The 71,370-nt window shown below is 38.8% G+C and overlaps 6 protein-coding genes and 1 long non-coding RNA gene across 9 annotated transcripts in view; 2 read left to right on the top strand and 5 right to left on the bottom strand.

Annotated features, from left to right (window-relative positions):
* Positions 1–8,517, bottom strand: part of LOC131303938 (uncharacterized) — a 9,911-nt gene extending 1,394 nt beyond the window's left edge. The window contains exons 1-2 of one of the 3 annotated variants that reach the window (XM_058331002.1): positions 6,899–8,517; positions 1–104 (exon numbers count right to left, since the gene is read on the bottom strand). The exon at positions 1–104 is cut by the window's left edge and continues 243 nt beyond it. In XM_058331002.1, coding sequence (XP_058186985.1) covers positions 7,299–8,450 — 1,152 coding nt within the window. In that variant the 5' untranslated portion in view covers positions 8,451–8,517 and the 3' untranslated portion in view covers positions 1–104; positions 6,899–7,298. Of the gene's footprint in view, positions 105–199; positions 1,634–6,898 lie in introns of those variants that run through there. The other 2 variants (XM_058331004.1, XM_058331003.1) reach the window with 2 other exon arrangements.
* A 4,826-nt stretch (positions 8,518–13,343) lies between these two features.
* Positions 13,344–15,321, top strand: LOC131303936 (berberine bridge enzyme-like 4). The gene has a single exon (XM_058330999.1). The coding sequence runs from the start codon at positions 13,630–13,632 to the stop codon at positions 15,160–15,162; it is 1,533 nt and encodes a 510-aa protein (XP_058186982.1). The 5' UTR covers positions 13,344–13,629; the 3' UTR covers positions 15,163–15,321.
* Positions 15,322–20,564: 5,243 nt separating this feature from the next.
* On the bottom strand, positions 20,565–21,734 carry LOC131303116 (transcription termination factor MTERF5, chloroplastic-like). The gene has a single exon (XM_058329910.1). It carries the CDS (start codon positions 21,732–21,734, stop codon positions 20,565–20,567), a length of 1,170 nt encoding a protein of 389 aa, XP_058185893.1.
* Positions 21,735–31,271: 9,537 nt separating this feature from the next.
* LOC131303115 (uncharacterized) lies at positions 31,272–33,046 on the top strand. The gene is made up of 5 exons (XM_058329908.1): positions 31,272–31,965; positions 32,102–32,407; positions 32,631–32,693; positions 32,844–32,896; positions 32,978–33,046. Exons 1-5 carry the CDS (start codon positions 31,272–31,274, stop codon positions 33,044–33,046), a joined length of 1,185 nt encoding a protein of 394 aa, XP_058185891.1.
* A 9,998-nt stretch (positions 33,047–43,044) lies between these two features.
* LOC131303935 (uncharacterized) lies at positions 43,045–50,361 on the bottom strand. The gene is made up of 2 exons (XR_009192262.1): positions 49,695–50,361; positions 43,045–43,566 (listed from the first exon to the last, which is right to left on the bottom strand). It is a non-coding gene; the product is annotated as an uncharacterized LOC131303935 (long non-coding RNA).
* A 4,523-nt stretch (positions 50,362–54,884) lies between these two features.
* Positions 54,885–58,901, bottom strand: LOC131304367 (NAD(P)H-quinone oxidoreductase subunit U, chloroplastic). The gene is made up of 5 exons (XM_058331592.1): positions 58,461–58,901; positions 56,793–56,854; positions 56,217–56,306; positions 55,971–56,108; positions 54,885–55,123 (listed from the first exon to the last, which is right to left on the bottom strand). The coding sequence occupies exons 1-5, from the start codon at positions 58,774–58,776 to the stop codon at positions 55,028–55,030; spliced, it is 702 nt and encodes a 233-aa protein (XP_058187575.1). The 5' UTR covers positions 58,777–58,901; the 3' UTR covers positions 54,885–55,027.
* A 1,233-nt stretch (positions 58,902–60,134) lies between these two features.
* Positions 60,135–69,571, bottom strand: LOC131303819 (probable inactive receptor kinase At5g10020). Its single transcript, XM_058330846.1, has 4 exons — positions 68,887–69,571; positions 67,689–68,138; positions 62,552–64,228; positions 60,135–60,947 (listed from the first exon to the last, which is right to left on the bottom strand). Exons 1-4 carry the CDS (start codon positions 69,335–69,337, stop codon positions 60,367–60,369), a joined length of 3,159 nt encoding a protein of 1,052 aa, XP_058186829.1. The 5' UTR covers positions 69,338–69,571; the 3' UTR covers positions 60,135–60,366.
* Between the last annotated feature and the right edge of the window lie 1,799 nt (positions 69,572–71,370).

Genomic DNA, 71,370 nt, shown 5'->3' with positions numbered 1-71,370 from the left:
AACAAAATAGGCACCACTAGCTGTCGATAATCTTCTTCTTGAAATTGAGACCACATCATCAGCAAATTACGTATCCAATCAGTCACCCTTCACCTGTCTCATTCCTGCAAGGTTCAACACAATGCATCCTAATTGCTTAAGGTTATCAAACCATGCTATCATGTTAGAAGAGAAAAAAAATTGTAACGACAGTGCATACCATAAAGCTCTAGCTAGCGAACTTTTATCACCAAAATACCAGCAATTTTTTCGAAAGAGCATTTTGGACTCGAAGGAAATGTGAGGCGAAAACTGGAGTTCTAATTCAAGTTGTGGTGGTTCCAGAGGTGCTCAAGGCTTTCCCATAGGGTGGTTTCTCACCACAAAATACTCCAAAAGTTCCACATCAATGGCGTAATTGGCAATGACCGCTAAACGCAACAATCAACTAAGGGTTTAGATTTCCTATTCCATTAAGGATCGCCCTTGTAAGCCACCAAAAGATCCTCTGCATCATCTCTAAACCTTGATATAAATTTCTCTAGAAACTTCTCTTCCGTCAAAACCAATACATTTAGACTTGGCTCCTTCTTTAACAGCCTCTTGCACTTCAAAACCTGTAAAACTCTATACCGAGGGAGGACTCTCTCACCCATGCTGTATGTCAAACATGTAGGCCAACTAACTAAAGCAGACCTCTCCAACTTGACATCATATAAGAAGAACTCCATCCCCAACTTCAACTTCCCTTCGGAAACCGCAAGTAACACCGGAGCCCTCCTAAACATATCCATACATTCCTCATCCGAAAACCCAAAACTCCTAAACAACTCAAACTTCCTACTAAAAGTCTCAGCACTCATGCCACCAACTGTGGAGACAGCATGAACGAACATCCCCGAATCAACAGAAAAACCCATATCTAAAACTCGCGAAAGAAGGTCCCTAAGAGCCGTCTCTGAAATGAAGAAAAGCCGAGGTTGCTTCTTCAAAAGCATCGAGAGCTGGGACCCAACAAGTCCACAGCTCTCCAAGAAGGCAATGTTGCATTTCAATCTTGATGCAGAGGAGCCCCAATGAGACCTCCGCAAAACCTGAATCAAATCCTGATTGTTTCTTTCTTTTACAAGGGTTTTCTTGATTATATCAACGCAGGGTATCAAAGTTCTCTCCAAACTGTAAAACAAAGCACGAGGATGGGTTGAAATGAAGTTACCGAGATCAGGACCAGTGAAACCCAGGTCCTCAAAAAACTGCACCTTCGGCTTCAAAGTCTTGTCCACGTCGGAGAAGAGGGTCTCGGGATTGCGCCGGATGAAGGATCGAATGTGGGCGTCAGAGAAGTCGAGTTGTTTGAGAAATTGAACCACGGAGTGTGGCTTTTCCAGGGATTTTCCCGATGGGAAACGGTTGGAGATGGAAACGGCTTGTGGTTGAGAGAATGCTAAGGTTTCGATAAGGAAATTGGAGATGGAGGAGTTTGAGGTCGGAGTTGAGGTGCGAGTGGACGATACAGAAGAGGAGAAGAAACAGGGGAAGTATGAGTTGTTGGGTTTAGGGCAGAGACGTTTTGCACGCAAGTGTGAGATCAGATTTAGCATCTTGGAGAGAGAGAGAGATAGAGAGAGACCAGAGAGGAGAAAGAACAGTTAGGGTTTAGAGCATCTCCAATCAATACTCCATTTCTTCATTTTGGAGGAAAAACATTCTCTAACCTATCCTCTAAAACTCTCCTTCATTTGGGAGGATGAACTTTGATCCTCTAAATATAAAGGATGAAGAAAAAAATAGAAGATCTCTTCTAAATATATGTTAGAGTTGAGAAATAAACTGTTGGATTGAAATTGAGATAAATATTATAATCTTCTAAATCTACTTTTTAAATAAAATAGATTAATTTGATCTTTTTAAATAGAGATTTTGAAGGTGTTAGATCGGAGATGCTCTTGAGGCTTTCCGAAGTTGCAATGGCCTCTCCTTTGGCTGTCTCGCTCAGTTGTCAAGATTTGTCGATCTGACATAAAAAATTGAGTTTTGAAATTTCCTCTCATGTGCGGATCAAAAAATAATAATAATAATTAATAAATGTGACAATTTTAATTCATATTTTTAAATTCGCTCAAATTTGTCCACTTATGAAAATGGTGGTACAAATTGTGTGGTGCATAGCCCAGCCTTTGAGGCTCTCTACATTCTGATGTAAATTAATTTTTCTCTCTTCTTTTCTCAAGGGGATATTAAGTAGGGGTTGTTTGAAAAAATAAGTTAAATGGTTTATTTTTTTTGTTTTTATTCATTTTTTATTTTTTACATTTGTTAGTTTTTCGTCAATTTTTGAGGATTATTGCTTCTTCATGACGAGAGAAATTTAAAAAGTAAAAAAATTATGATCGAAATTTAATTTTTTTAATAAAGACAAAAATAAACCAATAAAGCCAATTTTTCCATTCTTATTCTAAAAAATTAGATTTCGATCGTAATTTTTTTACTTTTTAGATTCCTCTCCTCATGACGAAGCAATAATCTTTAGAAATTCAATGAAAAAAGTACAAATGTGAAAAAAAAATTAAATACGGACAAAAGCAGTTGGTGCCTCCTTTATACTCTCATGCGCATGGGCAGGGTTCGATTCCGTAAACACTTTCGATTCCGTACACCTATCCCCCTCCCCCGATCCTCAAAGATAGAGTAGATTAGGATTGCCGAATGGCCGAAAAAATAAACTAGGCCAAAGAATTGTTGGCAGCAGTTGTGTGGCTTCTATTCTGGTATAACTGTTGTTTAACTTTTTCGGCAGCAGTTTGGAAGGGTGCTGTTAAATACAACTGCGAATTTACTACATGTAGCCAATTCATAAAAGGGAATTCCAAATTCCCTTTTATGAATTGGCTACATGTAGTAAATTCGCAGTTGTATTTAACCGGGCCCGTTTGGAAATCGAATTCTACGATTTTCGCTTGGGCATAAACGTACTTTACAATAATTTACATAATATTAAGGTAAAAGTAAAAAAAAAATATTACTTTTTCGATCGGTTCGCGACATGTCAAGCCTTGGTAAGGTTCTTCGCTTTGCATCGAATTAAACCACATGCTCCACCGCTTGTGCGGGCCCCCGTCAATTCCTTTGAGTTTCATTCTTGCGAACGTACTCCCAAGGTGGGATACTTAACTCGTTAGCTACAGCACTGCATAGGTGGATACGCACAGCACCTAGTATCTATCGTTTATGGCTAGGACTATTGGGGTCTCTAATCCCGCTCACTCCCTTAGCTTTCGTCTCTCAGTGTCAGTGTCGGCCCAGCAGAGTGCTTTCGCCGTTGGTGTTCTTTCCGATCTCTACGCATTTCACCGCTCCACCGGAAAGTCCCTCTGCCCCTACCATACTCCAGCTTGATAGTTTCCACCGCCTGTCCAGGGTTGAGCCCTGGGATTTGACGGCGGACTTAAAAAGCCACCTACAGACGCTTTACGCCCAATCATTCCGGATAACGCTTGCATCCTCTGTCTTACCACAACTGCTGGCACAGAGTTAGCCGATGCTTATTCCCCAGATAACGTCTCTCATCGAGACGAACTAATAGGGATAAAAAGTTTGTCGCAAAACAAACAACTACAAAAAAAAATTGAATAGAAACAAAAAAAAAAAATCACTTGACTTTTTAATCCAAACCTAAATAGTGGCTTCAGAGAACGCAACGAAGACCGAAACTGTACAATCAAAGCAATCATCGCCTTCCAGACAATTCTCTGATACGGCCTCTGACTCCTCGTCGAAGTTACGTTACTATTTGGAAATGGGGAAAAAAAGAAAGTAAAAACCTGATTTTTTAAAGCTTTTTTAGCCTCTAATTGCTTCATTTATATTCAAAAAAAATTTTGAGTTTCAATCATAAAATTTTACTTTTCTAAATCCCCTTATTTAGGAGGAAAGGAGGAAAACGAGTTAGGTCGGGCGGATTTGGGTTTGGCTTGACCCATATTCGATCCGACCCATTTCAACCCGTTTACTTTTTTACCCATATTTGACCCACGATCCGTTTCAACCCACCTAAACCTGCCCAGACTCACCCGTTTACCACCTGTAGTAAATATTATATGCCTATTCTAAACACTAGAGCAAATTTGAGCATCTTATCTGAACTAAATGTTTTCCTTGTATCGTTACTTCATATCTTGTTCTCTTCTCTTGTTTCTTTTAGGATTCATATATGTTTGAGAGGTTCTATCTTACTTGAGAGTGCTTGCTTTCTAGATGAGAGCAGCGAGGTTCCTAGGCGGTTCTTACTTGGTAGCGCAGGAGCACAGGTTCTGGTGGGGATTCCTTAGCCCGACTAGAGGATATTGCAACTAATTAACCACCTACCTGTGCAATCAATTCCTAACACGCAGCATTGTGGACTCTCCAAGGAAAACAATTACGCAGAAGAAGAGTGAAATACAACATAGTTTCTGGAACATCAATGGCGTGTCCCCATATTGCCGGTGTCGCTACTGCTTCATTCTGCTCACCTTGATTGGTCCCCTTCAGCAATCCGATCAGCGCTCATGGCTACTGCTACAACAACTGACAATGAGGATGCCCCATTAGCTAGATATGAGGACATGGGAGAAGCAACTCCACTGAGCGTTGGGGCTGGCCATACTAATTGGCCAATGGCTTCTAATCCATGATGCAGATACATCTGATTAGACCAAGTTTTTGTGCAGTCTCAATTACACAGAAAAGCAAATGCAAGCTTTTGTAGATGCACCAAACGCTTGCACAGGCCTGGTGCTCCTAGAGATCTCAACTACCTCATTTCCTGTGGTGTTCAAAGGTAATAATACCACTCAAGAGATGAAAGAACAGTGACTAAAGTTGGTGAGCTTCAGCAAGAGATTTACACGGTTACATTTGTCAATTTTGAAGCTGAAAAGCTTACTGTGGGCATTGAACCACGGAGTTTTGATCTTCAAAAAGCTCGATGAGAAGCAAAGTTACATTGTTGGTTTTAAGACCAACTATTCTGTTGGTGTTTTGAAACAAATGGTATTTGGTTCCATTTTGTAGGAGAGTGACAGGCATAACGTTAGAAGCCCATATGCAGTAATGCGGCAGAAAAAAAACCCTAGGGTTTTAGTTAGACATGTAGCTGCTGTTATGAACCAAGTTGGTATGTATCATGTTTTGCAAACATAGCAGCAGTTTAAAGTACTAAATATAAGATTTAGAGTCAAAACAAATTCAGCTACCTCGAATGATATATCAGATTCTCCACATGAAGATGCATTTAAACTTCAAATCGTATTAAGAAGACAAAATTCGATATCTTTAGCCTCTTTGGAAGGCATTGGCTGTTAGCAAATCAGAGTTCTACGCTTCTATGTTCCCTTCGGATCTTAGATGTATGAAAAGGGGAGAAAAGTTATGAAGGATTTGTGAAACCAAATTGTTTTCTTCCTAAGCACCAAAAAAATATATGCCCCTCCTATTTTATGTATTTCTCCATATGTTTTTCTTTTTGCTCCAAACTTTTACTTCATCCTTGTAAAGGATGCAAGATAGGGCGCTATTAGAACAAATTCTTCCCAAAATTTTTTAATTTCCTTCTTTCATGCACCTATCCTTTGTTGCATGAGGCAGCGGGGGAGCATAGGGTCATAAAAGCTCCTTGTTTGGGAGCGCATTCAAAGTGTTTGGAAATACTAAGTAAGAAAATTAATTAATTAATCTAGTCTTACATAAAGCCTAAGCTCGGTAAAACCCACCCATTTAACTAATATCACAGAAGCTCCTTGTTTAGGTGATCCATGCAACTAAGAATTGGAGTCAAATGCAAATGTTATTTTTTTCCACGTTTTATGTTTGTTCGAAGCACTTGAGCAAATTTGTGTAAATGCTTTTCCAGTATCATGTCAATAAGAAGTAAATGTTTTCCTAGTATAATTACTTCATATCTTGTCTTGCTTTGGAGCTCATACTATTTTTTTTCAGGAATCATACACGTGAGAGGTTCTGTCCTACTTGAAAACCCACTCCTTTGTCGATGAGAACGAGGTTCCCAGGCGGTTCTAACATGGAAGCACAGGAGCAAGGTTCTCGAGTGGATTCCTCTGCCTAACTGAAGGATATTCAAATAAGCACCTACCTGTGCAATTAATTCCAAATACTTACGCAGCATCGTGGACTCTCTAAGGAAAAGAAGTATGTGTGTGCAAGCTCACTACCCAAGTGTGCCAAAATGAACTTCTGCCCAATCCACTATTTAATGAATCACACAGAGATTCCTCCTCTTTGGCAGTTTGCCAGTTTGGTACCAAGAATAAGTACTAATCATTCTCAATTACTTCAAGGGCAAACAGTTGACTATGGATACTATAAGGAGATCCTCGAAATAAACATGTGGCAAGAGATGAAAATGTGTTAAGATTAAGGTACTAAACATACCGCTAGTCAAGAATTCATAATAGTGACAAAGAAACTGCAAGTAAAAGGTACTGATAAGACAAACATCGTATATAAAGAGCTCCAACAGACAGCTGAGTTTTAGAATGGTTAATGAGCCTTCAAAAAATAAACCTTAACTCGCAATCCCCCATAAAAGTTTAGCAAAAGCTTTAAGCATCAAAATTGAAATATAATACACAGAATCAAAAGGTGAAATCAAAAATCAAAATTCTCCTTGTTACAGTTCATTCCGTACTATCACACGGAGAAGGGGACCTATAGCCACCACAAGTAAAATGTTGATCAATTTTCAAGGACACCAAAAGAATCAGGTATCAATACAAGTTAACACTGAAAACAAAAAAAAAAAATAACACGAATCACACAAGTTTCTTGCCCAGTGATCAAAGTCAACATAATCCATGTGCATTTCAGAAAAAAGACATGTGAGGACAGGTAACAAGTTCTTGTGATCACTTCAAATTTTTACCTGAATTAAACAAACATTTATTGTTGTAGACTTTCTGCATCTGTAATAGATATCTTCTTCAGAAACTATATGAAGCAGTCATCCTTCATAGGTCTCTCCTTCCCAAATGGTTCAACATAGTCCATCCTAGAAGCTTAGAGACTTAGAGTTCTTAAACCACGTTATCAGGTTACAGCAAACCCCGCTACAACACGTAATACCATAGTGCAAGAAGTTTTCACTTCTAAACAAACTTTTACCACCCAAATTCAAGAAAGCCTTTCCGAGCATGGGATAAAACAAGTCTAATTCCTCTTTTGGTTCCATAGCTTCCATGGCTCTTCCATAGGGAGGTTTCTTGCCACAAACAGCCAAAAACAGCAATGAACGAAGGGCTCCCAATTTTTATTCCATTGAAGAGTCAAGAATCCAAAAGGTCGCCATTGTAAATCTCCAAAATTTCCTCCGCATCATCCGGAAACCTTGATATTAATTTTCCCAGAAACTTCTCTTCCGACGAAGTCAATACATAATTTAAACTAGGTTCTTTCTGTAACAGCCCCTTGGACATGATAACCCGTAAAACTCTATAACGAGGGATTACTCTGTTCTCGATGCTGTACGTCAAACAATTAGGCCAACTAACTAACGCACACCTGTCCAACTCCAAATCATTCAAGAAGAAATCAATCTTAAACTTCAACTTATCTACGGAAGGCCTAAGAAAAGTCGGAGCCCTCCTAAACATATCCATACATTCATCCATTGAGAACCCAAAACTCCTCAACAATTCAATCTTCCTACTAAAAGACTCACGAGTCATGCCACCCACCGTGAGCACAGCAGGAACAAACATCCTCGAATCAACAGAAAAACCCATATCTAAAACTCGCGAAACTTGGTCTCTAAGAGCCGTCACTGAAATGAAGAAAAGCCAAGGTGCCCTCTTCAACAGCATCGAGAGGTGGGGCCCAACAATGCCGCAGCTCTCCAAGAAGGCAATGTTGCATTTCAATCTCGATACAGAGGGGTCCGAATAGGTACACTGGAAAACCCGGATCAAATCCTGATTGTTTTTATCATTTCCGAGTGTTTTCTTGACTATATCAACGCAGGGTATCAAATTTCTCTCCAAACTGTAAAACAAAACACGAGGATGGGTTGAAATGAAGTTACCCAGATCAGGACCAGTGAAACCCAGGTCCTGAAAAAACTGCAGTTTGGGCTTCAAAATCTTGTCTACGTTGGAGAAGAGGATCTCGGGCCTGAGCTGAATGGAGGATCGAATGTGGGAGTCGGAGAAGCCGAGTTGTTTGAAAACGTGAACCACGGACTGTGGGTTATCCATGGATTTTCTCCATGGGAAGCGGTTGGAGATGGAAATGGCTTGTGGTTCAGAGATTGCCAAGGTTTCGATGAGGAAATTGGAGAGGGAAAGGTTCTTGTTTGTGGGGTGTGTGTGAGGGAGAGAGGATACAGAAGAGAAGGAACAGAGGAAGGGTGTGTTTTTGTCGTTGGTTTTAGAGAGAGAAGGGAAAGGTGAGAGAAAAAAGTATGCGATCTGGGTTTGCATCTTTCTGGGCTCTCGGTTGTTTACACATAGAGGAAAGAAGGGATAAGGGTTTTTGAAGTTCTTTCTTTTTTGTGTGTGTGGTAGAAAGGGGATTCATTAAAAGCTGCCAGTTTGGAACTTCTAGAAAAGAAAAGAAAGAAAACGAAAGGAAAGAAAAGTGGGGAGGAAAATTCTTTCTTATTTTGTTATTTTTCTTTTTGTTTTCTCTCAAATCAATCAAGGGAAAATTTATTTTTCTTTTCTTCTTTTTTTTTTTTCATAGGTTCCAAACAAACCTTAGGCATAGTTCTCGGGTATTTAACCCCTACAAAATCATCCCTAATCTTGTTCAACAATTCAACAAGAAAGAATAAGGTTGAACTATTAACAGAAATAGAATTCAAATTAAAAGCATCCTTCCCCATAAAGTCCGCACATCTATTCGCTTTCTGGTGGACAAATCGGATATCCCACATGCGACATTGGTTAATGAGTGTCCTGCAATCCAATGTTCTGAATACCGTACCGGTCAGGGTAACGGTTTTTCTACTGATACGGTACGTATCGGTACCGGTCAAATACCGGGTACCGTTTCGGATTGATCGCTATTAGTGTTATTTTCCTACTTAAAAAAAATTTATAGTATAATATACACTTTTTTAAAATTAAAAAAATTTAAAAAACCCGGCATTTGTCCGGTACCGTCCGGTATTGTTCGGTACTTGAAAAAAAATATAAATTTAAAAGTAGTCCGGTACTGTCCAGTACCGGCTGGTACCGACCGGTACCGGCCGGTATTTGAGCCGAAACGAAATTAGAGGTGTAGAGTACCAGATTTGGTTAAATATGGTATGTACCAGCCGGTACGAAACGGTATTAATAACATTGCTGCAATCACATATAAGACCGCTAAAAGGATTGATCACAAGTTTCGGTAGCATTCAAAAGCTTCACAGCAGTGTTAGAATCTATTTCCACAATCTTTGGTCGGTTCCCCTCCCCCAAGTCCTTAGCATGTACACCAAGAATAGGTGAAATACCCAGTCAAAAAGTACCTTTTTCTACTCTTTTTTTTTTTGATCAGAATACCTTTTTCTACTTTACCTACATGTATTTTCCTTTCATTCTGCAGCGGACTCTTTTCTACTTTCTCTATTTCTATTAAACAAAATGGAAATGATACTCACATAATCATTGTGTGTTGTGTAATTAATTTTGACCGTTCAGATGTGTTTGAACGTTCTAGATTTTAAAAAAAACTCTTCCAATGAAAAGTTTAACTCTTCCAAGGAAAAGTTTGAACGAATCTTGACCATTTATTACTACAATAGACGGATGGAGATTGGTTGTGTTTGATGTTTTGCACAACCGTTGTACATGTAGCATATTTGTAAACAAAATAAAAGGGAAAATTTCAAAAAAAACCCCGAACTTTCTGACAACTCGCAAAAAAACACCTTAACTTTCACTATTAACAAAAAAACACCTAAACTTAGCATTCCGTTAACAATTAGACCCCTGCCGTCCAATTCCGTTAGTTTGTAACGGATGGAGCTAACGGAAGGCGTTAACTTCTTTTTTTTTTACTTTTTACATTCAAAAATTACTTTTAACTCTTTCTTTTTTTATTGGTAAATAAATATGCAATAAAGTTCTTTTTTTCTTATTAATTATCGAAAATTACTTTAACCCTATTTTTTATTTTCAAATTTTACCTTTCCTCCCTCTCTCTTTTCCCCTTTTTTTCTTATTAGAATCGACTCCACACCACCAATTAACCCCACAACCAACCGCCTAAGCCTTAGCCACAATTTCAGAAATTCAAAAGTTCTTTTAACCTCATCTTTGTAACCTTTTCTTTTTTTTATTACTTTCCCTATTTTTTAACCTCCTCTTTGTAACCTTTTCTTTTTTTTATTACTTTCCCTATTTGTAACTTTTGAATTTCTGAAATTGTGGCTAAGGCTTAGGTGGTTGGTTGTGGAGTTAATTGGTGGTGTGGAGTCGATTCTAATAAGAAAAAAAGGGGGAGAGAGAGAGGGGGGAAAGGTAAAATTTGAAAATAAAAAATAGGGTTAAAGTAATTTTCGATAATTAATAAGAAAAAAAGAACTTTATTGCATATTTATTTACCGATAAAAAAAAGAAAGAGTTAAAAGTAATTTTTAAATGTAAAAAGTAAAAAAAAAAAAGTTAACGCCTTCCGTTAGCTCCATCCGTTACAAACTAACGGAATTGGACGGCAGGGGTCTAATTGTTAACGGAATGCTAAGTTTAGGTGTTTTTTTGTTAATAGTGAAAGTTTAGGTGTTTTTTTGCGAATTGTCAGAAAGTTCAGGGATTTTTTTGAAATTTTCCCAAAATAAAATACTTATTTGGAAGTTTGGAAGAGTTGTGCTACATGCACAGCAGCTTGTGCACAGCTGCTGTGCACATAGCTTTTCTGAGTTTGGAACCCATCCCAAACCCCATCCCGGCATCCCCCCTCTCTCCTCAATCACTGCCACCACCACCACCGTCAATCCTCAACAACTAGATCCTCGACCCACCACCAAACCAAATATATACCTTCTTCTCTCTAACTCGATCAACGAGAATCGCAACTACAATGGCGATTGAACTCCACAAACCCCCAATCTAGGCTAGACCCAAATCCCACCAACCTAACCCCATTGACGACGGCTCCTTCGCCAAGGACGATCTCCCCCTCCTCAAACCCGATCGAGGAGCTAAAGAAGAAGTGCGCCGTGTACATTCACGACGAGGTGTACGGCACCATGGGCCACGGCGAGGTGCGATGGATAGAGAAGTTGTTGCTCGGAATCGCGTTTTGCGGTAGGGAGTAGTGGTGGGGTTTGGAGGAAGTGAAACGGAAGAGAGAGGATGAGAGATAAACAATACTTGTTTATTGTATACCTTTGCAACAGTTGATCGGTAAAAGTGGAGAGGAATTTTCACAAATGTATTTTACCTCTCATTTTACCTCATCTGGTGTAGGCCTGTTTTTGTTTTTCCTCTCCAAATTAGAGAAAAAACTTTTCTACCTCCTCTGATGTACATGCTTACAAGCTAATGAATGCTAAGGACCGTGACTCTAACTTTGTTGGTGTTCCAGTTTTTTCTTATTGTGAAGCCATCACTATTTGGCTCCGTTTGATCGTTGTATTTTTAATGATTAATAAAAAATTTATTTTGCCGAGAAAAAAAACAAACACACTACGTTACTGACATGCATCTCTTTTATAAAACGATCCCTTAATGCCCAAAATTCAGCACCCAGGCCAGACTCGTACCCAATCTTCCTCTGAAAACCTCTAACCCACTGTCCGTTACCGCTGCGAATGAGGCCGGCAGCCGTGGCAATGCCCAATCGATTGCTAGCCCCATCCACATTTAATTTAAATTTTGAAAGAACTTAGAGAATGAGGGATCCACCCAATCAAACGAACCATGGGCACCCTCCTGGGCTGGATTTTTTGGCACAGAAATCCCCATTCCACGGCACGATATACACAATCTCTGCCAAGTAGCAAAGGCGAGAGGGAATTATTGATAGTGTTGGAGTAACACCGATTTCTATTGACACAAATGCACCAACAACCCGACGGAAAGACATGTTCCAAGGACAGCCCGAAGAGTGAGATCCTCTAGAATTACAGTTCACTTTGACCCAAGTCACAAAATCAGTAGCAGTTCGAGCTAAACCAAGGGATAGCCAAGGAGAGTTACTCAAAAATCCTAACTAGCATTTAACCGAAGGCCTTTTACCTGGAGGAGAAGATCCTGAGGAGTAAGAGGCCCGGGGATTAAGGACTTCAAAAGGCCACGACCCAACCAATTATCATTCCAAAAGGAAGCATTGCACCCGTTCCGAATAATTTTTCTAGTACCACTGACCAGAAGAGAATGCCCCTTAAGCATACTTCTCCAAAGAGGGGAAGGATTATGATGATAGCCGGAGGGATTGGAATGCCTTCCACGCGAAACTCTCGCCCACAAGGAATCCCTCTCCTGCTCAAAAAGCCAGTTTAATTTGGCCATGGAGACCAAATTAGATCTTGGTCGTTGGGTTTACAAACCCCAAACCACAATATTGTATCGATCGCCCTCTGAAATCCATCCCCAAGAAATGATGGAAAAATCTTTCATGGAAGATTAAAAAAAAAAAATTGTGTACATACTAGTGGATAAGGAAAATGAAGAGTGTATTTTGCATTATTTTTTGGGCTGGGGGAAGATAGATAGCATAGTGTTATTTGATAACTCAGTTGTCTAGGCCAACTTGTTCTCACATCGATTAATACTGGGAGAGCAATCACACTATTTACTTGCGGTGGTCCCAATTATTGTTGGAGCAATGCTATGTATGAATTGACCGCAAAAGAATTGATAGCACTTACGAAGGTTTTTAAACGTGAAATCTTATGAAGAAGCAAACCCCCTAAGTCGAGGGCTTTAACCACTAGTCCAACTTCTTGGGGCTAATTCCATATTATAGAATATGGCTTAGCGTTAGAAGTTTACTGATAAGAAAGAAATAGGTGATCAAGATCATTCATGGGTAAATCAAGATACTCACTTATCTTGTAGTTAGAAAATTATTCAACTTGCATCTTTAAAGTTCATGCATGTACCTTGGACCCTCATGTGTTTTCTCCAAACCAAACATAGAAACATGCATGAGCGCGCATTGTGCACAATGGAATTAAAAGCCCGGCCCTTGGATTGTTTCCATTCGTATGCATATTATGCGCACATGCAACGTCCTATGTACCATACATGTATATTTCGACCAAGACATGCATGAGTGAATCATGATCAAGATGTATCATACAGGTGTATCTAACAAAGAAGGTACCTTAGAAGGATTAGACAAGGTACGTGTAAGTTAACCCGGACACTTGAGTTATCAAAATATATAACTATAAAAGAGGGTCAATGAAGTCAATCTGGTCTTAAATATAGAAGGGGTGTAAGGGAAAATGGTCAAGTTGTACAGTTGAATTGATCAGGCAAGAATTTGAAGTTTTTCCTAACAATTTGGAAGAACGGTTGGATTGTACAGCTGAATCTTGGAATTGTTTCCCAAAATAACTGCACAATCAAAATTAGCATCCTTCATTCCCCCCTACAAATAGGCCATGAAAATTCACAAAACCTCACAACCTTGTGAATTCTGATAAGAAACAAGAACCAAAGCATGAAGCCTTCAAGCATTGCAATCCTTTCAACCCTTTTGTTGTTGATTACATTGGCAAATTCAGAACCCTCCAAAGACGCCTTCATCCAATGCCTCAAAAACCAGGCCAATATGTCTCCGAAACCAATCTCGGAAGCAATATTCACCGCCGAAAGCCCACTATTCATGCCTACTTTATTTGCCTATTTCCGAAATTCAAGATTTAACAGAACCACAAACCGAATCCCAAATGCCATTATTACTGCCACACATGAAACCCATGTCCAAGCAACCGTGATATGTGCCAAATATCACAGCCTACTCCTTAGAATCCGAAGCGGGGGCCACGATTATGAAGGCCTTTCTTATGTGTCAAACGAACCATTTGTTATCCTTGACATGTTTAGCCTCCGATCCATTGATATCAACATACAAGCCGAAACTGCATGGGTACAAGCGGGTGCAACACTTGGCGAACTCTATTACAGCATTTCCCAAAAAAGTAAGTTGCACGCCTTTCCAGGCGGCGTGTGCTCTTCTGTAGCCACAGGTGGGCATTTCATTGGCGCTGGGTACGGAAACTTGTTGAGAAAGTACGGATTAACCGTTGATAACATAATCGATGCCAAAATAGTCAATGTTAATGGAAAAATCCTCGATAGAAAATCCATGGGAGAAGATGTTTTCTGGGCCATTAGAGGCGGTGGAGCGAGTTTTGGTGTCATTCTCTCTTGGAACCTCAAATTGGTTTCAATTCCTGAAGTCGTCACATTCTTTAAGGTCGATAGAGCCCTTGAGGAAGGAGCAGTAGATCTAGTTCATATATGGCAAGAGGTTGCGAATAAACTACCCGAAGACATTTTCATAAGACTTAAGTTACAGCATTTTCATAAATTTATGGTTAGATTCGTTGCTTTGTACCTAGGGAAAACCGACACACTTCTCCCAATGATGAATCAGCGATTTCCTGAATTGGGTTTGAAGCAAAAGGACTGCATTGAAACGAGTTGGGTTGAAACTACCCTTCTCTGGCAAGACATGGACCCAAAACAGACTGACTTCTTACTTGACAGAAAGACCACTTCAACTTTTGGTCCTTCTCCCTTTAAGGTGAAATCGGACTACGTGAAAACATCAATTGCGAAACCAGCATTGGAAGAATTATGGAAGAAGGCAGACAACACACCGGGATTGGTAATGGAATGGAATCCATATGGAGGGAAAATGAGTCAGATTCCGGAGTCGGAGACACCATTCCCTCATAGGGCCGGGTACAAGTTCAAAATCCAGTACTGGTATTTTTCTAACGACACGTTAGAGCCACTGCAAAAGGTCTATGACTTTATGGCACCATATGCATCGCAGTCACCACGAGAGGCGTTTCTGAACTACAGAGACCTTGATGTTGGAAAGAATGGAAACGGTGAGGATCCAAATGTTTTTGGGGCTAAGTATTTCAAGGGGAATTTCGAGAGGTTGAGAAAGGTGAAGACGAAGTTTGATCCGGGTAATTTCTTTAGGAATGAACAAAGCATTCCACCTCTTTCTGCTTAGAGGAATCATTGAACTTGTAATAAGTTTGTCTTAAACCTTTTGTTTATCATGTTGTGGTGTTGGTTAATGGAATCTTATCAGCCAAGTGACTAAATGTTCTATGTCGGTACGTACTTGTTTCTGTTGGGTACATTATTACTCCTATAAGAGGCAACAATTTGGGTTATAAGAGCAGAAGGCATGGGTGAACCCCGGCTTTAACACTGCAAAAAAATCACAAAACTAAAACCAAAAGAACAAAAACTGAATCGAAGTTCACAACCAAAAAATCGGATATCCCACGCACAACATTGGTTCATGAAGTCCTGCAATCACATATAAGAGCCACTAAAAGGATGATCACAAGTTTCGGTAGCATTCAAAAGCTTCACAGCAGCGCTAGAATCCATTTCCACAATTCTTGGTTGGTTCCCCTCCCTATTCCCCCAGGTCCTTACAGGCTAATGAATGCCGAGGAGTGTGACTCTAACTTCGTTGGAGTTCCAGTTTTCCCTCATTGTGAAGCCATCATTCTTTGGCTCTGTTTGATCGTTGTAGTTTCAATGATTAATAAAATCTTTATTTTGCCGAGAGAAAAAAAACACTACGTTACTGACATGCATCTCTTTTATAAAATCATCCCTTAATGCCCAAAGTTCAGCACCAAGGCCAGACTCGAACCCAATCTTCCTCTGAAAACCTCTAACCCACTGTCCTTTACCGCTGCGAATGAGGCCGGCAGCCATGGCAATGCCCAATCGATCGCTAGCCCCATCCGCATTTAATTTAAGTTTTAAAAGAACTTAGAGAATGATGGATCCAACCAATCAAACGACCCGTGAGCACCCTCCTGGGCTGGATTTTTTGGCACAGAAATCGCCATTCCACGGCAGATATATACAATCTCTGTCGAGTAGCAAAGTGAAGTATTGATAGTGTTGGAGTAACGCCGATTTCTATTAACCCAAATGCACCAACAACCCGACGGAAAGACATATTCCAATGACATCCCGAAGAGTGATATCCTTTAGAATTACAGTTCACTTTGACCCAAGTCACAAAATCAGTAGCAGTTCGAGCTAAACCAAGGGATAACCAAGGAGAGTTTATCAAAAATCCTTAGCATTTAACCGAAGGTCTTTTACCTGGAGGAGAAGATCCTGAGGAGTGAGAGGCCCATGGATGAAGGACTTCAACGGGCCACGCCCCAACCAATTATCATTCCAAAGGGAAGTATTGCATCCATTCCGAATAATTTTTCTAGTACCACTGACCATAACCGGAGGAATGCCTTCCACGCAAAACTCTTGCCCACAAGGAATCACTCTCCTGCTCAAAACGCCAGTTTAATTTGGCCATGGAGACCAGACCACGTTAGAGCAAAGACACTCCGATCGACTAAAAAAAATTTAGTTTGGATTGCCTTGTTGTGCCTCTGCTTGACGATTTCTCTAACCATTGGTTTTGTAGAAAAATGAATACCCATCTTACTACATTACCATTGGATTCCTTATGTATCCTTGTTACTGCTTTTACTATTTTCTGATGTTTCCTAACTTTTTCATGACTACAACAAATCTCTTAAATTTATAAGCACAGTTCATTCATCATCTTTATGCAATTAGCAAGTGAATATTATTCTATGATAGAGTAAAGTACTCTTGTATGTAAATTTTAACTTCGTATACTCATCTTGCCCTGGTCTAATGTGTTTACTTTGTGCAAGAGGTGCTCATCATTTTCAAACAAGAAAACGGAAAGGGGTTTACATGCTTTTGAAAATTGATCTTGAGAAAGCTTATGATAGACTTCAATGGGGCTTCATCTGAAGGGTTCTTATATTCGTCCACTTCCCTAAATTTTGTGCCAAGATCATTATGCCTTGCATCACATCTTCGTCCATGTCTGTCTTGTTTGATGGTCAAGGGGGCCGAATCTTGCTGAAGGCAAAAAATTAATAATTTCTCCTCTTAGAGGACTTCCTTCTTTCTTTCTTTCTTTCTTCTTTATGATGGGTTTATTTTCTTGTGTTGGTTGAGTTGTTGGACATAGTTATACCATGGACTATCACACAATTGATGTAATGACCCGTGATTTGTACTTTGTAATTCATATTTGATGATCTTTTTTATTGGTAGACAAAAAAAACGGAGTTTGATTTCATGGGATTTGTCAACGAGACATCAAACATATTTAGCACGCCATCTTCTATTATGGCCTTCACCAAATTAACAAAATCCACATTGAGTGGCTCGAATCAATAAAAGTTATTGAATGAGTTCAAGTATTATGCATATATAACACAAGGGGTTGGCCTAGTTGTCAAGGCATGGAAATTTAGAGATTTGTTCACTCCTAAGGTTTCAGGTTCGAAACCTTATGATGGATTTATGATCGTTCAGAATTAATCGAGGGGCGCGTAAACTGGCCTGGACACCTGATTATAAAAAAAAATGTATCATTCATATGTATGCTTGACACTGGATTGTGCTGCTTTCGTTGATCTCTGACTACTTGTACAAAAATACCGTAAGGAGGTTAAGTGCTAACAATCGTGTGAGGGGTGAAATAGCACATAGGCCAAACTGCAACGGATCAAAGTGATTTTTTTCCTATTTCTTCTTTCTCTGTATTGTATTGAAACCGAAAACAACAGCAATAGTACAATCTACTTAACTTACAAGGTTAGAGTCGTCAATTTTGAAGCCGAAAAGCTTACTAGGAGCATTGAACCGCGGAGAGTGATCTCAAAAAGCTTGATGAGAAGCAAAGTTGCATTGTCAATTTTAAGAGCAAACTATTCTGTTGACAACAGTGTTGGTGTTTTTGAAACAAATGGTATTCGGGTCCATTTTGTTGGAGAGTGACAGGCATAATGTTCGGAGCCCATTTGCAGTAATGTGGCAAACAAGCTAGGGTTTGAGTAAACATGTAGCAATTGTTGTGGAACTAGCTGATATGTATCATGTTCCTCAGGAAGGGCAGAAGTTTAAAGTACTGAATGAAAGATTTAGGCCGCGTTCCTCTGAGGAAAATAAGTACTTAAGCCCCGTTCCGCTAAGTTCTTATTTTTTAAGTATTTATTTTTTATTTTACGAGACAGGTCATTCTTTTATAAGCCAGTATTAATATTAGTTAGCGGATTATTTTTTGGTATAAAACCTCTACTCTGTTTAAGGAACAAAAAGAAAAAGAAATAGGAATTTCCTCATACTTTGTAGGAAGGCATTGGCTGTTAGCAAAATCATAGTTCCATACTTCTATGTTGAGTTTACCTCTTCAATGTATGAAAAAGGAAGAAAAGATATAAAGGGTTTGTGAAGCAATTTTTCCTCTTCCTTAGCACCAAATAAAAGATGCTACTACTTTAGAAAATCTATTTTCAAACTCCCTTTTTGTTCAAATGTGCTCTATTTTTTGTCTTCATTCATGTAAAATTACAAAATTATCATTCATACATTTTTCCCTTCCCAAATGAAAAGGGCAATCATGTAATTTCACATCACTACAATACAAAAAAAAAGGGAGTGCATTTGGATAAAATGAGAGTGTAAAAATCAATTCCCATATTTTATCTATTTTCCATCAGCTCTTCTTTTTTCTCCGAGCTTCGGTACTTTTACTCCATCCTCGTAGAGGATAGAAGATGGAGTGCTAATAGAACTACGTCCGAATTTTTTTTAATTTCCTTTACCCATGCACCTACACTTAGTTGAACGAGGGGGGCCGGGGGACCAGAGGATCATAGAAGCTCCTTGTTTGGGAGCGCCTTGGAGCATTTGGAAATAATTTGGAAAAAAAAAAACAGTTGAACTATGTTAGTCTAACATAGAGCCCAAGCTCGGCAAAACCCACCCAATTAACTAATTACCAATCACAGAAGATCATTGTTTAGGCAATCTTTGAAACTAAGAATTGGAGTCAATTGCAAATGCTTGTTTCCAAATATAGGTAAATCTAATGCTTATTCTAAACATTTGAGCAAACTTTGAGTAAATATTTTCCAAGTATCTTGTCTGAACTAAATGTTTTCCTAGTATCGTTACTTCATATCTTGTTTCATAGCTCTGCTCTTATTTCTTTTAGGATTCATATGCTTGAGAGGTTCTATCCTACTTGAGAGTGCCTTCTTTCTCGATGAGAGCGACGTTCCTAGGCGGTTCTGACTTGGTTCTGGTGGGGATTCCCCTGCCCAACTAAGGATATTGCAACTAAGCACCTACCTGTGCAATTATTTCCTAGCAGGCTAGCACGGAGCATTGTGGACTCTCCAAGGAAAACAAGTACGTGTGCACAAGCGCTTTCTCTACGCAAGTGTGCCAAAATGACATGATAAGCCCTCTTTCCTCCAACGCTACATATTATTCTGCCAATCCACCATTTAATGCATCATACATAGATTCCTCCTCCAGTTTGGGAGGAGGAATCTCAGTCGTTAATATTCTCAATTACTTCGAACATATGGATATAACTACAGATCCTCAAAATAAAATTGTAGTGAGAAATCAAAATGTGCTAAGGTAAGGTAATAAACAAACCGCAAGCCAAGAATTCTAAAAACGGACAAAGAAACTGCAAGTAAAAATTACTGGTAATACAAACGTCATATATAAAGAGCTCCAACAGACAGCTGAGTGTGAGAATGGTTTTTTATAGTGCGCGCCTTCAAAAAATAAACCTTAACTTGCAATCCCCCACAATATTTGAGCACAAGCTTTAAGATTGAAGTATAATACACAGAATCAAAAGGCGAAATTGTAAATCAAGGTTCTCTTTGTTACCATCCATTCCGTACAATCACACGGAAAAGGGCACTATAGCCAAGCACAAGTAAAAATGAAGATTTTCATGGACACTGAAAGAATCAGGTATCAATACAAGTACCACAAGTACCAAACTCTGTACTCCAAAACCAAAGATAAAAATTACACAAATCACAAAAGTTTTTAATCCAATGATCAAATCCAACAAAATCCATGTTTATTAAAGAAAACCAACATGCCAGGACAGGTAACAAGTTATTGTATACGATTGATTTTACCTTAATAAAACCAGCATTTATTGTTGTTGATTTTCTTCATCCGTAATAGAGATCTTCTACAGCAATTAAGTATCTGAACCAGTCATCCTTCGTAGGTCTCCTTCCCGAATGGTTCAACATGGTCCATCCAAGAAGCTTATAGTTTTTAAACAATGCTATCATGTTACAGAAAACCCCTCTCCGGCAAATAATACCATAGCACGAGAAGTTGTCACTCGTAAACAAACTAGTGGTCATATGTTTGGTTCCAGGGCTGCCTCCCATAGGGAGGTTTCTGGCCACAAAGATTACCCGAAGTAAAACATTGCAGCATAACTGATCAGGGTTAGACCGCCAAAAAAGCAAGGAACGAAGGGTTCCCAATTCTTATTCCTTTGAAGAGTCAAGAATCCAAAAGGTTGCCCTTGTAAATCTCCAAAAGATCCACTGCATCATCTGGAAACCTTGATATAAATTTTCCTAGAAACTTCTCTTCTGACAAAATCAATACATGTTTAAAACTAGGTTCCTTCTGTAACAGTCCCTTGGACATGATAACCTGTAAAACTCTATAACGAGGGATTATTCTCTTCTCGATGCTGTACGTCAAACAAGTAGGCCAACTAACTAACGCACACCTGTTCAACTTGAAATCATTCAAGAAGAAATCAATCTTAAACTTCAACTTATCTTCTGAAATCGTAAGTAACCTCGGAGCTCTCCTAAACATATCCATACATTCCTCCTCCGAAAACCCAAAACTCCTAAGCATTTCAATCTTCCTGCTAAAAGTCTCACCACTTATGCTACTAACTGTGTCCACAGCATGAACCAGCATCCTCGAATCAGCAGAAAACCCCATATCTAAAACACGCAAAACAAGGTCCTTAAGAGCCGTCTCTGAAATGAAGAAAAGCCGAGGGTGCCTCTTCAAAAGATCTGAGAGCTGAGGCCCAACAATGCCGCAGCTCTCCAAGAAGGCAATGTTACATTTCAATCTCGACACTGGTTTTGAAAAGACCCAACCCCGATAGGTCTTCTGCAGAACCCGAATCAAATCCTGATTGTTTTTGTCGTTTACGAGGGTGTTCTTGATAATGTCAACGCAGGGTATCAATGTTCTCTCCAAACTATCAAGCAAAACATGAGAATGAATTGAAATGAAGTTACCCAGATCAGGACCAGTGAGACCCAGGTCCAGAAAAAACTGCAGCTTGGGCTTCAAAGTCTTGTCCACGTCGGAGAAGAGGATTTCGGGCCTGGACTGAACGGAGGATCGAATGTGGGCGTCGGAGAAGCCTAGTTGCTTGAGAAATTGAACCACGGAGTGTGGCTTTTCTAGAGATTTTCTCGATGAGAAGCGGTTGGAGATGGAAACGGCTTGTGGTTCGGAGATTGCCAAGGTTTTGATGAGGAAATTGGAGAGGGAGGGGTTTGAGGTTGGAGTTGGGATGCTGGGAGAGTGAGCGGAAACAGAAGAGAAGGAACAGAGGAAGGGTTTGTTTTTGTTGTTGGGTTTCTTAGAGAGAGAAGGGAAAGGTGAGAGAGAAAAGTATGGGATGGGGGTTTGCATTTTTCTTGGCTATGTTTACTCCTATGTTTGCCCACAGATGGGAGGAACAGAGATCGGTTGTGGTTAGTCTGTTCACAGATATTTTAATAACACATCGTGTACAGATTTTTGTGTGGACCCACTACAGGTCTCATACTAATGATCCAGTAAAAATTGAGATACAGCAATGGGTGTACAGCACCCCCGTACAGATGGGTTTTGCGCAAAATTGGATGATTCGTAAACGCATTTTCCGATATCGGATTAAGATGAATTTTTACATGGACCGTAAACAATATGTTTTGAACAAAATGAACGGCTCCAGTCATCTTTGCGGGACCCGAAACGGGCGCAAAACCCATCTGTACGGGGCTGCTGTACACCCATTGATGTACCATTAGCAGCTCTCCTAATGATCCGAGCCGTTCATTAAATGTAAAATAATTTTTCAAGGCCCTTCGAGATAAATCAACTCAATTCGATACATATAAGTGCTTGATTCAACTTTTTCATAATAGGTATATGATTGAATTGAGCACCTATAGATATCAGATTTATCTAATTTTTTGTGGCAGCCTTTGGAAAAATGTTTTATATTTAATGAATGATTCGGACTGCTTATGTGGGATCCGTAGTTGGCCCCACACAAAAATCTGTGCATGATCTGTTTTAAATTGTTTGTGTGGGTAGCAGCACTCTTTGAAGTACAAAAAGTCTAGAGTCACGGTACTAAAGGCCACTGCACACCGTAATGGGATCCACTTTAGGCCACGCTTGGATTATCTACGTTATTCAATAGTAACTTTTTAAAAAACAGTTTTGCTAACATCCGCCCAATATACACATAATTCTAAATAAATTCGAATATCAATGCATATTTCATCAATATTAATACACTTTCATAAAAATTATCAATACATTTTTCTCGAATATCAATATATTTTTTATTAATTATCCTACACCTTTTTACAGATGTTGAAATAATCCTTTTTAAAAAACTAATGGACTTGTGAGGTGGTTGTATCATTAATGTTTAAAGTAACCACAAACATCTTTTTCGACTTGTTTTCGGTGCGTTTTCCCATGAACGATGCTACTGGTTCAACAGCCGCTGTACAGCAGCCCCGTACAGACCCCTTTTGCGTTCGTCTCGGGTTCTTCAAAGATGATCGGAGCCGCTCATTTTGTTCAAAATACTTCGTTTAGGGAGCCTAAATTTTGAAGCAAAGTTGGATGATTTGTAAACACCCTTCCCGATATCGGATTGAGGTGATTTTTTACAGGGACCCTAAACGAAGTATTTTGCACAAAATGAGAGGCTCCGATCATCTTTACGGGACCCGAGACGGGCGCAAAAGGGATCTATGCGGGGCTGCTGTACTAGTAGCATTTCTGTTTTCCCATCCATAAAGAAGGTGTTACTTGCCGATAAAAAAGAAGAAGGAGGTATTGCTTATTGGGAAGAACAAGTCTACTGGCACAGCAAATCTGTACACAGATTGTACACAGATTTCTATGTGGGGCTCACTACGGGTCTCACACAAGTTATCCGAGCCGTTTATTATGTTTAAAACATTTTTCCAAGGGCCTCAGCGAAAAATTAGCTCAATCTGATACCTATAAGTTTTTGATTTAATCATCTAACTTTTCATTCAAGTTTTAAGAGAATGAAAAGTTAGACGATTAGATCAAGTACTTATAGATATCGGATTGAGCTGATTTTTCGCTGGGAGCCTTGAAAAAATGTTTTAAAAATAATAAACGGCTCGAATCACTTGTGTGGAACCCTTAGTGGGCTACACATCGAAATCTGTGTACAGATTTGCTGTGCCAGTAGACTTTCTGTATTGGGAACACCTATACAAAATGCGAGAAAGGCAACCGAAGGTTGTGCGAAGATCAAAACCAGGGAAGGAGAGAGGGAGAAGGACTGCAATCAACCCAAGCCAAGCTAAAGTACCTCGCTCGGAGCAGCTAGGTACTGCAGCACCACGCCATTCCGCCGACCTTGAAGCGAGTCTGCTGGCCTATTAAAGCTAAAAACTCCAATTGCTTAGGTAATTGGAGATGCTCTTATTCATCTTCAATATCGCTAGTGAAAAACGTTGGAGCGATTTGGAATACCAAATTAAACATGAAAATTTGATGTTCACGTGGAATTACACATTTAATTTCTACACTCTTTGCGTATGTACCCCTTAGATCTTGTGTGGGAAATATCAAAATTACTCACAGTTGAACACAAATACAACTAATTTGATTGTAATACGATTTTTCAAAAAATTATCAATTATCTTTTCATTCTTGATCAAAAGGCTGTTGAATAGTCTATTTGTAGCCTGTCTCACAGATCTTGTTTGCCAGTGTACACTTCCATTTGAATACTCCAGTTATTGTAATTTTATTTGGATAAACGAGAAATAAAAAAGTTGTATAATTCCAGCAAATGCAACAAAAAAACTCATTAGTGCAAGATTCTTTCTTGAGGGGATTAAGCACTACGAACGCGGTTTGACCCAGGGCTTCCTTTTCATTACTTCTTTCACAACGAGGGGGCCCAATCCAAATGCTCAAGAGATCCTGAAACCTGATATCGTTGCCCTCGGTTCCAACATTCTTGCAGCCTGGCCTCATAATGTGTCTCCCACTGGATCTCCAAACGACAAAAGGAGAATGAAATTCAACATAGTTTCTAGAACATCAATGGCGTGTCCCCATATTGCCAGTGTTGATGCACTGCTTTGTTCTGCTCACCATGGTTGGTCCCTTTCAGCAATCCGATCAACGCTCATGGCTACTGCTACAACAATTGACAATGAGGATGCCCCATTAGCTAGATACGAGGACATGGGACAAGCAGCTCCACCGAGCATTGGGGCTGGCCAAATTAATTCGCCAATGGCTTCTAATCCTGGGTTAGTTTATGATGCAGATACATCTGATTAGACCAAGTTTTTGTGCAGTCTCAATCACACAGAAAAGCAAATGCAAGCTTTTGTAGATGCACCAAACGCTTGCACAGGCCATGCTGGTGCACCTAGAGATCTCAACTACCCATCATTTTCTGTAGTGTTGAAAGGTATTAGTACCACTCAAGAGATGAAGAGAACAATGAATAATGTTGGTGAACTTCTGCCAGAGATTTACAAGGTTACAGTTGTCAATTTTGAAGCTGAAAAGCGTTGAACACCAGAATTTGATCTTCAAAAAGCTCAATGAAAAGCAAAGTTACATTGTTTGTTTTAAGAGCAACTATTCTGTTGATAAGAGTGTGGGTGTTTTGAAACAAATGGTATTTGCTTCCATTTTGGGGGAGAGTAACAGGCATAATGTTAGGAGAGCCCATTTGCAGTAATGCGGCAGAAAAAGCTAGTTTGAGTAGACATGTAACTGCTGTTACGGACCAAGTTGATATGTATCATGTTTTGCAAACCTAAAATAAAAGATTTAGAGTCAAGAAAAATTCAGCTACCCCAATTGAAGCTCGGCAAAACCCACCCATTTAACTAATTACCTTTCACAGAAGCTCCTTGTTCATAATAGTAAAATGTGCTAAGATTAAGGTACTAAACAAACAGCAAGTCAAGAATTCAGAATAGCGACAAAGAAACTGCAAGGTAATGGTAAGATAAGCATCATATATAAAGAGCTCCAATAGACGGCTAAGTGTTAGAATGGTTTTATAATGAGCCTTCAAAAAATAAACCTTAATTCGCAATCTCCCATAAAAGTTGAGCAAAATCTTCAAGCATCATAATCGAAATATAATACACAGAATCACAAGGTGAAATTGAAAACCAAGATTATCCTTGTTACAATTCAGTCCACGCTATCACATGGAGAAGGGGAACTATAGCCACCACAAGTAAAATGATAATCAATTTTCAAGGACAGTAAAAGAATCAGGTATCAATACAAGCACCAAACTCTAAACACTAAAAACAAAATTAAAAATAACACGAATCACACAAGTTTCTATCCCAATGATCAAAGTCAACAAAATCTATGTGCATTTCAGAAAAGAAAAAAAAAAAAGACATGCGAGGACAGGTAACAAGTTCTTGTATTCACTTAAAAATTTTACCTGAATTAAACCAACATTTATCGTTGTAGACTTTCGGCATCTGCAATAGATATCTTCTTCAGCAACTATATGGATCAGTCATCCTTCATAGGTCTCTCCTTCCCAAATGGTTCAACATGGTCCATTCTAAAAGCTTAGAGTTCTTGAACCACGCTATCGGGTTACAGCAAAACCCGCTACAACACGTAATACCATAGTGCAAGAAGTTTCCACTACTAAACAAACTTTTACCGCCCAAATCTGAGTGACCATATGTATTAAAGAAAGCCTTTCCAAGCATGATATAAAACAAGTCTAATTCCTGTTTTGGTTCCATAGCTTCCATGGCTCTCCCATAGGGAAAAGTAGGATTGACTAGTAATAGTACTAACCAATTATGGTTGTACGTAATAAGTTTGGCATGTTGTAGACTTTAATAGGTGTGAACCAATTATATGTATATACTGTTGTATATAGTAATCAATGATGTAAGCTCTAGTGTCTGTACTCCCTCCTTACGCCTATAAAAGGAGGACTTTCCCGTTGTAAGAAACTAAGTCAGTGCAAGTAAGTCTATGTGTTTCTTATAATACGTCTCTCCCTTGTCTTCTTTATTATTCTCTCTCTTACGATCCTAACATACTTTGTGTTTGTACCCATTTCATGTCTGTTTAATTTGGTATTAGAGCCAATGTTGTTCATTCTAGCTTAAACCCCTTCTGGGAACTTCTTTTCCAAAATTATTTCAAATCTTTTCTAAAAGAAAAATTGAAACGTATACTCTGTGGTTGCCTTTTAAGGATCCTCCACATCAGAAACTTCATTAACTATTTTGATTACAAAATTTTGTATCAGTGGGTTAAAAGTACCTTGAGACTTTGGCTTTTGAGCAGTGTGTCTCGGTTTATCTACCCTAGTATACAGAATTTTATTAATCAAAATTGATTAAAAGATTTTACATTTAAAAGGAAAAGATTTGTTGTATGAGGAAACGAAGAACCCAGACTTTTATCCATAAAAAATGAATCATTTATTTTCCATCTATTCCTCTGCTACCTCCTCTTTAGTTCCTTCACGATCATCCATCAATAGAAATTCCTCAACTTCTTCCTTTAATCTTCAATACTTGTATGAGTTTGAATATCTACTTGATAATAGTGAGGTTCCCCTTACTGATCTTCCTTTCTTAAACCCATATAATGTCTTTGTCAGACCACAAACTTCTGTAAAAAAGACTATCACCCAACTCTTTTCCACAAAGCGTCCAACCTCCGTAAAAGAGTATGTCCAATCCTCCAAGTTTGATCAATGTTTTATAGCAGCTACAGAAGCTACACAACTTTTACCCCTGGAAATCCTGGTTGATTTGCCTCGCCTTTGGCAACAACAAGAATTTACTCATCTTCACTTTGGAGCAATCAGACTAGCTGTCACTTTTCATGGTAGAAAAGATTTACCTGTTACTTCCAGACTTACTCTGGTAGACACCAGATTTATATAGTACCAGCACGCATGTATTGTTACTGTCCAAACCACGTTAAATGCTGGAACTGTGATCTTTACCTTTTACCCCAATTTCAACATGCTACTAGCAGATCCTCATTTACTATCAGCCTTGAAAGTGCAAGTTCAAATTGGTGGTGTCTCCCAAATTTCAACCACATATGCAGCAACTCTTCACTATCAAATGGCCTATCGCCGTCAAAACCATGCCTTTGACATGTCATTACCTTCCTCCACAGATGAAACCCTTTTCCTAACTATCAACGCACCTCATCAAGCTTCCTGTGTCCATGTTCCACGTCAAATTTCCCGTTCTGATCTTCTCAAGCTTCTTCCAGAGTCTTGGGTCACAGCTTATGAGAAAAACCAACAAAAGCCTATATCAGTTCAATCCTCAACTCCAACTTTCATCCCAAAACCTGATGGCACAGTGGAGTTTTCATTCCCAAAAGAAATCTATGCCTCATCCTCCACCCCATCCTGTCATTTTTCCTTCAAGAATTGATATGTTTGTAGATGGTTCTAGACCTGGCCCTCTAATTAAATATTTCCAACCCAGTGGCCTTCCAGTCTTCTATTTTAAAAATCCAGAAATAGCTCATTGTTAATTTGATGCCTGTGACTGTGCTGAGTGTCTAGAAGACAGTCTTCTAGAAGATGACGAAGACTTGAAAATTCATGTCACATATGTCCTCCATCACCTTCACCTTCCACTCCTTGTAAATCTCCACCTCCTCCTCAACCTTCATCTGATGATGGTTCTTCGAGTCAACCAATTGGGTGTTTTATGTTCACCTCAACCCCTCTTTGGACTGAAGCAGATTTTCCTCCTTTGGAGTTCCATAATTCTAAAGAAAGGACGACCCACCGACATAAAATTCCAGACCCTACTATCATTCTTCCTGATGGCAGCACTAAAGGAGTGTCAGCAGCAGAAGCATCAATAAATTGGTAGTCAGCAAATTCTTTGGCTCAAAATCAAATTCTTCAGAGAATTGCTAACTCTCAGCAAAATTTGGAGAATGTTGTACATAAGAAGTTATCATCTTTGAAACTTCTTATCAGAGATTTGCAGCAAAAAATTCAAAATGTTCACCAGGAACTTCTCCAGATAGCATACGTCAACCAAGCATTTTCAGCAGCTTTTTACCAAAATGATGTTGAAATGAAATATCTAAAGAATCAGCTTCATTCACTTCAAGCTCAGCAGTATTCTCAGCAAAAAAGTCCATTTGACATGTTCACATCTTCCTCACAACAAAATTTGTTTGCGTATCCTTAAATGTCTCAACCCTTACCTATAAATCTTACCTCAAAATTTAGTGAGTCAAGCTCCATCTTTGGGAGCTCATCAGTTTTTCTTCCTCCACCAAAAAAACCATCTCCACCAAAACTTCCTTTCCCAAAGCTCCAGATAAAACCTATTCAACCTCCAACAATTCTGTCTCCACCATCTGCATCTACCTCTATTCCTACTACCTCCACTCCTTCTAAACCATTTGATCCAAATTCAAAGTCACCCCAGTTAATGGTTCAATCAACTTCTAGCCCTTCCAAAAATCCAATCTCCACTCTCCACTCTCCACTCTCCACTCTCCACTCTCCTACATACCTTAGCCACTATACCAGAAACCTCATCTTTTGAACCAACCATTGAGTTTAATTCGGATACTGAATCCATTGACCCTATGCCAATTCCTCATGTTTTCATGATAAACCCAGAAAATTTTCCAGAAGAACATGTTGAAGATCCTATTATTGAAGAAGGTCCTGAGTTTGATACAATTTCAGAAATCCCAATCTTTAATTCCTTCTCACTTTCCAACATCCATACCCAAGATTTCTCCTTTGATAACATTCCCCCATCAAAATGGCTAGATAAGCTTTATGAGATTCATGCTTGGTGTATAGCTGTTATGCTTTCCCCAAACACTACACTGAGTATTGTCATTACTAAGCGTACAACAAAATTCCTTAGCCGTCTTCGTCAATGGTACTTGGCTCTTGGTGAGCACCGACAACTACAACTTAAACAATTGCCAACCCTTAATCAATTCATCTCAGTCCTGCATACAGAGTTTCTTGGAGACCATAACAACACAAAAGAGTTTGTTCGAGAAGAATATCTCAGCATGAAGTGATGTTCATTCAAAAGAAAAGATTTGGAGATTCATTATGACCGTATGTCTCAGAGATTTTATCTTCTCAACGGCATGGATGATGTCAACCTCAAGCAAGCTTTTCTCAATTCCCTACCTGAACCATTGGAAAATGAGATAACAAGGTTGCTTCAAACGAAAGGATTGACGCTAAATGCAATATCTCTTGGTGGTATTTACCAGCACTCTTTGATTGCATTAGAAAAATTGGGCAATCACCACAAATTCCTCAGAACTCTTGAAGAACAAGAAAAACTTCTTGGCAAAGCGTGTGACCGACCAGACCAATCTATAAAGTGCAAAGACAAGAAGTGCACCTGTCGTCCTTCCTATCAGAAGTCCAAACACTTTCAGAAAATGGAAGTTCCAATCTCTTGGCAAGTTTTCAAAGTTTTCAAAATCTAGCAAGTTTTCACGCTAAAAAAATGAAAATTTTTCAAGAAGAAAAAGTTCAGAGGACAGCAAAAGTCTGATCGCTGCTACATATGCAGAAAGATGGGGCACTATGCCAAACAGTGTCCAAATAAAGCAGCAAGGGACAAAATGGTGAGCTCTTTGGCTCTTATTGATGATGATCTTGAAGATGCCGATGTTAAATCATTATTTTCCATTCATGATGAAGCAACAGCTGAAGCAGTTCTTGCATTCACTTTTGATGATTCAGATGATTCATTAAAATTAGATGATTCTTCTGATGATTCTGACTCATTCCCCTATGAAATCCAAACATTTGAGTTCTCAAACATCATGATAGCTCAACCCTTAGCCAAAGTCAAAATCTTGCTTGGAAAATATGAGAAACCCATACCGGTTATCGCTTTCTTTGATACTGGTGCAGCAGCCTTCATTCTTAACCCAGCAATCCTCCCCAGGTCCTACTGGCAATCATGTTTTAGACCCTTTACAGCAGCCAATGGAGAAGCTTTTGTCATCACTCTGATCAGTGAGCCTATTACCATCCAACTTTTCCCAGGATACACCATAAAACACCAAGTCTATGGTTTTGATCTCCCAGGAAAAGATTTATTGTTAGGCTTTGATATTCACCAAAATCTCAGCAAAGTCTTATGGCTCAAAAAAGGCTTGAAATACAAAAACTACCTATTACCTTGGACCACCCAACCAAATCTCTTTTCCATAGAAAATTTCTCCTCCATCAAAGAAGCCATAATCCAAACTTCTTGTGCTGAATTCCATTCTAAGTTCCTCACCAAATGCTCGAACCCACTCTGGAAAAACCCAAAGTTCTTCATTTCTCTTCCCTTTAAGAAAAATGACAACATCAGAGCATCTCCAATAGCCTCAATCCAATCCTAAGCAAATAGACTATCCAAAAGGCCCAAATAGTAGTTTAGCTAGCCCTTTCTAGTGTGAAGCTGCCAACAGTCTAACCAATTGGGCCCTTCAAAAAATTGCAAAAAAAAAAAAAAACAGAAACCTGCAAAAAATGGAAACCTGCAAAAAAATGGCATTTGAACTGGAAAAAAACGGAAACCTGCAAGAGCTCCTTTTTTTGGGGTAAAACCGCAACAGCTCCTTTTTATTCCCTTGAACTGGTAAAACAGGTAAGCTTCCCTTCATCTTTCTCCTATTTCCCCTATTTCATACCAATCTCAGTTTTATTTCCCCTATTTCTCCTATTTCCCTTCATTCTTTATTGTTCTAAACTTTCATTCTTTCTCCTATTTCCCCTCAATTTCACACCAATTTCAATTTTAATTTTCTTGAAACATCATTCCATCTATCTTATTTATGTCTCGCAATCCTCTACTAAATTTTCTTCTTCACAATGACTCTGACGATGATAATTTGGAGCTATTTACCGTAGTCGTTATGGAAGAAGAAAGACTAAATAGTGAAAGAGGAGTAGTCCGACATCGTGGTTCTGTTCAAGGTCACAATTATATTCATCGCGGAACTATCCTTGGCCATGAAACGATTTTTTGCGACTATTTTGCCGAACCACCCGTTTATCCTCCCGAGTATTTTCGAAGGAGGTTTCGTATGAGCCGTTCTCTTTTTCTCCGTATTCAAGCTGAGGTAGAAGCACATGATCCATACTTTGTCCAAGGAAGAAATGCTGCTGGAATGCTCGGTTTGTCTTCGCTTCAAAAGATGATGGCAGCAATTCGGATCCTTGCTTATGGGGTATCGGCTGATTTTTTGGATGAGATTGTGAGGATAGGAGAAAGCACCGCTATAGAGAGTCTAGAGAGATTTGTCAAAGCGATGATTGAGATTTTTTTCGGTGAATACTTAAGGTCACCCATTAGCAATGACATTGCTAGATTGCTAGCAGTTGGTGAATGGCGTGGATTTCCTGGGATGTTGGGTAGCATTGATTGTATGCATTGGAAATGGAAGAATTGCCCAACGGCATGGAAAGGAATGTATAGTGGCCATATTCCCGAACCGACTGTTATTTTGGAAGCCATAGCGTCATATGATCGATGGATGTGGCATGCATATTTTGGATTACCGGGATCAAATAATGACATCGATGTGCTAGAAAGGTCAACAGTATTTAGTGAATTGGCCCCAAGGACGTGCTCCTCCAGCCAATTACTCAATCAATGGTCATAACTATGCAATGGGATATTATCTAGCGGATGGTATATATCCTCGATGGTCAACATTTGTGAAAACAATTTCGTGTCTGTAAGGAAACAAGAAAAAGTTTTTCGCAGCAACCCAAGAGTCAACAAGGAAGGATGTAAAGTGTGCATTTGGAGTGCTTCAAGCTCGTTTTGCAGTTATACGTCAACCTGCACGTTTTTGGAGACTTAGCATGCTCAAAGTTATTATGAAGGCATGCATAATACTGCATACCATGATCATTGAGGACGAACGAGAAGATGATACGCAAGACTATGAATATGAAAGGAATGATGGACCTCCCCTCGAACCAGTATCGCATGAGCATACTATGGAACTTATGGAGTTCATTCGACGCCAACATGTTATTCGAAGTAGAGAAACTCACTCCCAACTTCAATTAGACCTCGTTGAGCACTTATGGGAGCGACATAGCCAGTCATAGGAATTTGTAGTAGTAAATTTCATTTATGCAATTATGTAATCTCATTTATTCAAGTATATAATCCCATTTATACAATCATGTAATTCTCATTTATGTAATTCGAAGACTTATGTATTTTTTTTTCTAAACATCTGTTACGTTTTTGCAACCAGTGAACTTGCTTAAGAACTTAATCCAAGAAATATGGCATCCCCTTTTGCAAGATCGGGTGAACGGTATCACAAACATGTATAATGTTCTATTCATTCATCAGGGGTGCAATTACTTAAATGATTTTGCAGCCAGTGAACTTGCTTAACCGATAAAAAAAAAGACACAAAAGCATAAACAGGTACAAAGTAACCAGTACTATGCATTGTTTGTAGGTTGGCATAAATTGTTAGGACAATTTCCTAACGACAAGCTTTTAGGACAATTGGTGATATAATGTTGTATAAAAACTTAGGTCTCTTAGAGGTCTTGAATTCAAGACTCTTCTTCTGCATTTGTTCCCTATCAGCCAATTGTTGCAGCCTTATCTGGACGGCACCCAATTGCCGGGCAAGTTCAGAACAAGCAGAAACAGTAGAGTATCACAACCAGCAACAAAGTAAACACCATAGGAAAACGTTTGGATACTAGATCAAATGAGCCAGCTAACACTTAGTACTCCATGTTCCATGCACTGGACACGATACCAGATCAGTCCACCAAAACGTATGGATACTAGATCAGTCCACCATGATCCATGACTGAATTCAGACCTAAACTTTGCAGCAAGAAATAGGTATTGACAATAGAATTTAGCATATGAGTGAGCCATACACAAATATTCATCAGATGTAAATTTCGCTATCAAAAGGCTTACAAAGTTCGACGCTTCTATTACTAACAAACTTAGCCAGCGAAAACCAACAATCGTCGAGGCAACAAAAACTAGCAATCATCTACATTCTTAATGACAAAACTATAACAAAAACCAGGAATCATCGAGGCAAACTAGTTCAACCCCGCCAAAACATGTAGATATCCAAAAAAGTTCAACTACTAACAATTCTAAATCCTTTTTTCGCGTTGTTGAAGGATCTCCCTTTGTCGGCTTTGATAGTACTCTTGTTGCACATGAGGCAAGGCACTTGTATCTACCAACATTATTCTCTCCTCCTCTTTCATCTTTTCCACACGAAGCATTTTTTTCTTAATAGAGATTTTCTCTTCCCCTTGACGAAGTTTCTCTTTCTCAAGTTGGTGTCTCTCTTGCTCTTGAACATGTAGTTGTGGGATAATGTCCATTTTTTAGTCACTCTCTTTTTTTTGTTCTTCCTTGATATCAATTAGTATTCCTGCAAGAGGAGAAGTGAAAATTTCAGCTTTCTTTCTTTTTTTCAATCGCTCCTTCTCACCTTTATTACCCGGAGGTCTCTCCAAGTCCACAAAGGTGGCATCACCTTCTCCAAGATCTACCAACTCTGGAGTAGAAGGAGAAGGTACTGTCCAAGTTTAGTTCTTCTTTGGTTTTTTCCTCTCAAAGTCCTCCAACCACTTTGGTTGGTACCTCAACTGTTTCCAACAGTGTTCAAACTGAAATGAGCTATTTTTTGAGGTATCGAGTGACTTGTAGTAAGTTTTTGCTTTAGAGACCTAAAAACATATTAAAAAAATTACATCAGATGTAAAAACTATGAAGCAATGAGCTGCTGTAATGGTTAATATTGAAGCTCAACACCTTGTCTTCCTCGGTCACACCACTTTGATGCCTCAATTCAATTCGAGCATAGCATCCACAGAACTTGTTAACAGAAAGTTGAATCGCTGACCACATGTTCATTAGAGAGTTCTCATTACGCTCAGAAATGAAAGACTTGTGCTCGTGGAAATAATCCAACACTCTTCTCCAATATGTTTTGTTGTGCCTAACACGAAATTGAGAATATAATAAATCAACAAGCAATAAACAAGAACACAAGGATATACGTGGTTCCGTTCAAGAACAAAGCAAAAAAGTACTCCACAGGGAAAAGAGCAAGAGGATTCACTATAAACGGGGAGAGAAACAAAGAGCCGGCTATACCCGTAACTCTAATTGAAGCACCAAATAGATATCTAGGGACAAATCTCTGGTGGAACCCAAAAGGGAGACACAAACCCTTGGTGGAACCCTAAGAGCATAAACAAAACCCTAATATCTAAGCCTTTGAACAAAAGACCATAACCCTAGAAACCCCAAGGTCCCTATTTATAGAAAAACACTAAATAAACCTAAACCTAAACCGAATAGGAATAGGAATCTTAGTCAATTTAGGAATTCTAGTCAATTTCCAACATGTTTTACGATTCTGGTCATTCCCTTGCACGGCATCCAAGCTTATATTCAGATATGCCAATACAAGCAAGTTGTCTTCTTCATCGGTGAAATTGCCACCGCGTTGCGGTTTCTTAGAAGTGGATCCCATTTGAGCTGAGGTTTGAGAAACTTCATCTTGAGGCTCCATTGAGAGTTCATCTTCTAAGATCAAACCATCTTGTAAGAGATTTGTGAAATATGCATTTTTCCGCGCATCCATCCCTACAAGAACAAGAAGGTATCAACAAAGCTGACCATTCTTTCCTAGCCAATGGAAGTAATAGGACAACGCAAATCATACTCAGACTGATGTACTAAGATGAGCGCGCTGCATCAGATTCTCATGGAAATTTACTTGTGAGTTGTGAATGACAGGATGAGAAACCACTTCAATGTGATTCTTAACGTAAGAGTTATGATTACGACCCAATTTGGAGACAGTCAAACTTGACTATGAAATATAATAGAGAAAACCAAGTAAAATACAATTAAGCAACAAAAGGCTATCCCTGGCCAAGCCATGAAACTTGAAGAAAACCCAAGTAAACTACAGTTCCTTTCTACATCTTGCATCATAACCCCATCTCAGCAAAAATCCAAAGACAAACTTCTCTTGGCTATCCACCTTCTGTAGAAACAGGAAACTTGCAGACCGATTTTGATAAGTTGACCACATTGCATCAGATGCTCAAGAAAAATTGACTTGTAAATGAGCAACCACTTCAATGTTTGTTCTCAATACAAGACCCAATTTGGGTACAAACAAACTTGATTATGGAAAATATGAAGAAAACCCAAAGTAAACTACAGGTACAATGACGATTTGAGGGTGGAGCGATGCAAAGCTCTGCATCTACTACTTCCATCAAGCACGTTCAGCTAATTTCAGCACATCTAACTTAAGAAAACACATTATTTCTCTAAATCACATTGGGAATACTGCTGCACCCTCAAATCATTAGTAGTTCTTTGAATAAGGAAACTAAATGCTCAATGGGGCATTTTATCAAATAGCTAATATACAAACCAAGCTGCCTCAAGGATTGTTTTGTTGGACTTTAAATACGGAGGTGATTTTCGATTTCCCACTTAATTCCTACCCATTGGATTGGCAGATGAAAAAACAAGATAGGAAACCAAGTTATGCTTTACTAAGTTCAGTTGCTTACAAATAACAAGGATCGAATCAGAATGCTTTCTTTTACCATTGATACCTAATCTTCTCCAATTTCATACACAAATTGATATGGCTGAAAACAATACATAATCTGAACCAGAATCACAAGTAGAACTTGTAATTTCGAAAGAGGGAGAAGCATACCTTGTCTTGATGTTAGGAGGATGAAAATTCTCAGAAAAACCCAACAATGAATCTACTTATTGAAATAGAGATGAGAAAAGGAGGGAAACTGAGAGTGTTGGGCGAGAGAATGGACATGAGTCATCCAAGAAGGGCGGGAAAAGGAGCGTGAGAATAAATCGCCCAAAGACGAGAGCTACAGTGCCACGCTAGGCCAACCGAGCTATTGTAGCACACAACCAAATCCCCGAGCGTGGAGCTAGTCTGCTGGGGAAGGGGTTTTTGGGCTTTGGCTAGTCATTTTGCTGAAAACTCTCCTTTGCTAGGTTTCGATGAGGAAATTGGAGATGGAGGGGTTTGAGGTCGGAGGTGAGGTGCGAGTGTAAGCAAGTGACGATACAAAAGAGGAGGAGAAACAGAGGAAGGATGGGTTGTTGGGTTTGGAGTAGAGACGTTTTGAACTCAAATGTGACATCAGATTTTGCATCTTGGAGAGAGAGAGAGCAGAGAGGAGAGAGAATGGTTAGGGGTTAGGGTTGAGAGCTGTTAATGCCGCCACAACCCCCCCCCCCCCCCCCCCGCGTCAGGGGGGTCTGACATCGGGCCTATCATTTTCCCATTTTACCCATCATGCGCGCACTCTCTCTCACGTGTCACACCGCTTTCTCTTTCGTTTTTTTTGTTTTATAAAATTTTAAATGCTAAAAACATTTTTTTTCATGTATTTTTTTAATAAATTTTATATATTTAAAATCTACTCAACAAAACCGATCAAACGAGCCTAATATTGATGGTGAAATAACGTAAAACAAAAAAATTATATTTTTGTGGTAGCTTGAACTGTCTAAAGAGGTTGAAAAATTAATTGTTCCAAATTTCAATCCGTTTGAACCGGTGAAAAAATTTTAGTTTTTTGATCATTTTATCCTAAATAGTCATAATTAACTTTTGACTATATGGCTCTCGTTGATTAACCCTAAGAAAGTCGTAGAATCAAATATCTCTTAGGGTTAATCAACGAGAGCTCTAGAGTCAAAATTTAATTATGACAATTTAGAATAAAATGATCAGAAAAATAAAATCTTTCCACCGGTTCAAACGGATTTAAATTTGGAACACTTAATTTTTTAACCATATTTTTTAGTCTATAAATTGTCTAAAGAGTTTGAAATCACGTATTTGTTTAAATAAATTTTATATATTTGAAATTTACTCAATGAAACCTATCAAACAAGTCTAATATTGAATATGAAATAATGTGTTTAAATTAAATGATTTTTTTTTAAACCCAATGTATTATCTCTTTGTTTTTATTTTTTTGTCCTTCATTTTTTTTAAACTTCTATATTTGAGTTTTTCAAGCAAATTATGTATGTTGAATTCACTTAAATTTACTTTTATATTTCTCTGAACAGTCAATAATACAAACTGAAATCAAATTTCATTTAATTATAATTGAGTATATAAAACCAATACATGAACATAAATAAATACACAAATTTAGTCAACATTTCCGCCAAATTGTGGTCGTTGTCCCGGCGGATCCATCTACATTACTTCATACCACAATTGGAGGCATGCTTCATAAGGATGAGCTCATCCTTGTGCTTCATCTAATGCATTTGGCCTCCACCATATGATGATGGATGGTATAGGGTAATGGCGGTATAGGAAAACTTGCAAGAAGTGATTGCCATTAACACGGCCAATAGCTATATGTGTGCGCGCTGCGAATGGAACTGGATGGGAGCTCAACGGCAAGTGAGTGAGACAACTCAAAGCAATCATATCGAATGTATACAGTACAACGTTGTCTTTTATGCGATGACAAGTCTCAATGGTATGGAATCCATCCAATGATCCTTTGGTGCCGATGGCTGGAATAAACGAAGTCTTCGTAGCACGCGGGATATATAATTACGTTCTGGATAAAGCTGTTCATACAGGACCTAAATTGTGTTCAATCTCTTGGATAAGGTCCTGTCGTACTTGAGCCCATTCATCTTCAGAACCATAGACTTGCACGACTATCGCCCTGAAGCCACAATGATCGTCCGGTCGAACGTCAACACAGTGGGAAATATAACGCTGATATTGCTGAAGAAATTTCTGAACGAGGTGATCCCTCTCATTGCTCCTTCGTGATGTTGGAATAAGTGAGGGCCAAGATTCTGAAGTGGTACTGTAAATGAAGATATGCGACCTCTATTCTGCTCATCTCTACCTATAGGTCGACCCCTGTGTTCTTTGTTGTATGCTGGGGGTCGAATTGTACAACGAGATGAATCCGCCATATCGAGAAACCTGTCCATCAGAGACTCTCGACTGTCGGAATCCATTTCATTTAATATTTCAATAAGCTGAGCTGTCCTGTCGGATTGTGCTCCCTCGTCAGTATGCCTCTGGGCGTGCATGGACAACATACTCCAATGAGGGTGGATAGCGCTTAGCGGAATTGGTCTGTCCACTGAACGATAAAGTACAATATCGTGAAAGCATGGCAATCCGTGTGTCCTTTTGATCTTACAAAAGCAAAGACCGGCTTTGTTATCAGTGCATTGTGCTTGCTTATGGATCAAGTTCATTGCCTGTAATGAAATGCGACCTCTGATTTCACTATAAATGTCTTCATGTAGATGTATGTGTCGTGGAATGTTGAAAGATTTCTGGAACGACTCCTGAATATCCCCGAACTGACTGGTCAACATCTTTTCTATTTTCTGAAAAGATGTTTGAAGCGAGGGCATGGTATCTCCCAAATATTTTTTGAGCCTCGCATGAGCAGATTCTGCCTTGCAATTTAATAATACACTGTGTTAAATAGGAAAGTTATATAAAGTATTCTTTAGTGCAGGACAGTAAATATACAATAACTATAGGAAAGTTACCTTTGGCTTCAATTGCTCCTGAGGTGCATAAACTGGTTTATATATGCTGCAACAAATCGCTTTTTATAAGAACCTAACCATGTATCCCAAAGGTATTGTATGGCATTGGAGTATGCTCAAACTCTCCGCACATGTCATTCCGCCTCTCTTGCAAAGACATCGGTGTCGATGAATGAATAAGCGACTACCATACATCAGAAAACTCGTCCCACCTCATACCAAGCATAGGGCTGCACTTCTTCATTACATACTGGTTTATGTGTCAAATACAAAGGATATGCTGTGCGAAGGGGAAACATATTACAATGGCGCCAAGAAGTGTCAGATCCCTATCTGAAACAACCACCAATGGCAATGCGGCCCCTTTTTCAACCAGCCATCTCTTTAAGGTATCCAACACCCATATCAGTCGCTCTTTCGTCTCATTATTCAAATATGCAAACATAAAAGAGTAAGTTTTCATTGTGGATATGATACCCACAACTTCCAAGAGTGGTATCCGATACTCATTACTCTTGTACGTCGCATCAATAATCAACACGGACAGAAAATTGACAGATAGCCCTAGGCTTCTAGGATGAACCCAAAGAATATCTGTAGTTTCGTTGGTGTGTTCATTTTTAAGATAGTCATAAATGTATTTTTTTTTCGTTTAATTCTTTCAAGATGTATCCAATAGGAGATAGACCCCCCAGCTGCAGTTGTTCTTTCTTATACAGTGCCTTCATATTATAAATCCTCCTGATTCCTGTACTAATTGACAGGTCTTGTTGTCTCATGAAACTAGAAATTTCTCGAGGCACGGTGTTGCTAGACATATCACGAACTAATTGTTGCTGGATTGGGGTCAACCTTGACGGGTACTCATATCCCTCAAAACTTTCAGCTGGTTCATGGTTATGAAAACCTTTAATATCCTTCAAACTCCACATGACACCGTCTGGAGATTGTGGTACACCTTGCAGCTTAAACGGGCAATCACATTTTTTAGTTCCAGTATTCCTTTGCATTGAATGTCCTTCCTGCGGCGATTTGTACAATCCTCCCTTTTTACAAATAAGAATGCACTTCAGCATCTTGTTGCCCTTTATACTAGCAGATTTTCTTATGACAATCACAAAACCATTTTCCTTACCAACTCTCCGCGCCCAATCTACTATGACAGCTCTAGTTTCAAATATCTATAACAAAAAAAAAATGAATACGTATAAGCATAATATAATATCCCGTATATTAAAAAAATTGATTCTTGCATATAAGTGAGGGTGTGTGCACGTGAGAAGCTGGTATGCTTGAAACATGACAAAATAAGTAACAAATGTAACACCCATAAAATACATTCTATTACTTAGAGGAATTAAATTACTTAAATTACTTTTTTCTCGTTTCTCGTGTCTCGTGTCTCGTACACATGCTTCATTTTCTCGCGAACACATTATTCTTTCAAAGCTTACTAAAATCATGCGATGGTATTAAATCATATATTCATGCTTTTCGACTTTTAAATCAAGGTTCAATACGGCACATAAGATGAGAACAACATTACTTTCATTTTTATTGAAATAAATCTACTTTCAGTCTGTCTTGTTTTAGCAACAGAAGTGATATTAAAATCTTTTAGTTCATACTTTCATACAGTGGAAAAGATCAACAATACGCATATCCACTTAATATCCTTCTTTACAGTAGAGTTAACCATTTCGATTTCCTAGGTAACCCAATTATAGTGTATATTCATTATCATACAACTGACACTACAGTCAAATGTCCCTTTTAACATTTACCTACTCTAGTAAGTCTAGCTAGCAAAGAACTCTTCTACATTATTCTTTTTTTTTTTGGTCAATATACTTTTTTTTTTTATCAAGGCATAAATAATCTCGAGTTCCAACTACGGAATTATTAACTAGTTAGGTCCTAAAGCATGTCCTCCAATGACATCACGATAGTAAACAAGACATTTGATTCAAAAATAAATAATAATAATGCTTCTATGTTCCAGGGGATTTACATGCATCAAAAAAAAATACTATACTTTGGTATTTTAACAAAAGTCATAACAGTGATATATTTAAACGGTGCAAAAAAATTTAAAAATTATTATATAGTTTTAAGTAAATATTTTTCAATCAACATGCACCACAAAACATTTAATAACAATTAAAAAAATTCCTTGGATTTTTTTTTTCTTTTTCCATTTCTGTGAACTTCACATGGTATGTAGGGAAGATAGAATGAAGTGAAAGAATTAAATTTTCTACGTTTTTGGTTGTGCTACAAAAAGAGTACTACATTAACAAAAATAAGTAACAAATATGTATAATAACAACAGTAATAATTAACCTGGTCAGTCGTAAATTCGGCTGTGTAATCACGCCCAACGTAGGAGCTGCTCTCCCCACAAGGAACATCATTCGCAACATTGTTCCCAACTGACCAACTATCCGAAAATAAAAAATTGTACTGATCCATCATATTCTTTTATGAATTACGAAAATGAAATGAAAGTTAAGGAAAATTGTGAGGATGTGATTACTCAAAAATTGCTCTCAATCATCAGATTATATAGCCAACTCAATGCTCTGCAAGTTTCTGCATCTCTAAATTTGAAGCTACTCCGCAAGTTGATAAGGTCCAACCATAAGCAAATGATAAGGCGCTCATCTCTAAAAAAATTTCCTCTGCAGAATAACTGGTTACTCCTATTCAAGTGATGCTTAGTCATCAAGCCCCAATTCACCTATGTGTTGAACGTCCAAAACTTTTCAAGGCTCACATGCACACAAAATCACCACATGCACTACAAGGCACCGATTGCCTCTCTTTTTTCTTTTTCTTTTTTCGTTTCAACCGGTGAAAATTTTTAATTTTTTGATCATTTTATTAACTAAAATGATTAGGAAACTTTTTCTCTTTCCACCGGTTCAAACGGATTGAAATTTGGAACACATTTTTCAACCTCGTTAGACAGTTTAAACTACAAAAAAATATAATTTTTCTGTTTTACATTATTTTACCATCAATATTATGCTCGTTTTATAGGTTTCGTTGAGTAGATTTCAAATATATATAATTTATTTTAAAAAATACGTGAAAAAAAAGTTATTAACATTTAAAATTTTATAAAAAAAAATCAAAAGAGAGAGAGACTGCTGGGAGGGAGGGAGGGAGGGAGGGAGAAGAAGCCGGGGGGGCCGATTAGTAATCTGCGTTAGGGTTTGAGTTTTTTCACTTTCTTTCTTCTTTTTTAATCAAGTTTTTTCACTTTTTTGGTTCCTTGTCAAAAATATTATTTCTAAAAAAATTTTGCTTCGTGATCCGTAATTATTTTTTCATCTTAGTATTTTTTGTCAAATGTTTTTCTTTAGGTTCCATTTGTTTCGATGTAAAATATTTTTTTACGAAACAAATTTTAAATTTTTATTTTTCGGTATTTGGTTAGCACATGAAAAGTATTTTTTGCTAAGCTAGGTTCTGAAGTATTTTAATCAAGAATCTCTCTCTCTCTCTCTCTCTCTCTCTCTCTCTCTCTCTCTCTCTCTCTCTCTCTCTCTCTCTCTCTCTCTCTCTCTCTCTAATAGTATGATTTAGGAGAAGAAGTAAATGGAATACGCAATTTTGGAATAGATAATGGGTAAAACATTTTATCCAAAAATATTTTTTGTCCAAACAAACGGAGCCTAAATGCTAACAATCATATGGGATGAAACTGCACATAGGCCAAACGGCAAAGGATCAAAGTGAATTTTTCCCCGTTTATTCTTTCGCCGTTTATTCTCTCTTTGTTGTATTGAAACCGAAAAAAACAGCAATACAATACTATAATAAGAGAAACTTATTTCCGGAATAGCTGCAAACAGCCTATTTACGGAGCCATGCAATGTCAGCCGTCCATTTCAACAATCAATGGTCTAGATTTTAAAAAAACTATTTGTGTGAATAGTTTTAAGAAAATCCGAACCATCCAAAATACTTTTGGACGGCTAAGATTGAGCTCCGTAAACACGATTTTCTCTACTATAAGTAATCTACTAACTTTTGATAGGTTTGAAAACTAATGCAAAAAATTTAAATTGCAGAAACAATGAGGAAAATGGATTCCAATGTTTACACCCCCAAAGATCAAACTGAAACGGTCAAACATCAACGGATCATTTCCCTCTTTGCACACAAGTTCAAGAAAAAAGAATCTGAAAAGTACCAAAACATTGAAAAGAAACCGGTAGCCAATTGGAAAGAAAGAACGACTAATAAAAATGAATTCATCCAAGGGAACAGAGAAAAATGCAGATGCCTTTCATTTGCATGGAGAACACACTTTATGTTTTTGATAACTTGGTACCAGGCCCATGAACCGACTAATCTGTGGAACAATAATTCCGCCCACTAGCAGATGCCTAATTAAAGCCAGGCAAAGCCTGTAGTACACCTTGGAGATGTTGCCAGCAACCGCCCATCTCGCTCCTCCCCACGAGTAGTATTTCTGTCGATGCAAAAGTCCATTCCTCGTTCAAATGATGGCATGATCTAGCAATACCGTGTCGTCAAACCCCGCATGTAGCAGAAGAACTTTTTTCCTGTAATAAAAAGAAAATGTCAACGAAAAAATACAACTCTATGCACTCTTAGAAAAGCCAGAGTCTCGTACCATTGCACTAGATTCACGCAAATGATAAGAATGAAACCCTATGCAGAACCCACATAATCTCAATCCAAATGGCACGAATAAGGAGCCAGGACACGAAAAGAATACGACATGGAAATGCTGTTTTTCTAAAAACTAGGATACTGATATGTTGAGGTCATGCTAAATATAACTAACATAAGTAGGAGTATTACAAAAATTCATATCAGATACAAAATGTAATTTCTGTCAAATTAGGATTAAAAAAATCAGTTTAACATTGTGTGATAATACTACAAAAAATGAACCAACTAGCCATGATATTATTCACCCTAGCCCAATGTTTTTACAAATCTGTATTCTTACCTCATAATGTATGTGTAACTCTCCCCGAGTGTCCAAGCATGTCCAACTCTCTCTCTCTCACACATACACATACACAAATGACATAATATCAGTAGAGTTGGATACGTACTTATGTGCCTGACATGCGTGAGCATGTTGTGTCCTAACCTGTCTGACATGCATCAGGGATGGATACAAAAGGCCGGTAGTGTGTGTGTGTTTGTGCTTTTTCAATCTAACCACATCATCTATGATAGGTAGCATTATGCTTACGATAGGTCAGCAGATATAAGGATCTTCTACAAGAAAATTTTCTTTCTTTTGCATTTTTTTCTTTCATTCATTTCCACCATGTGCTCATATGCATGTGTGACTTGAAGCTAAGGTCTAAATTCTGAAGCTTTATTTGAAATAAAATCATCCTAAAGGTGGGAGATCTTTACCTATGACATACGGGTAATCATGACCAATGATCGAGGAAATTATCAAAACAAGAGTCAAGGATTTCAAAATACTGACAAAACTCATACTAAGAGTGAGTAGTCTCAGTGACACCATATATAGGATACATTCACCTTGTGGTCTAAGCGAACTACTCAATGGCCATAATGTTGTGTTACCAATTCTGAAATGGTGAAATGAAATCACAATTCCATTCACATACCTGGCAAGCATTGTTAAGAGAAATCTCTTTAATGGCCATAAAGTAGCATTACCGGCCTTGTGGTTGTAAGAGCTGTTTCCAGCTATTAGCCACGAAAGACAAAGTTGGTGTTGGCTTTTGGAAGGGATGAAGAGTAACTAGTTAAAGGAGTGAGGAAGAAGACAGAGAATGGATTCCCTGTTACATTTGGCTGGTTAGAAAGGAACAAAAGGCAGAGATGAAAGAGGACAATAGAGTGTGATGGTGGGTTCATATCAGCCAAGAATGCAAAAGAAAAGTGGTCAAACAACAATGTAACTGAAAATCAGGGTCACTAGACACACATAGTAAAGATATGTTCACATGGAACACTTCAATAATTTTGGCTCACCTTCCATCAGAAGTCATAAATATCGAAGGGATCTCATACGATAATCATGCGTCATTACACTATCTATAGGGGCCTACATCCAGTGAATGATATCTTGTTACTTTCTTATGGAAGGGAGACCTACATATTTTACAGCAATAACACTTGAACCAAGACACATCGCACAGCCTTCCGGCTATAAAAACAAGGGATAGCCACATAGTAGCTAGAGTAAACTAATGGCTTTCACATACCTCTGCAATCTCTCCCTCACGTCTTCTATATTCTTCGTCTTCGTAACCATCTCTTCTTTGAGACCCATGGTCACCTCCGAGCCTGGGGTGTCATGTTACATAGTCCAAACAGATGAACCAGCAAGGCCATCTCAGTTCCCAACCCAAGATGATTGGTATGCTTCCATGATTGATTCGGTCATTGATCAGAAAGTACAATCGCTCTCCGGATCACGTATATTCTACACATATGATGTAGTGTTCAAGGGCTTTGCAGCGAGGCTGACTGATCAAGAAGCTGAAAATTTTGTAAACATGCCAGAAGTTATTAGTCTTTTTCATGACAAGGCTACACTAAAGCTTGACACTACTAGATCACCAGATCTTCTTGGTCTGAATCATAACTATGGCCTGTGGCCAGAAACCAACTATGGTGAGGACATTGTAATTGGGGTGGTGGATACTGGAATTTGGCCAGAGAGTGGTAGCTTCGATAATAGCGGGCTTGGACCAGTCCCCTCAAGGTGGAAAGGAGTGTGTGAAGAGGGAGATGGATTTAATTCCAGCAATTGCAACAAAAAACTCATTGGTGCAAGATTCTTTCTTGAGGGGTTTAAGCACTCCTCGTCAAATGAAATTGTCTATCATATGTCTCCAAGAGACGATGATGGACATGGAACACATGTTGCCTCAACTGCCGCAGGAACCGAGGTCGCAAATGCAAATACATTTGGATTTGCCAGCGGAACTGCTCGAGGCATTGCTTCCAAGGCAAGGATTGCCATTTACAAAGCTTGTTGGCAAGATTGCTCTCCGTCGGACATGTTTGCTGCCATGGAGGGTGCCATAAAAGACAGAGTAGATATATTGTCAATATCAATAGGATACCCAGAGCAACCTTACTTCGAAAATCTGATAGCAAGAGCCGCATTTGCTGCTGTGAAGAATAACATTTTCGTTTGCTGCTCGGCAGGAAACGATTGGCCAGGTATGAGTTCAGTTCATAACACAGCACCATGGATAACCACAGTTGGATCTGGATCAATGGATCGCAGTTTCCCGGTTGAAATCCAAATTGCAGACAAATCTTTTGTCCGGTCTTCTCTTTACCCGGGAAAGATCATCAACGGAAGCTTCCCAGTTGTTAATCTTGGATACTGTGGATTTGAAAAAACAGTTCCCAATGATGTTGCAGGAAAGATTGCAGTTTGCAGCAGTGGCGGCGTAACTCAGTCCTTTGAGGATGGAAAACTGATTCATGAAGCAGGTGGTGTGGGCTTGATTGCATTGAACTCTATATTTGATGGAGAAGAGGTGAAAGCAATTGCTTACACACTGCCCTCACTCACAGTGCGTTACAGAGAAGGACAGGAAATTCTCTCTTATATTAACTCAAAGAAATCCTACAGTAAGCTTCAGAATTCATAACATGACTGTAGTGGGGAAAGATAGAGCTCCAATTGTAGCAACCTCTTCTTCAAGGGGGCCCAACCAAATGCTCCAGAGATCCTCAAACCTGATATCATTGCCCCCGGTTCGAACATTCTTGCTGTTTGGCCTCGTAACGTGGCTCCCACTGAATCTCCACATGACAGAAGGAGTGTCAAATTCAACATAATTTCGGGTACATCAATGGCGTGTCCCCATGTTGTCGGTGTTGCTGCACTGCTTCGTGCTGCTCACCCTGATTGGTCCCCTTCAGCAATCAAATCAGCACTCATGACTACTGCTACGACAATCGAGAATCAAGATGCCCCAATAGCTACATATGTGGATATGGGACAAGCAACTCCACTTAGCATTGGTGCAGGCCATATTAATCCGCAAATGGCTTCTGATCCCAGGTTAGTTTATGATGCAGATATATCTGATTATACCAAGTTTTTGTGCTATCTAAATTACACAGAAAAACAAATGAAAGCTTTTGTAGATGCACCAAACGCTTGCGCAGGCCATGCCGGTGCTCTTGGAGACCTCAACTACCCATCAGTTTCCGTGGTGTTCAAAGGTAATAGTACCAATCAAGAGCTGAAGAGAACAGTGACTAATGTTGGAGAGCTCCTACCAGAGAATTACAAGGCTAGAGTTGTCAATTTTGAAGCGGAAAAGCTTACTGTGAGCGTTGAACCGCAGAGCTTGATCTTCAAAAAGCTTGATGAGAAGCATAGTTACATCGTCGAGTTTAAGAGCAACTATTCGGTTGATAAGAGTGTTGGTGGTTTGAAACAAATGGTATTTGGGTCCATTTTGTGGGAGAGTGACAGGCATAATGTTAGGAGCCCATTTGCAGTAATGTGGCAGAAAAACTAGGGGTTGAGTAAACATGTAGAGACTGTATGGACCTAGCTGATATGTATGATGTTTTACAAAAAGGGTGGAAGTTTAAAGTACTAAATAAAAGATTTGGAGTCAAGCAAATTCAGCTACCTTAAATGATATTACTGGTTGTTGTTATAATTCTATAAAAAAAAGAAAAGAAAAGAAAAGAAAAGAGGAATTTGAGAATTTCAAGTACTTTGTAGAAATGGACTGGACATCAAGCATTTAAGTACATGCTTGGGAATTGTAGGTGGCTTACAGGGTGGTGAGATATTGGATTCTCCATCCATAGGAAGATGCATTAAATTTCAAATCTGTATTAAGAAAACAAAAATTGGATATCTTTGTCCTTGTTGGAAGGCATTGGCTGTTAGCAAATCAGAGTTCTACACTTCTATGTTGCCTTTAGATCTTAGATGTAAGTAAAGGGAAGAAAAGTTCTGAAGGATTTGTAAAGCCAATATTTTTCTTCCTAAGCACTTTTTTCCCCAGAAAAAAAAAAGACGCTACTTACTATTTTATCGATTTCTCCATATGCTTTTCTTTTTTCTCCAAACTTTAGTACTTTTAATCCACTTTCATAGAGGATAAAGATGGAGTGCTAATAGAATTATTACTTCAAAAAAAATTTCATTTCCTTTGCTCATGCATGCCTTTGGAGCGTTTGGAAATAATTTATAAAAAAATTAAACCAACAAATCTAATCTAACATAGAGCCCAAGCTCAGCAAAGCCTACCCAATTAACGAACTACCAATCACAAAAGATCCTTGTTTAGGCTATCCTTGAAACTAAGACTTGGAGTCAACTGCAAATGTTTTTTTATTCCAAGTAAAATTAAATCTTATGCTTATTCTAAACCCTCGAGCAAATTTGAGTAAATATTTTACAAGTATCTTGTCGATATCAACTAAATGTTTTCCTAGTATTGTTACTTTATATCTTGTCTTGTTTTGTAGCTCTTTTGTTATTTTTTTTTAGGATTCTTATGCTTATTCTAAACGCTTGAGCAAATTTAAGTAAATATTTTACAAGTATCTTGTCGATATCAACTAAATGTTTTCCTAGTATCGTTACTTCATATCTTGTCTTGTTTTGGAGCTCTTCTGTTACTTTTTTAAGGATTCATACGCTTGAGAGGTTCTATCCTACTTGAGAATGCGCTCCTTTCTCGATGAGAGTGAGTTTCCGAGGCGGTTCTGACTTGGTAGCGCGGGAGCACAGGTTCTGGAGAGGATTCCTCAGCCGACTAAAGGATATCGCAACTAAACACCTACGTGTGCAATTAATTCCTAGCACGGAGCATTGTGGACTCTCCAAGGAAAACAAGTAGGTGTGTGCAAGCACATTCTCTACGCGAGCGCGCCAAAATGACACAATGAGCCCACTTTCGTCCAAAATATACATATTATTCCGCCAATCCACTATTTAATGCATCATACGGAGATTCTTCCTTCTGTTTGGGGTTTGGAAACAAGAACAAGTAGTTATCATTCTTAATTACTTCAAACTTATGAATATGAATACTATAAGAAGATCGTCAAAATAAAAATGTAGTGAGAAATCAAAATGTTCTAAGTTAAGGTAATAAACAACCCGCAAGCCAAGAATTCTTATTAGTCACAAAGAAACTGCAGGTTAAAATTACTGGTAATACAAACGTCATATATATAGAGCTCCAACAGACAGTTGAGTGTTAGAATGGTTTTATAATGCGCGCCTTCAAAAAATAAACCTTAACTTGCAATCCCCCATTAAATTTGAGTAAAAGCTTTAAAATTGAATTATAATACACAGAATCAAAAGGTGAAATTAAAAATAAACCTTAACTTGCAATCCCCCACCAAATTTGAGCAAAAGCTTTAAAATTGAAGTATAATACACAGAATCAAAAGGTGAAATTGAAAATCAAGGTTCTCTTTGTAATTGTCCATTCCGTACGATCACACGGAAAAGGGGCACTATAGCCATGCACAAGTAAAATGATGATCAATTTCATGGACACCAAAAGAATCAGGTATCAATACAAGTACCAAACTATGTACTCCGGAAACAAAAATAAAAAATAACAGAAAACACACGAGTTTTTAATCCAACAAAATCCATGTTTATTACAGAAAACCTACATGCCAGGATGGGTAACAATTTCTTGTATTCACTTGAAATTTTTACCTGAATAAAGCCATCATTTATTGCTGTTGGCTTTCGTCATCTGCAATAGAGGTCTTCTTCAGCAATGAAGTATCTGAACCGGTCATATCCTTCATAGGTCTCCTTCCCTAATGGTTCAAGTCCATCCTAGAAGCTTGGAGTTTTTAAACCATGCTATCATGTTACAGCAAACCCCTCTCCTACACATAATACCACAGCACGAGAAGCTGTCACTGGTTAACAAACTTTCACAACCGAGATAAGAGTGAGCATATGTTTGGTTCCAGTGCTGCCATGGCTCTCCCATAGGGAGGTTTCTGGCCACAAAGAACACCCGAAGTACAACATTGCAGCTTATAACTGATCCAGACTGCCAAAACAGCAAGGAGGGAAGGGTTCCCAATTCTTATTCCATTGAAGTGTTAATAATCCAAAAGGGCACCCTTGTACATGGCCAAAAGTTCCATTGCATGATGTCAAGTCTAAACCTTGATATAAATTTCCCCCAGAAACTCCTCTTTCGAAACCTCAATACTTAAGCAGAAATGCTATTAGAAACCTCAATATGTTAAGCAGAAACGCTATTTGTACACAATGATGGCCCACACAATGCACATGTGGCAACAAGATAGCCCAGTTGGTACAAACACAGAGTGGGCCATCTTGCTGCCACATGTGCATTGTACATGCCATGCTATTAGCATTTTTGTACGTCAAGTAACTAGGTTCTGTAACGGCCTCTTGGATGTGTTACTTGACTAGGTTCCTTCTATAACGGCCTCTTGGATGTGATAACACGTAAAACTCTGTATAGAGGGATTTCTCTCTCCCCCATGCTGTACATCAAACAATTAGGCCAACTAACTAATGCAGACCTTTCCAACCTGACTTCAATCCCAAACTTCCAACTTATCTTTGGAAATCGAAAGAAAAATCGTAGCCTTCCTAAACATATACCTTTACATTCGTCCATTGAGAAACCAAAACTCCGCAACAATTCAATCTTCCTACAAAAACCCACAGCATTAACCAACATCCTCGAATCAACGGAAAAACCCACATCTAAAACTCGCAAAACGAGGTCCCTAAGCGCCTTCTCGCACATAACCAAAATCCGTGGTTGCCTCTTTCAAAAGCATTGAGAGCTGGGACCCAACAATCCCACAGCTCTCCAAGAAGGCAATGTAACATTGCATCATCGGGTCTTTGATAGCCGCCCAATTGCATCGCCGCGGAACCCGAATCAAATTCTGGTTGTTCTAATCATTTATAGTAGAGTTTTCTTGATTAGATTAATACAGGGTATCAATTTCTCGTCCAAACTACGAGTCAAAAGCATGGAATTGGTTTTACCCAGATCAGAACAAGTGAGACCCAGGTCCTGAAAAAACTGCAGCTTCGGCTTCAAAATCTTTTCGAGGGTTTTGATCCATGGGAAACGGGTAGAGACGGACAGGGCCTGTGGCTGGGAGAATGAAAGGATTCGATTACGTAATTGGAGATGGAGTTGGGGACGTTGAGGTTTCTCAACTACAGAAACCTTGATGTTGAAACGAATGGGAAGGCTTTATTTCTATGGATGATCCCCAAAATATATTCGAAATGTCAATTCCGTCCCCAATATACAAATCGCATCTATTGCATCCCAACGTTTAAATGGTCCCCAGAACTACCTCCGTCCACATTTACTGTCAATTACAAGGGCATTATCGTCAAATCCCTCATTTTATTTTTATCAATAGTCCTCAAAGTATTAGCGAAATGTCGATTTGATCCCCAACATACAAATTACGTCTTTTATCAAAGACCACTTATCTTTTCCATCTGCAAAACCCCTAAAATCCAAATCAAAACCCTAACCCAATTTCAGACACCATTACTACGCTCTCCACCTTTAGCTACCAAGACATCACATGACCAGTATTCGCTCCCCATTCGCACTAGCCACCATGCATGTTCCCCTTGCCTTCTGATGTCGCCTGCTCATCACACACACACACATACAAGAGAAACGCGATTGAGCAGACAAAAATGGTGGTCGTTGTATGTTAGGGACCAAATTGACATTTTGCTAATACTTTGGGAACCATTAGTAAAAATTAGCTGTAGTTTAAAGACGAAGTTTTATAAATACCCTTGCACTTGACGATGAACACAAATGGAGTTAGTCTCAAGGACCATTTAAACGCACATTGTAAACGTTAGAGATGCAATAGATGCGATTTGCATATTGGAAACCAAATTGACATTTGAAAAATACTTTGGGGATCATTTGTACCAATAAGCCCTAAGGGAACGGTGAGGATCCGAGTGTTTTTGGAGCTAAGTATTTCAAGGGGAATTTTGAGAGGTTGAGAAAGGTGAAGACGCAAATTGATTCGAAATTTTTTTTGTTTACTTTCCTTTAAAGATGGTGAATATTACCTTCCTTGCAATTTGTGTATGATTCACATAATCAATATATTTGTTGGTAATAAAATAATGAGTTAATTTATGGTGAAACCTACACAATTTTCACTTGATTGAAATAATGTTCAACCTCTTTAAAGCAGGGCGAAAAAATATATTCTCAATTGATCCAGGTTATCATGTTGAGGTGTTTGGTAAAACGGACTGGAGGGCAGTGTTGCGCAGCACCGTGTTGCGCAACACACTGTGCAACCCCGTGCTGCGCAACACACTGTGCATGATAAATCGCCGCTCCTGTCTCGCTTCAATGATCGAAAACGTTTATTTCGTAGAGCTCGTCAAGTAGATCGAGTGTACTAAAAATTAGCTCAATTGGATATCATTAAGTACCTCATCCGAACATTATTATCTTGAAATGAATGGATCCGAAACACTAGATAAAATCCACTATATTTTGGTGCACTTAATAATTTCAAAATAATAATGTTCGGATGAGGCCGATCGAGCTGATTTTTGGTACATTTATTTCACTCGACGAGCTCTACAAAGTGAACGATTTCAATCATCAAAGCGAGACTGGAGCAGAGGCGATTTGCCGTGCATAGCATGCTGCGCAGCACGGCCCTAGTGACAAATGTGATTCTGTTTTATATTAGTACTTTAAATTTCTGTTGGGCACAGTATTAGATTGGCTTACTGGAAAGCCAACGCATTCAAAGGCAACAATTTGGTCTGTAAGAGCTGATCAAGGCATGGGGTGACCCCAGGTTATAACACTGCCAGAAATTACAAGAATAAAATCAAAATCTGAAATCTATATATAAGTTCACAACCGAAAATCTAAAAGAGCACTATAATTCGCAAAAAAAAAAAAAAAAGAAGAAGAAGAGGAGGAGGAGGAGAAGGAGGAGGAGATTACAACTCAATAAGGGCAAAACGACACCTTTTGGCGAGCACAGGGTGCACTTGGAAGCATACACTCCGAGAGGGAAATAGAGTGGCTTACAAGCTTGTAAACACGGGGTCGGGCAAGATGATAGAATGGTCTCTCACATTGTTCCGCCGCAGGATATCATCCATTTGTTCGAGGCGGACATGAGAAGAGTGGCTTTTGAGAGGCTTTAATTGCCAGAAACTTATGTGAAGCTTAGACATGTACAACAAAGATTCAAAATTCCTCTTGCTTATGAGGTCTACTAATTCTTAGGAAGAGAAAATCATGTTTATAGAGCAGTTGTAAGCAAGTGTTTACAGAGCTCAATCTCGACTGTCCAAAAGTATTTTGGATAATCCGAATTAAAAACAATCTATTAACTATCAATTACCATTAACTATCTATTACCGTTAATAGATTATTTTTAATCCGGATCGTCCAATGCCGAAAATGGACTGTTGAAATCGCTGAGCTCCGTACCGTAAATAAGTTTCTCTCTTCTTAGGAAACCAATTACAGTTCACAAATGATGACCCATTTGAAGCGAAAGCAATCCCATTAAAAATTACGAGTATATTAATTCGCATGCATTATACAAACACACACAAAAGTATTTATTCAATTGTTTAACTACACATTCCTGTAGGGTCCATACACTTAATGGTAAACCTTAGAAAATGTGTGGTTGTAAAGTAGTCTGGAATACCACATGGCGGTACTACCGGACTATTATATAATTTCAACACAAACCCCCCAAATTGGCAGAGAAAATTGTTTCATCAATAAATTTTTAGAACGGCGGAATGAAATTTTATTAACATTTGAAAATGATACAAAGATTAATTGGACAAAAAGAGAACGTAAAGTCCAATCCGAGACCCAAACCTTAGATTGGCAAGATACCAACGAAAGCAAAGGGAACAAAGCCCAAACTCCTAAAGACCTAAAAGTCCAGATAAAATAGTTAAAACAAACGGGACGCAGCCCAAACACTCAAAGAGGCCTAAAACCCCAAATAATATGGGACGAGCCCAAGTAGTAAAGCCCAAACAAACATCTAACCCCTAAACATCACTACCGCCAACACCAAACACCGCCTAAACCCCACGGCCGCAAATATTAACCAAAAAACCGTTGATTCAATTCAATCCGGGAGTCCGAGTCCCTAATTTTCACTTCCACCAAAACCATTACCAACACATCATTTTACTTTCATCATAAACGGCCACTATATCACTCCGGCTATGTTTGGATGGCAGACATCCATAGGGAAATAGGAATAGAATTCTAAATTCTAAGATTCTCATATTTGGGTTGTGATTGAATGGGAATATGATTACTGATTCAGGAGCAATTAGATTCCTAAACAGAGGAGGAATTTCATATACCTCCACTCCCCCATGAGAGTTTGAGTCCCTAATTTTCTCATCTGCCAAAACGGGAAGCTAGGATTTTAACTCAAAGGGACTAGATTAATAGACATGTATTTTTTTATCGGAACGTATACTTATTATATCATTAAGTTTTCATTTGTGCATTGAAATGATTATAGACTAATGCAGTTAAAGTATACGAATCATTTTGTTTTTTTTTTCTTTATGCTACTTCAACTGTCAAATGCTTATTTTTTATTTATGAAAGAAATTGAAAATAGAGAATGTAAAATAACCGATTTTTTTTTATCAAATCAAACTAAAATTATTAAGATTATAAGTAGCTATACACGAATAATTATCAATAATATTCGAAATCATATATACAAAACAAATGGCCACTATACCATTTTCAGAACATTATGAATGTTATGGCTACCCTCTATTCTTAATATCAGTGTGTACCTTCTACCAGTATGGCAACTCCTAAACACATTAATGTTGAGATCCCAGCTTCAATAGAATTAATTATGAATACATAGACTGGTTTTGGCAGCACAAAAATAAATTAAACAAAGACTGGTTGAAAATGAAAAAAAAAAAACCCAGAAAATTAAACACATACATACTACTACTTCCTATCGATTGAGGCCAATTGACAATACAACAGCCAGTAAACACCACGCCAAAAAGAAGTAGCCCACCAGTCTTGTTGGCACTACGTCCTCTGGGTCCTGTTTAGAACAATAACTTGTGCAAGTTTAGATAGTACTGCGTCAGGAATTCGACCAAACCAACAAACACACAACCCGCAAAGATAATCAAGAGTTTTAACAACCCAGAGTTGATTCACCGGACCGATCGATAGAGAGAAGTGCTTGTTTACTGAGAGGCTTTCGATTATTGTATCTGGATACGAATCATTCTTAACGACATTGTGCTCGTGATATGTTACCAGGGAACGCTACTACCCTAGCGAATTACTTTTTGGTACGAACGTTACAAAACAGCAAATTAAGCGATTTCCAAAGCGATCCCCTTAGTTTTCTCCAAAATGCCAACTTATCATGGTCAAAATAGAGAGAAAATGGAATTTCGGTGGGAGAAATCGTAAAAAGTTCAGTCGTTATGCTCCTAGGAATGTGTTTTGTATGGATAATTTGACCAACAATATTTAGTTTTACTAGATGTTTATCGCTTGGTAGAGTAAGTTCTAGTTTTGTAATCTATAGAAGCCTACCCCTAGCGTATCACAATTTAAGCATGTTTCGTACTTCATTCCCGTTCCCATTCTTTGTACCGGAACGATCCGCGTTCCAGGTAACGTAGGACTCGTCCCTAGCCTTAATGGGAAAAACAAATTTCATGCTATTATCAGGTTCCATCTACTTATGATTTCAATGATTTTTAAGTTTATCAGTTTAGTAGCACAGTAACGCAACGAGTGAACAAATGACAGATCTATCCCTGCTACAATTTATGCAATGACAATTTACGGTTGGCAAGACGAGTGACATATTTATGAAAATTTATGAATTGGGAGATTTTGAGAGGAGAGGATAAAGAGATACTGATGCAAACCTCTGGAATTGGCTCTGATGATTTTTTTGAGTTGTCAACCTCATAAGGCCATAGGTATTTATCTTGATTCGCCTTCCTAGCCAAGCTCCAATCGTACAGTCTTCTCTCTTGCACATTCGATAAAACAGCGTACGATTCCTAGTAACAAATACATAACAAAATAAAGAAGCAAAGGAAATTTGTTTTGCTTATGTGACGAGGGAAATTTCACAACTGGTAGAGAGGAATGAAAAAACCGCGACAAACCTTTAAAACCTCAAGTTTCTTGCTGAGTTCTTCCTCATCGAATCCTTTGTTCATTAACTCTTCTACCTTGTTCTTGTATGCTGCATAAACCTACTTTATGGAAATCAAAACAGTGTGTGTGTGTGTGTGTGTGTGAGAGAGAGAGAGAGAGAGAGAGAGAGAGAGGGAGGGAGGGAGGGAGGCCGAGACTAGACCGTTCTGTGGGGATTTTCATTGGCCCTTTCTAGGCCTACTTTGGGGTTTGAAGCATACATTTTTTAGATCTCATGAGAACATCACTCCCCTAGCCAAAATTCATGTCAATTCGATATCGATCAATAGAACTTAGCACACTTGTCTAAAAAACAAAGAAACACGTACATTGGATCGAATACTCATTTTGCTCAATATAAACGTCTTTGAATTTAACGATATCTGACCAACTTCATTTTTTACAAGGATTGATGTTCATGACGAGATCGAAAAGTTAACGGGTTGAGCCCGAAAAAAGGCCCACAGAAGGCCACAACAGCATGGTCTGGTCCCAGAGAGGAGCTGGTTCCAAGATTTAAAACTAGTGAAGTTTTGATTGCTGACCTGATCATTTGAACATCCTTTCTGAATTCCAAGACTGCCATAGTAATCAATATCTGTAATTGCTGCATCCCAGATTTAATCTTGATCAGTGAATATGATCCAACAACACAAGAATCCTAGCAAGCGATAAAAAGTAGAATTTTCACGTGGATGACTAGTAAAAGAACTCAATTTCCAAACAATAAGTGTTCAGCTCATACACTAGTTAGTTTTTGACTGCAATAACTAATCAATCAGTACAACCGGAATGGTAAACAATGAGAACAACCAAGGAGGGAAACCATCAAAAGATAGAAAACAATGGACACAAAACCTCTAAGAACAACCAAGGAGGGTACCAATCCCACCTCTCTCTCACATCCTTACCAATGGCTAGAAACTCTTTTAGAGGATCAGCGGCCTGATAGCAAAGAAAGACTGTACTCCATCAATAACATCAGTCCTTACAACATCCTAATTTTTTAGAAAAAAGCAAAATTATACCCATCAGGGCCCGGAGCCTTATCCCTATTTAGAAACAACCCTTTTGAGTACAATTGCAGCAACATCCTTCTTCTCCCCAAATTTAGTGCCCAATAGCTTTTCGTACAAATTCATCAAAGTCGGTAGGATCTTGTTTCTCATCCTAATGGAAGCCATCCTCCTATGTAAATATATTGTAATTTGATCTCCCAAAGGTAACCATCTTACCCTGGATTTTCGTTTATCAAACGACTCCTCAATGATTCTTAGCCTCCTATACTCAAATAAATCATCTTTTTTCTAGGAGGCTGCAATGTACTTGAAAATGAATCCATTTCTTCAACAACCCTTTTACCAATAATGCATTGGTACAACAATCCTTGCTAAGCCCTTTCAAACGCTTCAATTTCAGGACCTATTTTTTCATAGGATGCCCCTCTATCCACATATTGCTAATTCCAAGCCTAATGCAGCAAGTCCGGAGATGTGGCATGGCTCATCCAATGGGTAAAAAACTTTGACGGTTTCTTTCTAGCTGTATTAGTTAGATGGTAGCAAATCGGGAGCAATGGTCAGAAATTCCAGAAGCCACAAAAAGTACTGCAAGTCCTGTAAAAGATCTTCCAAACAATGATCAACCAGCGCTCTATCAGTTCTGCTCTTATTACAAGCCATGCCCCTGCTTCTACTAGGCCATGAGAACCAGAATCCATTTTGAATTAAGATCATAAACCTCTATTTCCTCTATGCAGTTGTTAAACTCATTTTCAGCATTGAAATACAAATTCTCTTTATCAATTCTTTCCTTCGACCTGCACTAAGATTACCCAATATTATCGAAACAATGCTTCTATGCATTGCCTTCGGTTCATTCTATAAAAACTCAATCTCTCATGTACTCGATTACAACCATGTACCAGAGTCACACATAGGATTTCTGAATTATATAAGCGGTTTAGCTATTGGTTGTGAGATCTTGGTAGAAGCCCACCGAGAGGCACTACACCCCGTAGTGCATTAATGCACTACAAGACCCCTTGTCACTGATTGGCACTAGCGGACTACGAGACCCCTTAGTCCTATTCATCTTCGCACAACTCAGAGCAAGAAACTCTTGCATATATGAATTGGACTGTAATATGCAACAACAATATGCAGACACGATAAATATACGAACATAAATGTATATGAATTGGAGGTGGTTACGGATTCCACGGAGAGCTCTTTCAACGTTGAGAGTAGAGATTACTGACGGAGGCCCTTTGGGAAGTTCAATGGGAGACTCCGACTCGGCCTCTGCCTGTGTCACCGCTGCTTCTGCAGATGGACTACCATCGCTACTACTGCTTCTCACCGTAACTTTAAGCGGCTTTTTCGTTGTTTTGGACAAGGAGGACGTTATGGAAACAGAGAATGAGCAGCTGCTGCAAGTAGTAGTAGTAGTAGTTCTTGGTGCATAATTTTGCTGTGGTTTTGAGATATAGTGAAGGGCTGCTGCAGTGGTAGATGATGACACAGCCATTTGGCTTGGGGGGTTTGTAGTGTTAGAATTAGACTTAGATCACTGGCAGTCTGGCATTTATTCAGCTTCGAAGAGGGGATAAGGCGTATATGGGGTACGTTTTCCCAGTGGCTTTCAGGGGTTGAGGGGGATTTGGAAATCCTGTGCTGCACTAGCCTATAGTGCACTCTGCAGGGCAGATTCGAACAGTACATCTTGACGGTCAATGGTTCAGATATGTTTGGTATTTTTCACCGGTCAAAGTTAATTATTGCCGGTAAAAGATAACAAACATATCTGAACCATTGATTGCCGAGATGAACGGTATGGATATGCTCTGCAGAGTGTACTACAGGGAGTGCTCTGCAGGTCCGGTTGAGGGCCCGTTTTGCTACATTTAAGGAGCGCATGATTTTAGAAGAGCACGGAACGGAACCAATGACATTCGCGAGTGTTTGTGGTACCAGCATAAGTTATTACAGTGTGAATGGGGCCCGCACTTAATATGAGTGAATTTGTGTATTTTGTGGTGTAAGTGTTCTTTTGTCTGTATGTGCTATGAGGTTGTAGTGAACTTCCTTGGAGGCTTTCTGAGATATTAGTACCATCATAAAGTTCGCCGAGCTTTTGATTTAGACAAAAAATAAAGTTTAGCTAGGAGTAATATTTATACCTACACAATCGAGAGATTTTCTTACAGTCTATTTCCTGAATCATACTAACCATTCATTTTTTAAAAACCATACGATATCGAATTATGTGCTACCAAAATCCAATCATCTTGATTTTTTGTACCAATAAATTCCTCGACGAACTCCGCTAAATGAACTATTCGTCACAAATATTGTGGTGATGTTTTTTTTTAAGGGTACTTTCAAGGTACCACCCAAGTCCAGTGACGTGATTTGAGAGCTAAAGTTAGATATGGGAAGGTCCGAAGGTGTGAAAGCACTTCATGTCATCCAACTGAATGATTGGTGTGTACTCATTATTTATGAAATTTCAAAATATTTTGGAAATTGATATTCGTGCTCTAAGATTTACTGCAGGCGCTCCACCTTTTTATTTTTACACTGTGATGTTTGTAATGTTGCTGGTATAAAAACAAAAAGGTGGAGCGCCTGCAGTAAATCTTGAAGCGCGAAAATCAGTTCCCAATATTTTATTTCCTAAGTAGGGAAGAAATCAACACAAGTTTCGACACAATTAATGATCTCGACGAGATCAAAAAATAGCAATTTCGATCATCAAAATAGGTCCAGAAAAGACTCACAAATGAACCAACAACATCCAACGAGCGTCCGATTTTGCATAATTTAGTTGGTTTGATTAACCATAACAGCTAAAGCACACTGATTTAAGGGCAGAAGCAGAAACAATGACGAAATGAATTTGCAATATTTTCACTTCAAAGATCAAGCTGAACTGTCAATCAATCAATCAATGGATCAACTATCTCTTTACACATAAATTAAAGAAAAGAATGAGACATTAGCCCAAGATTAAAACAGGCTCGGAAACCAATAGGGTACAAAGCCAAAAAAAAAACTAAATGAAATCAACAAGGAGAAGAAGAAAAAACACTAACTCCAAGACAAATGTACAAAAAATTCAGACAGATATAGAACAGAGATCCTCGAATACTTGTCTGATACTAGGCCTTTCATTTACAGGAAGAATACACCTTAATGATATAGCAAGCAATCCATCCATCGCGGTCGAGTGTTCTTCTTCCCCACCGGCAATGTCTCTATCGATACAATCCATTCCCCGTCCTTCTTGATCACACAATCTAACCCAATCCGTGAGATCAACAGCTCCCGATTGGCCGGAGATTATGTCACCTGCACTTCTCCGGGTCAACAACTCCATCAAAATCACTCCGAACGCATACACATCAGTTTTGGTAGACGGAATAGGTTTGGCGGCAGATGCGAGTTCAGGAGCTCGGTATCCGAGTGCACCTAGGTTTAGTATCTGCTCGGCAATACCTGTTGGAGTCATCAGGCGGTGGAGGCTGTAGTCGGTGAGCAGAGCGTTCAGATCGGAGCCGGATAGGAGTATGTTATTGGGTTTTAGGTTTCCATGAGGAAAGCCTCGATCGTGAAGGTAAGTCAGACACCGAGCAACATCTATGGAAACTTTCAACCTTTGGGTGAAGGATAGGCGGGAGTATCTCCTAGGTGTCGTCTCTGCACAAGATACAGACGTTGATAGACCAAAGAAAAAAAAAACAAGAAACAGATGGGTTCAAAAAGAAAACAATACGTAAAAACAAATAGCAATTTATAGGAAATCTCATCATGATATCCTAAACATCTGTCCAGTTACATCCACAAGGTATTACACGGTCTAGAGTAGAATTCAACTCAAATGCTAGCTACTGGGATGAGGGTGTACCCCTCACGCTTATATTATATATTCTGGCAAATTTGGAACTTCACTTTACCGAAGGAACAAACCCCGATGATGCTGCAGCACCTCAAAAGTATGGGTTTGCAGCACTGTCACTAGTTACATCCTTCCAAACTACGTGCCTATTGGTCAACCTTAATGCTTGTACCGTCAAATAAAGGTCAGAATCGTCTAAGGAAACCATAACACTTGCCACATACTAAGGAAATTTGGTTTAGAGAAGTGAGAAGGATTTCAGGAAGTTAAAGCATTAAATCTTGCCTCGTTTTAAGCCCATGACAAATGTGGCCTACAAGAAATGGTTCGATATCTCACCCTGTAGCACTCTGAGAGTAATACATCGGTGAAGTGAAAGATTTGGGAAGGCTTGATTGCAATGACTAACAAGCTGGGAGTTCGAAAGCATGATCAGCCCTGTATCTAGCACTAAATTTTGGCTGGTCAACGAAAATAGAAGTTCAACAAGAGAAATACTATGCTCGAATACTCTTTACAAGAGCCGTGTGATTTGTAGATTGGTTTGAATTGTTTATCTCACATAGTATTGTATAGGGCCTTTTTGTCTACGGCCTTTTATGTACACGGGCGGCATTCCCTTAATGCCTTATATAAATATTTAGTTATCAAAAAAAAAAGAAGAGCCGCGTGATTTCTTGTAATATTGCACTAGAGTCATGCAAAATGCATAGTGAATAGAGTGTGCACGAAACCCTGTGTGGATCCTTCTAATATCAATGCATCTTCTATAACAGCTTTATATTTAATGATAGGTCAGCGGGTCTAAGGATCTTCTACATGGAAATGTAACAATCTTGAACTTCATGTCCTTAATGAGTGTATTGACCTGCTGAGAGGAAATAAATAACTGCTACCAGTGTTCTATTTACCATTGCCATTCTCATTATCAAATACATGATTGTCACATTTCACTCACAACCAAGAGAGATACAAGATGGAAATTAAACAATACCGAAGTTAACAATGCAGATAAAGGACTAGATGAAAGTAGCACCCTCATAACCTCAGTAAGCTTAAAACAAGAAGCATGCTTGCATACTATAGGCAATATCTTCGAGTAATACCATGCGATAAAAATATTTCCCACATAGGTTTGACGAAACAACTTGTAGTGCAAACAGATAAGTCAGACATCATAAAACTGGGAACCTCAACTATCAGTCGACTTAAACTGCCTGCATTAGCTATTCATTCACATGTTAGAGAGACTCTCCATAAAATACAACTACAAAAATGCTTTGTTTTGGAGTAACTTAATTAATGTATTTCACGATTACAACTTAAACATAACCATTTAGAAAACTTGGCACTGATGCAATTATTAACAACCATATATCATCGAGAAATTTAGTAAGGCTCTTACCATAAAGATGAAGGGCCAAACTATCTCCCTGGACATAATCTGCCAAAACAAGCCTCTCCTGTTCTCTTGGCCCCCAATAATAAGCTCGTAAAGGAACGATGTTGGGATGTCTCAATGATCCAATTCTTTTAATTTCCTTGGCAAATTCTTTCTTATGCTTGACTAATCCTACCCTCAGCCACTTCACAGTCAACATATGCCCACAATCTAGAGTCGCCTTATACAAAGTGCCATGACTGCTTCTACCCAAAACTTCTGCTGGAGCCCGTGACAACTGCTCAGCCGTGAATGCTAGTGAAACATCCAGGAAAAAAAGCTCTCCAGCCAAACGATCCGGTGAATTTACATCTAATGTCACAGGTTGTTCAATTGCATCAATAAAACGAGGTGAAGAAGATACTGGGGAATCTGAAGAAGACTTCCTTCCAGAAATTGCTACAGCTTGACCAGGGTTGTGTAAATTGGGATCCAAAGATGCTGAAGGAGTAACAATTCTCTCAGGGGATACATGCTCAACAATCTCAGTACCAAATTCTCTCTGACCCGACAATGACCTTGAATTTGAGGTTAGTAAGTGATCATTGGAAAAACTTGACGAAGTTGGTGGTGGCTCAACACTTGTGGGGAACTTGAAAAGAGAAGTCCTAGAAAATCTTCCGAGTTTAACATCTCTGTCAGCAGTTTGGCTACTAAACCCACTTCTGATGCGAAAATCCTGAACTTTCGTTCGATGGTACGCGATCAGAACAAAGGCAATCATCACAGCAGCCCCAACTGAGGCAACAATGATAGCTACTCTTATACTCGATTTTGAAGCATGACGATTCTCCGAATCTTGATTTTGAGTAGGATTGTCAGTCTGGGATGACATGCCAATTGGAATGATTAGCAAGGAATTGCCAGGTCGAAAAGAAGAGAGAGGGAACTTTATCAAATTTTCCGGAATAGGTCCTTGGAGATCATTAGAAGACACATTAAGAACTTTTAGACTTGACGGTAGCTTATTTGGGATCTCACCCGAAAAATTATTCCTGGATAAATCTAGGTACTCCAAGCCACTAAGATTGCTTAATTCACTTGGTATTTGTCCTGATAAGTCATTATTTGCAAGATTAAGCAACTTCAGACTACCATAATTACCTATATCTGGTGGCAAGTTATCTGTTAACAAATTATCAGAGAGATCGAGAGACTCTATCTGTGGATAAGAGGGTAGAACTAACAATCCCCTTGCACCTGCCCCTTGAATAGGAATAGATCCATTAAAATGATTTCTGGAAAGGTTCAGGTATGTCAAGGTCATTGATGTGAAAAAACTAGGTGGAATAGGCCCATCAAGTTCATTCAAACTCAGATCAACAACAGAAAGCCTTTGAAAGGTCCCAAACAGAAAAGGTAAGGTACCAACTAAAGAATTATTCCTCATACTGAGAGTCGTCAACCCTGGGAACTGAGATGTCAGGTTTGGAACATTTCCAGACAACCCATTTGAACTCAGGTCAAGAATCTCCAAATCTGGTCCCCAACTTTGCATAACAGATAAATCACCAGAGAGCATATTTCTGCTCAAGTCCAGTATGAGACATCTTCCCACAACAGAAGGCAGAGAACCGGAAAACACATTCGATGAAAGATTCAAAATGCTCAAAGTTGTGGAATTAATCACATTGATTGGACCTGTGCACACACATGCAAAAGATTAGACACCACACTTAATCAATACAGAAAAGCATTTGCTCAATACATTAACAATCTCCAATAGCGTGCATCAAGAGAAGATTTTAACATTAAGGCACTCAATAGATGTTACCATGGAAGCAATTTTCAAATTGCATGACTAAAAGAACACATTTTCTTTATAGGGAAAACTCTTATGTGAAACATTTAGTGACAACAACCAAATACGGGCATAGGAATGAGGATGCGAGGCTGAACAGACAATCCAAATCACATCCATTCCAACTACAGTAAAAACTTTCAGGAACATGTACCAACACCCAGCATTTTAGATGAGGGCAACCAAACTTAGTGCATCATATGCAACCAACATAAGCAAAACGATGGAAATGAACCTAGCAGACGAATTGACTATGAACTCAACAAGCCTTAAGCAGCAGGCGCATTGTAACAACACCAAGAGTCATAGATCGGTCAGCGAGGCTGCAGCCTGAACTAGGGATTGAATAGACTAAAAAAGGTAAGTCATAACAACGAAGGGAAACAAGATTCAGCAAATATCAATGAAACTAATCCAAGACAAGTAAATCTAATATGAAGCATAATTGCTTAATTGATCCTTTCAGTCAAAGGGTATATATATTATGGAATACCCCAGAAACATTGGTGAATATCTTACAAAACTATTTGACAGCATTATCAATTTTCTTTGAATCCATAAGTAACTTGCTTCAAGATACCAATACGGCAATACATACAATCTCCTTGCTCAAAATTGAAATATGAGGAGTTTTATACAGAAAGTATAACGCCACTCAGTGCAAAAACTCAACAAACATTGAGTTGTTCACCAAGGTCATAGGGTTGCAAGATGGTTTTATTGTGCATATTTTTAAGGAAAGCAACTTTGAAAATGCACAAAGGTGCAGGGGCAAAAGAGAAGGCGGAATGAAGAGGTAAAAGATGTTTTGGCCAATGTTCTAAAAGTCGCTAGGCGTTAGTCAGGCAGTCGGCCACCTTCGAGCGATTAATCGGATTAATCGGTATATATTTATTAGTAATCGGCAATTAATCGTTGGTCAAACCTAATCGGATAGACCCTGCCAGCGATTAATAGCTTATTAATCGCCGATTAATTCCTTATTTTAGAACACTAGTTTTGGCATCCCGTATGCATTGTCATTCGTGAAATACCAAAACTCAAAGAGTTTCTTCTGAACCGAGGATATTGATGTAGGACCGACAGTAGGAGCAACACCTTGGGGCTTGGGGCACTGTAGTATTGTTGGTCCTCTGCAAGCAGTACTGTTCACAAGATACTACCAATTCAGCAATCTTTCTGCTGTGAGTTGTTTATCCTTTCGTATCCCTCACTGCAGAAGTAAAATATTCCAACCACTGCATTGTCATTCATTAAATGCCAAAACTCAAAAGGAAGAGTTTCTTCTCAACTGAGGATATTGATCGAGAACAGAAATAGCAACAACCTGTGTCTTGGAGTACTGTAGTATTGTTGATCTCCTGAGAGCAAGTTACTACCAAAGTATTCAGCGATATTTCCACAGTGAGGGTTGTTTATCATTTCATATCAACTTACTGAAAGGAGAAAAATAGCACAACCATTGACCTAATCGTACAGGTCCCTGATCTGCTCACTCTATGAGTTACTGTTGTACGCTTTGGTGGTAATTATTGAGGGGATTTATATACTTCATCTATTGCTTCACTCTGGGTGAAAATGCAAATCACGTTGGAGTTGGCAATGGTAAGTAAAGATTCCAGTAGTTATGATCCTATTCCTTCAAAATAAAATCTCATAAAGTTACCGGCGGGCATTTGACGATAATGATAGGTACGTTAGCTTTTGATAACTTAGAACAGCTTGGTTTTGATAGCAATAGGAGAATCTTATAGGAGGTTTCACCTTGGTTTTGTACAAGAACCTTAGGCCAGAGTCCCTAGACGCAGGGTCAAACATGCATTCTTCACCCCTCAATGGCACCAAAAAAGCTCTCTTGGCTTTAAATTCTCATCCACTCTAGAATCATAACAAGCATACACGGACACTCTGTTTAAACTCAATAGAAAGCCCCATGAATCCTTCGCACCTGTCATCTTGTGCCACTTCAATCGCGACCCAGTTGATATATTTGCACCTAACAAGCCGAAGCACCCCTTCCACGTTATCAAAAGTGTCGCAAGACTCGCAATCCTTATCGTAGTTTCGTTAATGAATGGAAGGTTACCAATTACCACTGCCGTTATGCTACGATCTGTACACGCCTGAGGGTGCAACATAGGAAACAAATTCACAGCTCCAGTTGCCGCCAATGTTACACCACAGAAATCCGTCATCGTAACTATTAGCATTTATGTCCCGCAGATCCACTATCTAACACCTCGACCCCTTTAGTCCATGATTAGAAAATCATACATTAAACTACTTCCAAGGGTTTCCTTAAATCGGGTGAAGGAAATTAAGATTTCGCCCTTTGGAACTTCTATATTTGAAAATAACGGTTTCAATGGTTGATGATTTTACTTTGTGCCTTCACATGTTTATACAACCGACGCAACAAATACTATGAAATTCGAGCAATACACCAAAAATATAAGGAAAATGAATTTTTCACTCCTTTTCTTGTCTTACTATGTGGGATTACGAAATTACCCTTCATATGAAAAGGGTTATTTCATAATCTCATGTGAATAAGTACAAGAAAAAGAGTACAAAGTATAATAGGGGAGTGTAAAAATCACTTCCCAAGATATAATTACTTCGTATCTGCTTCGCAAGACCTTTAACTTGATAGACGGTCAAACCTAGACCACTAGACTACACCATACAACACACACTGTAAAACAGGGTCTTACAACATGAAGATAGCCAGAGGTATCTTCACTCTTTGCTTAGAGGCTGATTCTCATGACCTCGAGGCTAGAACATGTGCCACGATGGAGTATAGCATTGGCCATTGCCATGTCAAGCACTCTGTCTTATTCGAAGTAATATATTACTTCAAATTGAGTTTGTCGACAAACTAGAGATTGTGGAGTATGATAAAAGGTTTCCAAATTGAGTTCGTCAACAAGAAGCACTCCAAACAAAGAGATTGAAAAGGCTTCCATCTTAGTTTCCTTATGTTGGGCGCAATTATAACCCCAAATCTCCTTACTTTTCACGCGATATGGGTCAAGGACAGACAACATGCACATTTTGTCAGCGACTTCAGACCAAAAGTATGGAAAATAGAAAGTGAGTAAATGCTCCACATATGCAAGAACATCTACAATTGAAGAATGAGGAAATAATGCTCATAGGATCCGAAGGCTCAAAGCTTGTGTATACGCCAAAAATTCTTAACTCTTTGTATTTCAATTAATGCACAGTGCAAACAAGGAAATAAGGTAAAATACGGACTCAGATTACATAATTTCACAAGTTGAAATAATTTCTTACCTGAAAACCCATTGCCACTGAGATCTAATTCTTGCAAAGGAATTGAAGTCTCCAACAGCTCTTCTGGTATCGACCCAAACAACTGGTTATTTCCCAGGCGCAACACTTGAAGATTTGGCAATGACCCAAATGAAGGAAGCTGTCCAGTCAGCTGATTACCACCCAAATCCAAAACCCTCAAGTTCCGAAACAGAGAAATTGCTTCATCAGTGAAAAACCCACCACCCAACTCATTGTGACTCAAATTCACATACGACACCGTATTCGCCAAACTTGAAATGTTGTTCACGTCCATTGAAAGCGATCCCGAAAACATGTTAAAGCTCAGATCAACGTGGTCCACGTTCCGAAGCTCTGAGAAGAAGTCCTGAATGTCTCCCTGAAGCCTATTCGAGTGCAAGTCCAACACCTTCAGTTGCTGAAGATTCCGGATTCCACTTGGATACCAGCCTGCATATGTCGAAAACGAACCGCATTTTCCAACATTCAAGAACTTTTTTTTCTCTTAACCAAAACGTAAATAATGAAAAACGCACAAAATAAGCTTCTTGATACATCAATGCAACTACGGATCACTATGCAATTCAACTTATTTCCAAATCTAAAGACAAATTACTATGATACCAAAGATTCCATGCCAAATTTTGTTCACATAGAAGGGGCAGCCACACTGAATTTGTAGCTCCATTGTATATCTATATTAACGTCCATATGAGCCCGACTCTATATCTATCTATCTATATATATACACACACATATTGTGAATTTGTAGGTCATATGTATATTTATATTTATCTATCTATTATTACACACACATTGTGAATTTGTAGCTCATACGTATATGTATATCTATGTCTATCTCTCTAATTGTCTATATATCTATGTATATAAATCTAATTACCCATATATCTATATTCACAAACACATTGTGAATTTTTAGCTCATATCAGTCATATGCATATATATAGCTATGCCTATCTCTAGTTATCTATAGCTCTATCTATATATATAGCCATGTATATATAGATAATTAGAGGGGGGGTTTCTTTGGCATAATTAGAGAGGCATAGACAAACATATACATTTGAGCTACAAATCAACAATGTACATATATACAAATATTTATACACACAAACACATAAGCGTAAGATGGCTTTTGGACCTTAGGAGGCCAACAAGAAGTTCCATCCCCACCCACCTGTAAAATTATTAGACGACAAATTCAAGTAATCCAAACCCCACAGATCGTTGATGCGAGCCGGGACCGGCCCGTAGAACTGGTTCGCGGACAAATCCAAGTACTGCAAAGCAGTCAGTTGCCCTATCCCGGGCACTAGCCGGCCGGTGAGCTCATTCCCGGCCAGGCTCAGATTCGCGAGCATTTGCAAGCCGGTTAGCGTGGTGAACTTCAGGTCCCCGACCAGGCCGAGCCCGTCCAGCGCGATGGCGGTGACGTTGCCGGCCTGGTCGCAGACGACGCCGTAGAACGAAGTTGGATCTGGAGCGGAGGGGTCCCATGAGGAGAGGACTTTGTCGAGGGGGTCGTCTTGGATCCCTTTTTTGAACTCGAGGAGGGACTGGAGTTCGGTGGTCTGGGCGGAGGAGGGGTGGAGGAGAGAGAGGAGGAAGAGGAGGAGAGTGAGAGGCATCTGTGGTGGTGGAGGCGGCGGCGGTGGTGGGGGCAATGCGAGGGGGGAAACCCTAGGAATAGTGGCTCATTTGGTGGGAGATTTGGAGGTGTGGAAACTCGGAGCCCTAGAGGTTGCAGATTCTGAGGGGAAGGAACAGGGTTTGGAGATGGGAATTGGGAAGGGAGTGAGACATTTTAGAGAGAGAAAGAGAAAGGAGAGAGAGAGAGTGTGTGTGTATGTGCAGCTCAGCAAAGGAATAAAAGAGGAAGAAGGGTTTTGTATTTATGTATGCGTTTAGACCCCTCATGAGCGTTTTGATGTACATTTCGGTCCCTAAAGTTTGAAGTTCTACGTTTGCAAAGTTCGGGTTAGTTTGAACTTTGAACTAGCAGAAGGAGAAATATAAACCGATTACATTTATGCTGGAACTTGAAGAAAATAAAAGAAAAAATAGAAAATTTGTATTGTGCACAATTTTTTATTTTTATTTTTTTTTCCAAATCAGACAATGGGAGAGAAAAAATTTTAAATCTTTCATTCCTTTCTCTTCTTTTTCACAAATTCCAAACAAAACATTAGTTTTGCAAAAGCAAATAAGATGAAAACCCAAATGAGCCCAGTTAATTATTAATTGTGTAGTATTTTTTTTTCAATTTGATTAAGTTGTTAGTAATTCTTTTCATATTTTGTATCGTTAGCCTAATTATTCATTATTCTTGGCTATTTATTTTTCAAACTTCCTTCTATTCACATATTTTTATTAAGCTATTTTATCTCCAACAGACTTTTCAAACCGCAACTATCAAAGTAAATGAAAAGTTTTTGGCATATTTTGCAAGCTTCAACAGGTACTTTAAGCACTATCTCACCTTTCATACTTTAATTTTCACTTTTTCAAACTTGAAGGAAGAATTGCATCCTTCAGATGTTAATATAGTATAATTTCTTATTCTATCTTTTGCTTTTTATTGTCTTTTAGTTTCAATTTTTAGTGTTGCATTTGAAGAGTTATGTTTGTAGGATCTCTTGAAGGGAACAAAAAAAAAAAAGTCTTTCAAGTTATTCTATAAGGCAAAAGAATAAACTTTTGATGCTAAAATATGAAAAATTTGCCCAAAAAAAAAAAAAGCTCTTGCTAAGTGGTTGAATCCCACAAAAATATATATGGCTATGAATTATACTACTTAGGACATGCTACATCCCTAAATAACTCCTTCCAAACATACAATGTCATGCAATTAATCTTTAACTACATACACACTGTATGAGTTAGTTTGTGTGTGTAAGTATCTACATTGTGTGTGCTCACAATCAATTTAAATGAGCCTCTATGTGCAAGTGTTTGTGGTACTAGAACAAGGGCTGTCTAGAACCACTGCAGTGTCACGTTGATCAAACTTGGAACAATTTATATAAACTGGACAGAGGATGAATTATAGAAATATAAAACAAGGACCATAACAAGAAAAGGATCATACTTGAAGGGGTCAAGTGTGATTTATTCACGTCCAGTAATTACATGCTGTCACTCTGAAACGAGCAGTGGGAGAGAGAGAGAGAGAGAGAGAGAGAGAGAGAGAGTTACATCTGTCAATCCGAGAGAGAGAGAGAGAGAGAGAGAGAGAGAGAGAGAGTTACATGCTGTCAATCCGAAACGAGTATTGGGAGAGAGAGAGGGTTTTTTCTTTCTTTTTGGGAGGGAGAGGAGAGAGAATCAGCTTTCTATTACTACTACTAGTAGTTACTAGTAGTAATATTTTAAAGAAGGATTTATTTTTATTTTTTTTTACCCGGAAAAAGAAGGATTTTAATCAGGTTAAAAATAAACAGTAAGGAGACGTGGAAGAAGGTGGTTGGTGGGAGCTGAGTTAACTACAGTCTGTAAAGCACTTCCCAACCCCCTCCCCACTCCGTCTTCTTTCTCTCTGCACTGACTGACGGCCCCACTCGGCACTCTGTGTTTGTTTCTTTTTTGCTAACTGCTTCGCTAACGCCGTTAAATTGGACAAATTATTCTTCGCTTTTGGATTGGAGCAAGGGAGTTGAGTTTG

The sequence above is a fragment of the Rhododendron vialii genome, chromosome 10a, assembly GCF_030253575.1.
Source record: "Rhododendron vialii isolate Sample 1 chromosome 10a, ASM3025357v1".
NCBI classification, from domain to species: Eukaryota; Viridiplantae; Streptophyta; class Magnoliopsida; order Ericales; family Ericaceae; genus Rhododendron; species Rhododendron vialii.
Note: the sequence above shows the minus strand (reverse complement) of the source record. Positions and strands in the feature narration are given on the sequence as shown.

What these genes read in the sequence shown, in the direction of transcription:
- LOC131303936 (XM_058330999.1), top strand. Translation starts at nt 13,630, where the DNA reads ATGAAGCCTTCAAGCATTGCAATCCTTTCAACCCTTTTGTTGTTGATT.
- LOC131303116 (XM_058329910.1), bottom strand. Translation starts at nt 21,734, where the DNA reads ATGCAAACCCCCATCCCATACTTTTCTCTCTCACCTTTCCCTTCTCTC.
- LOC131303115 (XM_058329908.1), top strand. Translation starts at nt 31,272, where the DNA reads ATGGAAGAAGAAAGACTAAATAGTGAAAGAGGAGTAGTCCGACATCGT. An exon ending in AGAAAGGTCAACAGTATTTA is followed by an intron (nt 31,966 to 32,101) that starts GTGAATTGGCCC and finishes CGTGTCTGTAAG; the next exon opens with GAAACAAGAAAAAGTTTTTC. An exon ending in TTTGCAAGATCGGGTGAACG is followed by an intron (nt 32,694 to 32,843) that starts GTATCACAAACA and finishes CATTGTTTGTAG; the next exon opens with GTTGGCATAAATTGTTAGGA.
- LOC131304367 (XM_058331592.1), bottom strand. Translation starts at nt 58,776, where the DNA reads ATGGCTGTGTCATCATCTACCACTGCAGCAGCCCTTCACTATATCTCA. An exon ending in AAGGATGTTCAAATGATCAG is followed by an intron (nt 56,307 to 56,792) that starts GTCAGCAATCAA and finishes TCCATAAAGTAG; the next exon opens with GTTTATGCAGCATACAAGAA. An exon ending in CATCAGAGCCAATTCCAGAG is followed by an intron (nt 55,124 to 55,970) that starts GTTTGCATCAGT and finishes TGTTCTAAACAG; the next exon opens with GACCCAGAGGACGTAGTGCC.
- LOC131303819 (XM_058330846.1), bottom strand. Translation starts at nt 69,337, where the DNA reads ATGCCTCTCACTCTCCTCCTCTTCCTCCTCTCTCTCCTCCACCCCTCC. An exon ending in GTCGTCTAATAATTTTACAG is followed by an intron (nt 68,139 to 68,886) that starts GTGGGTGGGGAT and finishes CGACATATGCAG; the next exon opens with GCTGGTATCCAAGTGGAATC. An exon ending in TTTGGCCCTTCATCTTTATG is followed by an intron (nt 60,948 to 62,551) that starts GTAAGAGCCTTA and finishes TATCTTGTGCAG; the next exon opens with AGACGACACCTAGGAGATAC.